Below are 72,089 nucleotides of genomic sequence, written 5' to 3'. Positions count from 1 at the left end.
AAGCATACCAGCACACTTGTTAAAACAAGCATCCTTTTTGAAACACCTCTTTCCATGGAATCATTCTTCTTAAACCCCTACATGAAAGAAAACAGGCACACTTTTGAAAACACTTTAAATGGGAACCATGCCGTCTTTAAACCACTAATGGAAACAGAAGGAGTACTGGTATTAGCAGACCATTCACATGAATGCCCACACTAAAATATCAGAAAGGAATCAGACACATCCACCACTTCCTATCCCAAGAAAAAGTACCTGTATTTAAGTGTTTCTATGCAGAGGGAGATAAATGGAGTGTAGTCGATTTCTGCCAGTCTTTGAGTTGCTTCCTTTTTCACACGCTGCTGAGACCAAGTCCCACAAGCAACCACTGGAAGCAGTCCTGCATCATTTGACGGACTTCATTGAATTCCGTCTTTTAAGTGTGTAAAAACGGGTAAGAATGTAGGAAAACTTCCATATGATTAGGTCCTCACCACTCTGAATAACTCTGCTTGATGGCATGTTGAGTATAAAATATTAGCAACAGAATATAAATCACTCTGCATTTAAAATATAATTCCCCAGTAAACAGGGCTTAAAGTGCTCTTCTCTGCCAGGATTTTTATCCACGCTGTTTAATTATGTTTAGAAGATTAGAATATGATATGCTAAATTTGTCCAATTCTAAGGCTTTTATGAGATTTACAAAATGGGGGAGGGAGGTAATGCTTATCTTAATCCAATTAATCATTTTGTCTAAAGCTTCCATGCACATTATTGATGCCTTCTGGATGAAGGTGGCAATTGTTGTTATAGTTGTTGTCTGTCTTCTATTTTTGTTTACAGATGACAACTCTATTGTAAGGTCTTCCTGGTAAGAATTGTTCAGAAAGGGATTTACCTTCGCATCTCTCTGTGGTGGAGAGAGTGTAAGTTGTCTAAGAGAACCCAGTGGGTTTCCATGGCCAAGTGGTGATTTGAACCCTAGTCTCCAGAGTCTTGACAGCCTAATCACACTAGAGCATGGATCCACTTTAAATCTGTTTTTTGCCTCCTGCAGAATTCTGGAGTTTGTAGTTTAGTGAGGCCCAGGACCTGTCTGGCTAAGCAGTTTAAAGTTCCCTCCCTAAACTATAAGTCCCAGAATTCTGTGGGAGGCAGAAACTGGATTTATAGTGGGTCCATGCTCTAGTGTGATGAGGTAGTTACTTTGACACTCAGAGCATTAAACCATGCTGGCTCTCACACCAACATGGCTCTTAGCAGACAATAGTAAAGGTAAAGGTTTCCCCTGATGTTAAGTCCAGTTGTGAATGACTCTGGGGGTTGGTGCTCATCTCCATTTCTAAGCCGAAGAGCCGGCATTGTCCGTAGACACCTCCAAAGTCATGTGGCCGGCATGACTGCGTGGAGTGCCGTTACCTTCCCACTGGAGCGGTACCTATTGATCTACTCACATTTGCATGTTTTTGAACTGCAAGGTTGGCAGAAGCTGGAGCTAACAGCGGGCGCTCAAGCCGCTCCCGGGATTTGAACCTGGGACCTTTCGGTCTGCAAGTTCAGCAGCTCAGCGCTTTAACACCCTTCGCCACGGTTATGTAGCAGACAATACATTTCCTTAAAGTTGTTTTTAGCTCCATGTTCTCTATGGGCCATTAATGATACAGAAATTAGCAAACAGATTTCTCAAAAACAGATTGCTATTCCAAAAAAAAGAAAATAAACCAGAAGGAAATAAAGAATTATTGTCTGGATAGCAAATATGGAAGGACAACCGTGTGGTATATCCATGCCTTATTTCCATGATAATTAGAAAGAGACTTAAAAGCTAATCAGCCTCACAATGCAAAAGCCTGCAGATTAGAAAGGCCTTTGCTTGAAACCCATGAATCAAAGTTCCTCAGTGGAGTTGCAATGAAAAACAATATTCTCAGATTGGTTTACAAGAGATTGTCTCAATATTTTTCTCTGCCCTAAGTGGATACTAAGTTTGCTCCAGCTGTTGTCCCACATTATTACTAGAAGGGTTGTAAGTCAAAAGAACTGTTGTATTTGCTCCTTATAGATTTCCCAGTTCAAATCTTATTTTATATAACATGCATAATTGAACACAGAATCCCTGTAAACAACTTTCTTAGGCCCCTTCCACACAGCTGAATAAAATCCCACATTTTCTGGTTTGAACTGGAATATATGGTTGTGTGGACTTAGATAATCCAGTTAAAGCAGATATTGTGGGATTACTGCCTTGATATTCTGGTTTATATGACTGTGTGGAAGGGCCTTTACATAGAAAAAGATGAACATAGAATGCAAAGCATAGTCCTCTAGGTACTGAGGATTGAAGTTTCCAGCATGCCTATGTTATAGAAGTTGGTGCACTGAACTTGAAAAAATACTTTTAGGAATTATAAGAAAGTTATAGTAGTCATGTTGGCTGGAAGATTCCAAGAGCTGTAGTCCAAAAAGTAACCTGCTAGTGAAGCAGAGGGCAAAGTGTTATTGAATTATGACATTTTTTTATAAAATCCTTCCTCCAAGAGCTCATAAGAAGCAAATATTTTACACTCAGATCCAATTTCATCTTAGTTAGATGCCTACCTTGATGCTAAAGCCACATTTGGTCTGCATTTAATCATTAAAATCCAAGCTTTCTGGTCACAATTGAAAACATGGCTTTTTATACAAGCCTTTGGGTCATGATTAGTACCTTAACCACAATTCTCGAGGACCTAACAACTGTTTTATGCTAGCACTTTATAGGCTGAGACAGCACACAACTTGTTTTTATCTGCAGCTTTGCTGCGTCTGTTGGATTTTAATTTGATACGGTTTATATTAGTATATTGTTTTATGTAAATGTATGTTGTTTTAATGTAAATGTACGTTGATGTATACTGTTTTATCGCAGCACTATGGCATGCTTTTTGTGAGCCGCCACGGGTCCCTTAGGGGAGATGATGGTGGGGTATAAATAGTTTATTTATTTACATATTCATTTATATTAGTTTAGGTTGAATATAGTAGACGATTGCTCCCTAATATGGTATAAATCAGGAAGGAAGCACCACTTTCCAATTCGGGAAGATTTATGGGGTGTGAGTGGGATACCATATAATTTTGCATATTTAGGCACCCTACAAGATCAGAACTCTGTTCACCCCATGAATTTCAGAAGTTGGATATAGCAATGTTTGGAAATAAGACCAGCATCTCTGTGTATTACTGTCTGTGTTGGTGTGCTGCTGCTCAGTCGTTTAGTCGTCTCTGACTCTTCGTGACATCATGGACCAGTCCACGCCAGAGCTCCCTGTTGGCCGTCATCGCCCCCAGTTCCTTCAAGGTCAAGCCAGTCACTTCAAGGATACCATCCATCCATCTTGCTCTTGGTCGGCCTCTCTTCCTCTTTCCTTCCATTTTCCCCAGCATCGCGATCCCTTCCAAGCTTTCCTGTCTCCTCATGATGTGGCCAAAATACTTCAGCTTTGCCGCTAATATCCTTCCCTCCAGTGAGCAGCCCGGCATTATTTCCTGGAGGATGGACTGGTTGGATCTTCTTGCGGTCCAAGGCACTCTCAGGATTTTCCTCCAGCACCAGAGTTCAAAAGCGTCTATCTTCCTTTACTCAGCCTTCCTTATGGTCCAGCTCTCGCATCCATAGGTTACTATGGGGAATACCATTGCTTTGACTATGCGGACCTTCGTTGCCAGTGTGATGTCTCTGCTTTTGACTATTTTGTCAAGGTTGGCCATTGCTCTCTTCCCAAGAAGTAAATGTCTTCTGATTTCCTGGCTGCAATCTGCATCTGCAGTGATCTTCGTGCCTAGAAATATAAAGTCTGTCACTGCCTCCACATTTCTCCCTCTATTTGCCAGTTATCAATAAGTGTTGGTGTACAAGGTGTAAAAGATCAAAAATGTTCATAAAGTTTAAATGAAAATATCTTCTCTTAGTTTTTTAAAATTTAATCATGATGAGTAGATCTATAGAGATATAGGACCAAAATATGGTAAAGGCAACAGATCTCATCTTATTTTGGAACCTAAGCAGTGTTGCAACTTCATCACACTGGGTATTTTTGTCCTTTTCCAGCACTTTAGGTTCAGGGCCTGCTAAGCGCCATCAAGTGATGCTTGGCAGGCCTTGCCCCACTGACCCTCCAAGTTCCTTGGTCACTATGGAGAGGTAAGTGGATGTTGGGTAGCTCCAAATTGGAGCTACCTGCATCTTTAGGGATTTTCACCCATGCAAAGCAGGGGGAGAGGGTGTGAAGAGGTCCCTAATCTTAGTTAGAACTTGAGTGGGAGACCACCAATGAACCATACCAGATGCTATAGGCTATATTTCAGAAGATGGAACTAGCAAATTCAGAGGCCCCTTCTACACTGCCATATAATCCAGTTTATAAAAGCAGATTTTCCACATTATCTGCTTTTAACTTGATTATAGGAGTCTGCACTGCTATATAATCCAGTTCAAAGCAGATCAGCTGGATTTTCTATGGCAGTGTAGCAGGTGCCAGAATATTCATTGTCGTAGGCTTCATCTACACTTCCATATAAAACCCAGATTATCTGCTTTGAACAGGATTATATGACAGTGTTGTTCTATTGAATTCATTGATATTTGTCATTAGAATATATCAAATCAGAGGAGATACTTCTTTCATTATCAAAAATATGTAAAAATTGTGTGTCCTTAACCCTCCCCCGTCAGCTCTTTTCATGGATTAAATATTAACATTGCAATTACATTCACTTTTTGTGTAATCAGATTGCAAATTTCAAATTTGATACATGGTGAGATTTTTGCACAGTTTCTGAGAGAGTATTTGGCTGCTTTTGGGCACTGGCTTTTTGGTTAAGTTCATATTATGTGTCGCACATATGCAGCAAAAAGTCTCAAAGGAAATTTCCAGTATATTATTAGAGAACTTCTCATGATAGGAAAGTAATTTAAAAAGTAAAAAAATAAAGCATGCAAATGGTATTCATTATTTGGGCAAAATTAAGATTGGCAGGGAGTAAATGTATTATTCACCAATATGTAATTTAAAAGTAATCCACGTACAATTTTCTTCATTATTCTTTGAAGAAAAACTGTAATAGGAATGTAATTAGTGATCTTAATGTGCTAATTCCCCATCCCCAAACCAAATGCATATTGTATCTGTGCAAAAACATATTAAAATATTTTCTGCAGGGCGTATCGCATTTAAACAATGCAGCTTGTCAGGATTCCATGCAAATAAGCAATCATTATTTAGAAACAACTTTTGTAGGTGGTGTAGTCCTTTTCATCACTGAAAACTCTAATGATAGTGAAGCACAAATTACATTCTGAACATTTACTGTATTCAAATTACAACTTCTGTGTCATTTCAGAGGAGGCATTATCTCCTATTCATGCTTTTCTCACTTATCTTATGTTACTTGTCATCTTGGAAAGACCTTGTTTTTGGTTTCTTTAGTGTCATGACTATACAGTGTACATTTGCTATCAACTAGTGCTTAGTTCCAGCATTGGTGGGTCCTCAAGTCTCATTATATGTAGTGGCATAGTAAAATGGTGTCCCTTATAAAAAATGATAAAATCAGGCTTTACTTCTTTTTTTTTTACTATTTTCAAATTGTGGATTGTGGGATCCATGGATAAAGAATCTGTATTACATATGCAATTTACTATCTACCTCATCAGACGGGCTCCTTTCCCATCATACAGTTCTTGCTCTTCCCTTTTGTGATGGAACCCATTACACGATGCATGTGTATGTCTGGCTGGGCTCCATCAGGAAAGGGGAGAGCAAGTGGAATGTGTCATTGTGGCAACATGGGAGTCTTCCCATGTGGTCTTCATGGGAATGAAGGCGGGGAGTGTTATATTCCAGACTGCATCTGAGCTGTCAGATGAGCCTGGGGTTGGGCCTAGGATTTCCATGCAGTCAGAGGTAAAATATTCTGTACAACCAGAGTTAGATGAGGCTGCTGTTCCTGAGGATTCTGAGAGCAGGCATGCAATAGTTTCAAGCAGGCAGCTTGAACTGCATTCCTTGGGAGAGTCGAGATTGAGTTATTCTTTGGCAGGTGGGCATTCCAGTCTTCATAAATGAGGTTGACAGAAAGAAAGCAATATGTCAACAGAGACAAGAAAGGATGGTTTTGAGAAGGAGCTAATAGTTACTAATGAGAAAGGGTTTTGAGGAAATTTCCCATGGAAAGGGGCCTTGATTTTAGCTTTAAGAGGAACCGCATCTGAGAGTGAGCTCAGATATGGCAACTTTGCTCACCGAGAGGTTTGATCCTGCTTCATGGACTCTTGTTTCATGTTTCCTTTGGACTTCCATGCCAAGTTCCTGTAAGCTTCATATCTTGAGTCTTCTTCCAGGTCTTGTTCCAGTTCTAGTTCCTTTTCCTAGGTATTTTGGATTATCAAGCCGTGTTCCTGAAAACCTTACATTTTTAATCTCCTGTTCCAGTTCATGATCCTGTTTTTTGTTCCAATTCATGACCCTGTTCCTTGGACTAATTTTGACTACCTTGATTGAAGTTTATTCTTGTGGTTGGATTTCTATGGACCCTTGCTTCAAGATTTCTAAGTGCCTCATACCTTGTGGACTATAACCTTGTTTTAGTGACTTTGAACTCTGATTTGCTAATGCTTACATATTATCTTCAATAAACAGCTTGCATTGCTTATAGCCTGGGGCTCCAGTGTGGTTTATGATGTCTCTGCAGTCTAGGGGTGCAACGGGGGGGGGGGGGGGGAGCCATGCAGTGATGCTTCCCTCCATGTGGTGGGATTCCAGATAAGACACACAATGCAGGATGTGGAGCAACAGGTACCTATGGTCCTTTGTGATGAAGTCCTATGTATCAAGATCAGCTACTTAGACTACAGAAGTCTGGACACTGGACTATGACACTGAAGCAGTTACCAAAACCATTTTATGAATAAAGTGTATGGATATCTTGGGGGATCTATAACATACCCAGATTCAACTCTGTCTAGTTATCTTTGACATAGACAGGAAAATATATAAGTAGGTCAGGGATGTGGGAGATGCTTCTAGTGAATTCTCTGAAGCCCTTAAGCTCCACATTTGTGATCCTTGAAATCCTGTGAAAGTTCTTTGTGCCCTTGAAAAATTGAAAGATAATCACAATTTTTACCCAGAAAGCATAGGATATTGCTTCCCCCTCCGAACTGTACAAATCCACCACAAACATTTTTTATATCTAATTAATCCAGAAATGGCAGACAAAAATGATGTACCAACACTGGTTGACCCCCATTAGAGGGGCCACAGTGCAGTAAAATTTTCCCCATTCCTTGTGCAGTTACCCACTCTGGTGCAGTTAATCTCCATGCAAGTTTAAGATACAAAGAACTGTTTTGGTACAAGGATAGTTAATTCACTTATAAGGGATATGTGGAGAATTACACTTCAGAGATTCAGCTGTCTTGTCTCCTTCTGAATTTTATGGATTTTAATGAATTTTTTCCCCATAAGGAGAGGGAAAAATTGAACTTCAGAACCCTTACATTGGTGGTTAGCTGCCAGTCTAACTATCCATGCATACATTTGACAAGAGTGCATAGAAATATGTCCACATTTCAAATATGTCAAAAACACTGTTTTAACATGCTGTTGTCTATAGAGGAGCTATGTTCTCACTATGTATGGGCATTACTGGAAAATGGAAAATCGAAGAAAATAATGGACCTCATTCCATTTAAAGAAAATGAAAGAATACAATACCTGAACATAGGAGACTTTAAGGTGAGAAAGGCTGAATGCCTATAGATATGGACTATTATTAAAATATTAGAAGGGTTTAACAGAGAGAGAAAAATCTATTGTAGTCTAAGAATAATTCAAAATGCAATATACATGAGTCTTTGTCTAATACTTGGAAGCCTCTGAATTTTAGTTGGTGTATATCAGGTAATCCAGGTGCAAAATGCCAGTATCTTCTGCCTCAATAAGCTGTGGCAGCTGTCAGACCATGTTTTCTCTTAGAACATGAAACTCAGCAAACAGTGTGTCCATCATTAGTGTGCATTCAGGAAGTCTAGACATGTAGCAAGGAGTGGTCAGAAAGCAGTGCCCATTGTCAAGTCAATTTGGCTTTAAAAACTAAACAATCTCTTTGTCCTTTAGAACACATTTAACTCTATTGTTGAATGTCTAGCCAGTTTCTTGCTTCTGACATACTTAATCTCTGGGCAAGATTTCCATCTATTGAAGAATGTCTTCTTGTTTCAAACATTCTCAATGTCTTTCTTCATAAATTCCACTGGTATCCTGTAGGATTTGATGCTATATTTATATGGTACAGTAGCCTCCTTTTTTCTTTATCTATGGGAATATGTTCCAAGACACTCCCTCCCACCTACCCACCCCATCACACACATGCGCGCACGCTCCATAGATCCCTGACACCAGTCAGTAACAAATCCTACTCCAATGATGTTTCCAGATTATGATAACTAAAATCATGGAAAAAATTCTCAGAAAAGCAGAGGACTATGTAATATTTTCAGATTACAGTTGATATGGGTAACTGTAACTACAGAGCACAAACCCCCAAATGAGAGGAGGCTATGGATTCTAGATGCACTTCTATTATATTGGTTTCATCTAATTTATTTCACACATGCATTGAAACACCCCAATTGTTCCTATCACTACACCTGGGAGGTGTAGAAATATAGAGAAGACTACCAGTGGATGTTTTCAGTGGATTTTAACTCTCAGTATCTTGTTGTATGTCTTTCAATAACGTTTTATGTATACGACCTTGAGCCGCAGGTGGAGGCAGGTAATAAAATGGTGGTTGTTATTGTTGTTGTTGTTGTTGTTGTTGTTGTTGTTGTTGTTATCTTATAAGTCCTTGGTTTAAATTTCCTACACATCTATATATTTTGATCTTTGAGTGATGTGAGAGTATCTTTTCTTATACTGTTTCTACCAAAATACCTTGGGGCCTTTGAATCCTTCAGACTAACTTTGTGGTTCTCAACCTGTGGGTCCCCAGATGTTCTGGTGTTCAACTCCTAGAAATCCTAACAGCTGGTAAATTGGCTGGGATTTCTGGGAGTTGTAGGCCAAAACACCTGAGGACCCACAGGTTGAGAATCACTGGTCTAACTAGACATGTAACTTTGTGGCTCGAACCTATTATTCTACAGAAATCCCACTATAATTGATAGCAGATGCATATCCAGTTGAAAAACTTCAATATTGCACATCCCTTTGTTCATACAATTGTGCTGATTTGGCAATCATATTTTAGCATAAACTCATAACCTCACTTTCCTACACTTTTTTGCATTTCCAAATTTGTCATATATATATATTTATTTTAAAGCAATTTCAGCTTTGAATTTTTAAAAAAAGACCAATAAAACTGTAAATTATAAATTAAACAGAAAAAACATATATATCTACAGCTTGGGAATAGTGATGGGGAGAAAGACAGGGGAAAGGAAGAGAATCCTACATCCTGATGTCACTTTGCTGGCACAGAAGCAGAATGGATCCATCACACCAAGGTAGATGTCATGAATGCTGTAGATTTGCAAGCTATTTATGAGTTTTCCTGGGAGAATCATGAGGAGGAGGGATCCTGGCAGTGGGATGAGCACAACATTATGTAAACCAGATTCAATACCGGTTTGCCTGCATCATGCAAAAAAGTACAAAGTGAGATCCATATAATCTATCTGCCTATATTCCTGTCTGTCTGTCTGTCTAACTATCTATCATCTATCATGCTATCTTTATATAAAGCAGAGAAATAATCATATAGTCCACATTTACCATGATCTCACATTTCTGTAGTAATATATAATCACTTTTCCCACTACCAGGACTCTTCTGTCACCATCATCCAAACATGCCCTGCATGCCGAGGATAAAAGTATACCAGTTTATCCTTTTCTCAGTCTTGATCTCCTTCACAAAAATTCCAGGGTTTTTGTTTTGTTTTGTTTTTTTTGCAACAAAGGATACTTTCCCTAGAGCAAACTGCTGGTACCTTATCCCCAGAGATGTCATATCCCTTTGTCTCCTTCAGATTCTCCAGCCAGACTGAGGAAATGGGAGGGGAGGGGTGGATTGTTCCCTTTTAAAACTAATGTTGAAGATATATACCATATAATAATGTATGGTATATGTTGCAAGCAAGACATGGTAACAGCTTCTATAGAATGACGATTGGAATCTCTGATGCCCAAGGGTCGGTGTTAAGCAGCACTGGAATATTTTCCCCATCTTATTTTAGAAACAGCACTGAGTTCTAAACCTATTTTTTTCCTTTTGCCGATTTCCGCCTTCTACTCACAAAAACATTTTCTGGAAATTCCACATACTGTTCCTGACTTCTAAATCATCATTCATTCTACTTAGCTTCCTCACATTTCCCAATTGTCTTTGCTCATTGCCTAACAAATCTTGCTAATAAATGCAATAAAGAGCCATATCTTTTCTATAACTACTGGCACTGTCCTAGATTGGGGTATAATATTCCCTTTATTTCCCTGTTATTTCCTTTCCATGAGACTCCTGATTAAACTGCATTACTATTGCTGCCCTCTGACCACATACTTTGGAGTTTGCTAAATTGTTTCTCCTCATACAAGAAACACAAGAGTTCAGACAAAGTAAGTCTTCTGCAAAGCAGGAGTGGCTCGTATTTCAACCCATTTTCTTTCACTTGCTTGTGACCTTCTATATTAGATTTCCCACATGAAAGCATTTGTTGTTGTTTTTTTTCCTCATGAGTTCTCCTTCATGGTTTTTGAACTTTCAGTGTGCCTGTTATTGCTTCTCTCTTCATGTTTCCTTTGAACTGTTGCTCCTGCACACTGGGAGAAGCAACATTGACCCTCCAAAGGTTTTGGCCTATACATATAACCTCTATATCTGTAGGACTAGTATTTATGGTTTAATTTATCCACATCCAACAAAATATGTCTTCTTTGGGCATTTTTTAGGTTCTCCAGAGCAGCACTATGGTATTCTTGGGAAAGAAGTTCTTCATGTTGGTAGAGTTCAGTAGTTCAAGAATGTATCCCACACAAATAGGGAGTTTCACTGTAGTTTCCATTAATTTCGGCTGACATAGTCAGTGATGAGAGATCAGATGAGCTACAATCCAAAACCCCTACATGGGCCATCACTACTGATTTGTTAAAGAAATAGAACAAGTTGGTCAACATTTTGACTAAGCTGCATTCCATTATCTCCAAGTCTCTTTGTTTGTGAGTTCATGCCAGTTCATCAGTTTATATATAGAATTGCTGTTGATGTTTTTGTTCTAATAGGCATTGCTGCACAATTGCTTTCACTGAATCTCACTTGCCAGTTGAATGACCATTCTTCCATTTTGGTAAGAATGGTAACTAACTTTTTTGTTTTACCAATCTAAATAGTTTCAGGACATCAGTAAACTTGGCCATCACAATATTCACCTCTAATTCTAGGTCATTTAATATACTGAGTTTTGACTCGTGTTTGGGCGCTGCGTTTGGTGGTCCCTATGTAGACTTGGCCACAGCTGCATGGTATACGGTAGACTCCTGCAGAGGTGAGAGGATCCCTCTTGTCCTTCACTGACCATAGCATTTGTTGGATTTTCTTTGTGGGTCTGTAGATAGTTTGTCAAAGAACATGAAAGGCACTGCAGATTAACTCAATCAGAGAAATCAGCCATAGCAGAACACCTGATGAACCAACCTGGACACAGTATATTATTTGAGAACACAGAAATGCTTGACCACTCCAACAACTATCATGTCAGACTACACAGAGAAGCCATTGAAATTCACAAGCATGTGAACAACTTCAACAGAAAGGAGGAAACCATGAAAATGAACAAAATCTGGCTACCAGTATTAAAAACCTCAAAAATCAGAACAGTAAATAGGAAGCAACACTCTGAGACATGGGAACTAGAGGCAGCTAACAAAGGATGCCCCCAGGCAGAAAAGAGCCAGTAGATGAAGCCATTCAATGCAAATTAGAGTGATTCAGCACACTTTTTATTTTATTTTTATTTACTTTGTTTTAAACCCTGCCCTCTCTCCCTCATTGAGGGACTCAGAGCGGCTAACAATAGGCAACAATTTGATGCTGTTCAAACATGATCTCTCCGTTCATCGGGGAGGCACTCCTCTCGCTCCCACCTCCATCACAAGCGTGGTTGGTGGGGACGAGAGAGAAGGCCTTCTCCATGGTGGCCCCCAGCTCTGGAACTTGCTCCCCAGGGAGATTAGGCGAACTTCCACCCTGGTAGCATTTAGGAAGAACTTGAAAACCTAGCTCTTCACACAGGCCTTTGGATAAGGATCGCCCATCTCCATGATAAATTCTGTATCTGTGACCATTTCCTCATTGGTTGTACTTTTGCTTTGTTAACCTTGAGATAGCCACAGGGTCCACCCCATTTCAAGGTTCTCTCTCACGAACTTGCAGCACTTTATCAACTACCTCATGTTTACAAAATTCACTTAACGCACTTTGCTCAGTTCGTTTTTATGACTTTTATTTTCGTGTTTAAATCATGTTTTATTAATGCTCACCATTTTATTCTTATATGCTAATGTTTAAAATTTTATATTTTTGCGTGGTCTTGTTATTTGATGTGTTTTATGTTGTTATTGTTTTTATCTGGGCTTGACCCCATGTAAGCCGTCCCAAGTCCCCTCAGGGAGATGGAGGCGGGTATAAAAATAAAGTAATAATAATAATAATAATAATAATAATAATAATAAATTATTAACATAAGACAATATCAATAAACTCGAAACACATAAGGATCACATATACAAAAATTGAAACAACAATACATAGTAAAACAATATTAAAACTGACAATATTAAAAACCAGATCCATCTCATTGCCATAATCGAAGTCTATTGCCATTTAACCCAATTACTCATTGTGTTACTCAAAGGCTTCCTTCCAAAGGAAAAAAAGATATTATTTGCTTTCTGAAGGACAACAGGGAAGAATAACACTTCTGCCCCAGTTGGGCAATGCTTCCCCCATGTGGTGGCAGAAGCATCACTGCCCCTGCTGTTTAGCCATGCTTGCTGGCAAAATGGAACCGGTGGGGCGTTGGGGGGGGGGGGTTATAAGGTCCTTCTTTTTCAGTAATTAGTGTGAATAATTCGTATATTGTCTTTAATATGAGCAATAATATACAACAACCATCATAATAGACTTATCTTTATCCTAAATAAGTGCATTTAATTTAAAATTAAAGCTTTCTGAGCTGGTGGCCATAACCACATCTTGTGGTAGTAGCTATATGAAGAGGTGATAACATTTCTGTTCTGAATCTCTCATATATTTTTTTCTCAGAAATCAGTTTCAAGCTAAGGATATATATCTGTAAATATTGGTTTTGCGATCAATAACAAATAATTTTACCAGTTTCCCCTTGCCAACATCCCCCAACATTCCCAAAACACAGTTTATTGAAGACTGTTTGTAGTTTGGGATTTATTCTCTGGAAAAAAAAATCACAAGTGAGTATTTTAAAAAAATAATACAGAAAGCAGTATTTCCTTTGTAAAAATATAGTTTTCTACGCATAAAATGTGCATTTTTGTGCAGACAATGCCATTTCACTTCTAAAACTGAGGTCTGCTTACTCCTAACCAGGGATTCTTAAACTTTTTCTACTCATGATCCCTTTCTGCCCAGTAAATTTTTACATGGCACCGGATATATCTCTATCTATCTATCTATCTATCTATCTATCTATCTATCTATCTATTTATCTATATAAATGTAATGTGCGTTTTCCCTATGGAGTAAACAACAAAACCACCGAACCAAATGACACCAAATTTGGCCACAAAAGACATCCAATCTATGTCTTTCAATAAAAAAACCCTAGAAAAATAAAGACCAAATTACAGAGCTCTACCTCTTGGCTACCAGTTAGAAGAGTAGGCCCCACCCCTATTAGCCCTTGCTCACTTCATGTCCTAGCAACTGCCTCAGTCACAATGGCTGAGGGTTCACTTAGGCCTCTTCCACACTGTCTATGAAATACAGATTATCTAATTTGAACTCGATTATATGGCAGTGTAGATTCAAGACCCTTCCACACAGTTATATAACCCAGAATGCCAAGGCAGATAATCCACAGTATCTGCTTTGAACTGGATTATCTTGAGTCCGCACTGCCATATAATCCAGTTCAATTTGGATTTTTTTACAGTTGTGTAGAAGGGGGCTCATATAATCCAGTTCAAAGCAAATAATATAAGATTATAAATATAATATATAAAAATTACTGTGCTATAATAAAACAAAACAGTATAATATCTAAAATCAGAGCAGTAAATAAAGAACAACACTCTGAAAACAGGGGAATTCCAGACATGAAAGAATCAGGGCCAGCTAACGCCTCCCAACAAAAGATTCCCCCAGGGAGGAAGCAGCCAGGCTTTGAAGCTGAAATGCCATTACATTTTAATAATTCTGGCTAATTGCAGCATTCATACTTGCCTCCAACACACAAAAAAGGAACAACCAGAAATATTGTATATTCACAAGCTCTAGGAAATAACGTTTACTAACTACCACCAATTCCTCAATACTTTATTTCCCATACCACCATACTTTGCCACAGCAACATGTGGCTGGGCACAGCTAGTAAGTATATAAAATAGGTATAAAATGAAATGTTTGCTGATCATAATTCAGGAGATGGAAGCCTTGCTAAACAAGCTGATTTTCCTTTTTGTGAAGTACAGCTGAAGCATTTTCTGCAGAGTCAAATGTAAATACTGCATGTTGTTGCTAGCAGATTTGTGTAAATGGATGGTGTTCAGAAACAGTTTACAGCTGCTAGATTTTTCATGACCACAACATTGAGTTGAAGGGACCCCATTCGGAGATAGGACCCTCAGTGTAAGAAGCAGTGCTCCTAGCTAGATTAGATCTATTGAACCAATGGGATCTTGAGAAATCAATAGTTATCAAAGTTCAGTTGATTCAGTGGATCTGTTCTAGATGGGATGAAATATAGTTTAAAGGGGCTATTAAAATACTTCCTGTATAATGCCAACTAGAATTTCACACACACACTCATTTTTGCCTTTCAGTTAAGATCATTATTGATTTCATTTTAAATTAATTGCAATGATGAGTTGATTGTTTTGTTTAACCTTTATTGGATAACTGTTAAGTGCTCTTAAATGCTAATGACAAAAAAGAAGTGTGGAAATAACAATAATAAACTCCTTGAACATATTAGAAGAAATATGGAAGCCATGAAGCCCTCTAGATGTTGCTAAATCCAAACTCCCAGAAGGTCTATTGACTATACTTAGTGGCAAAGAATGCTAGAAGCTGCAGCCCAATAAAAGCTAAATTTCACAGAGACATTATTTCAGAAGAATAAGGAAAATTTGGCTTCCTTATGTGAGTTCAGTCTAATAACTGATTTTAATGGAATCTGCATTCATGTAATTATTCCAAAGGGATTTGACTCAATTCAAGCATGGGTTAATCAATCTATTTTTGGTCCATGCTACTTTTTCATAAGTCTATTATATGCTATTTCAGCATCAATTTGCATTTCTTTAAGACAGCATAAAAACACATATTTAATTTTTTATTTCGAAATGTACTTTATCTTATCATACACATTGTAGATGTTTTTTGGAAAAGTTTTAGGGACAAAAAGTGCATCACAAGCTTTAGGAAGTTCCAATCCAGTGGTTCAGATTAATTCATAACAGAACTTCCAAGGACTTTATTGGTGAAGCATTTAAAATATCAAATATTCCCACTGATTAAAAAAACAACAAAAAATCCAATATTCCTACCTGAAACCCATAGTTTTCTTCCTGTTTCTAAGTCCGTGAGTTGATGTATACCTGCTTAACAGTATATTTTGCACAAGTCAAAATTACTTATTTCCACAATATATTCAGACTTGAGATCTGAGAAAAAAAGGCCCTTAGTGCAGAACCACTCGAAGAGAACAGAGAAATGGGAAGAATTAAGAAGAAATCAGTATGGCCATATAAAAATGTTTTTCATTAGCAGAAAATTGAAAACATTTTCCCAAAAGGAGAATCTGTATTACTGAAGATGAGCAGAAAAAAAGGAGTGAATAATATAACATTCAAAAGACAAAAAAAAAAAAAGAAGCAGAAATGAGTAGTAATTATTAGTACAAAGAAAGAAAGGGTGGTCATCTCAGGTAAGGTTTTAGAAGCCTCTGTACAGCTAGTGGGGGAGGAAGGAAAATGTAAGATGGTGCCAACAAATCATGACAAAAAAGAGGCTTCCACCAGAAGTTCTGTAAATGCAAACACGGAGAGCAGCATGCCTGTACAGGGAAGATATAAATTAACAAATGTATTCCGTTAATGTAGATGTATGCATATCAGAAGAGCCTAAATTAAATTCACCCTGGAGTATGAGAGGAAAGAATTAGCCACAGTAATCATGGAGTCGTTGGCAATTATGTTCTCCAACTCCTGGAAGACAGAAACATCCCAAAGGACCAAAGGCAAATAAACATAACCCTTGGAATTCTTGATAGGAGAGCCTGATAAGTGGTAAGTGATTACTATTTGGTAAATTAGTAGAGGAAATGGTAAGAACTAGCAACCACAGAGATTTAAAAAGCAACAGAGAAAAATGACAATTCACTCCGATTTCATCAGGAGAACATCATTATAAAAGTATTCTTTTATTCTCCATTGTGCTAGATGTTTAGTACTTAATGCTTTAACCTGATATATTGGCTTTCTGAAATGTTGCCAGGCAACATTCACATAGACATGGAACTTGCATGAACAAATTGGGAAATCTCTTTTTACACCAGTGGTTCCCAACCTTTATTTTTACCAGGGACCACTTGACCAGGGACCACTTTGACCAGGGACCACTTGATGAGGGACTTTGACCAGGGATTGGGGGCATTTAAAAATTCTCAGGAAAGTCTGAGTTCAGCCAAAATATGTGCTATAGCAGATGCCAGTGTATACCAGATACAGGGTGAAATCGGCTCCACAAAATGCAGAGTATTGTAGACAATCACCTCTACTGAAACACATTAAAGAATCCAGAACATGAGGCTGCTGAAAAATGTCTCAAGGGCATGATTGGGCAGCCACGGGCTACCCCTATGGGAGGGATAACTGATTGACTCTGATGTTGTCACTTTCTCCGTGTTTTTTTTTCTTCACCCATATACTGCATATAAAGTGGTTTGGGGCCAGGTTCCTTGGTATATGTAATCATCTTCTTGGCCTCAAATTGGTTCCAGGCACTGCAGTCTGATTGCCCTCACAGTGAAACCAATTCCTCCTGATGGGTCATACCATGTTTTCCCGAAAATAAGACAGTGTCTCATATTAATTTTTGCTCCCAAAGATGCACTAGGTCTTATTTTCAAAGGATGTCTTATTTTTTCCATGAAGAAGAATTCACATTTATTGTTGAACAAAAAATGAACATTTATTATATATTGTACAGTAGTGGTCATCACAAACCAGCATAACCAGACAAACTGTGAACCCTATCAAAAATTTCTTGTTACTACCTTTATTTCCATGAACAACAATCTATAGTATATACATTTACCAATCCTGCATGCTCTGGTGTTCTGTTTGGCGGGCATGCTTCCAAACTCAAACTTTGCTAAGGCTTACTTTCAGGGGAGGCCTTATATTTAGCAAACCAGCAAAACCTCTACTATGTCTTATTTTTAGGGGATGTCTTAGGGGAAACAGGGTAGTGTCAGTGTAGAAGCAACCTTAGTTTCATTTTCTCAAACATATTGTCCAGTTCCTACATTCTTGCCAGCCCCAAATATGTGGAGTTCACCACGGGGATTCCTATTTGACCATGATGGAAGAAACACATCATTGAATGAAGCATTTAAATAAATAGCTTACAAAAACAAAATTAAAGCAAAATGTCTTCTGTTTGCACTGGTCAAATCCACAAGCTACATGTACCAGCTGGCCTTGTGAAATTAATATGAGGACCCTTTCAGAAAATGGAAGTGACAATGCCAGTTCAGGACTAGTGTAATTCGATTTATAAGAAATAAAGCTCAGCCTTTGAATAGTCTGATTCACAAAACACCTATATGGAGAAAACTGTCAGTTTGAGTTTTTCCTGGATTTTTTTTTAAAAAATCTTACTAACCATCAAAATACTTTTACTGTGTGTGTATGTGTGTGTGTAAAAATAATACTATGTGTTTGTTATTCTTTAAAAATGTATAACACTAAAAACTATTATCTGCTGAAAATATGAAATAAATTGTGAAATTCTTCTAAAGGGGAACTGATATGAAAAAAATACCCATTGTATGCCTCTTCAATAGAAGAGCAAAAGATTTGATCATTAGTAGGAGATTCATGTGACTTTGCCTGAAGATTTCACTTATGATTTCAATGGAAGAAAGTTCACATAGTAGAATCTCATTTACAATTCTTAAAAAATAACATGCAAATAGACCAAACACAAAGTAAAAATGTGCCATTAGTTTTGAACTTGCACAAAAATAATTGGGATCTCAGCCAAAGTCTAAATACCAAGCTGGGTCAACATCAATTCATACTCCAAAGTATAGTTCAGGATTAAATACAAAACCTTGCTGTGGTCTTTCTTTTGATCCTATTATATAAGTTTGGTAATTTTGCGACTGAGCATGTGCATTTATATGGGAGACAAACAATTTCAATTATAGAGAAAATGGCTTTGTAAGTACAGTAGAGTCTCATTTATCCAACATTCTGGATTATCCAACGCATTTTTGTAGTCAATGTTTTCAATATATCGTGATATTTTGGTGCTAAATTCGTAAATACAGTAATTACTACGTAGCATTACAGCATATTGAACAACTTTTTATGTCAAATTTGTTGCATAACATGATGTTTTGGTACTTAATTTGTAAAATCATAACCTAATATGATGTTTAATAGGCTTCTCCTTAATCTCTCCTTATTATCCAACATATTTGCTTATCCAACATTCTGACGGCCCGTTTATGTTGGATAATTGAGACTCTACTGTATATCCATCCCAGCACGTCACAGCATGCTAGTTCTTAAAAATCTGAATAAAAGTTATAGAACAACAAACCTTGAGAAACTGAATATTTGCTAAATAAAGAAAAGAAGATGGCATTAAAGGGATTGGAAATGTAAACTAATTTCTACAGATCCAGGACAGAAAAGGCATGGACATGATCAGCCCATGCTATGACAGGCACAAGACTTTAGCTGCTTCCAGTGGGACCCCAGGATGTGGTTGGTGGCAGTGGGAAAAGGGCCAGAAGTCAGTAACTGGCCTATTAACTTCTACTATAACTAATTTTGTGAGTTGTAACCAGTAAATGGGGTGACCATTTACAGCACACTCCTAACCACATGTAGCCACGGTCCCCCCTCCTTCCCATTCACAATCTCTTGCTCATATAAACTGTGCCATCATAATAAACATTTTGCTAATAGGAAAAACACCCATTAATATGCATGGTCCAATTTCACTCAATTTCATACTCAAAATTGAACATGTTCTATTATACAGTAAAGTTGTTACAGGGACTGTCCTGTAACATTTTTCTCCCTAAGGTAGAATCCAAGATGTGGCCCCTTCCATGTTGGAAAAGCTGGCCAGACTAGTAGTTGGCGGGACTGGCAACAAGACATCCTCTTCCTCTTCATCTGAGCTTGTGAGACTGGCATTGGTAGTACAAGGCAGTCCATGACACATTGTACTCCACCCTCGTCACCTCAATACTGCTTAATAGCCATGAAAACCTGCTTCTTGAAGTGGTCCTCTCATTTTGCCGAATGAAAAGGCTGGTCCATATTGCACCAAAATGCCCAAATGCCAGACAAATCTGCTCTGACAAGACAGTTGAGGGAAACATTTTCAGTTAGAGAAATGTCTCAAGTGGTTCCATGCATACCTATTCATTACTAAATTATCATTACTAAACATCTGCTACTTGCAATGGATGCTGACATTACAATACAATGAGGCAATGTCAACGAGCAGTTCTATTCCTCCTCCTGGCAAATAAATGGAAATTACTTTATGGGATCATAAACAAATGATACACAAGAAGTTACTACAGCAGAATGGAGTGTTTCAGTGTTAATTTTCTGCCTGTGGAGAGAAGGAAATGAGCATGATCATTTTTGACAAAACACCTTTACTAGCTCATAGGAGAATGTGAGTATGTGTTTGCATTACATGCTGAATATTTTAACAAGTCATTATGAAAAACAAACACTCCTTTGCTTTAATATTAAAGGGTGATTTAGGTGCAGGAAGATAATGACAAAGGAGGCTTTTTTCTTTAGTAACTAAGATTGCTCCTCTATTATCTAGACTCAACACATATATTAGACTTAAACACATACACACAAGTCAGTAGTTAAGATTAAATTGAAACAGCTGGTAAATTGCTAACTGGTCCTACTGGATATGCTGAGCTATCCATTTTAACCCTCTCAGGGCAGGATGAAAATTCTTAGAGATGGAAGACATTTGCTTAGCAAAGAGGGATTTATTGAACAAACTCCCAGATATCTTGGGATGACATGAAAGGGACAAAAAAAAAGAATAAAATCATGCCAAGAAATAAATATAACAAAATGGTTATAAACAATATTTACATGTGCTTTCTCTTGTATTATCCCTTAGGTCATTTGGTCCCAAGTGTTTGGCCTACAACTTCCAGAAATCCCAGCCAGTTTACCAGCTGTTAGGATTTCTAGGAGTTGAAGGCCAAAACATCTGGGGACCCACAAGTTGAGAACCACTGCCTTAGGTGAAGATCCTCTGTCGAAATCAGATGCAGAAAGTGTTCCAGAAAAGAATAAGGTTCTGAAAGGAAGGCTAGTGATAGGAAAAATCTGAGCCAGACCACAATTTAGCTTCCAAATAAAACAATAGAAAATAATGAACAAAAACACCACAACCCGGGCTGTGGTGCAGGCTGGTGAGCAGCCTGCTGCAATAAATCACTCTGACCATGAGGTCATGAGTTCGAGGCCAACCCGTGACAGAATGAGCACCTGTCAATTAAAAATTAAAAATAGCCCCTGCTCGTTGCTGACCTAGCAACCCGAAAGATAGTTGCATCTATCAAGTAGGAAATAAGGTACCATTTATAAAAGTGGGGAGGCAAGTTTAACTAATTTACGACTTGGAATGAGGAAGTGCCGTCAGAGTGGATGATGAAGCAGCTGCTCCCCCTGTCACCAGAATTGAACATCCCCTCAGGAGAAGGTTAAATTGCCTCTGCCTCTGTCTGTCTCTGTCTCGGTTCGATGTTTTTATGGGCATTGAAGGTTTGCCCTATATGTATATAATATGATCCGCCCTGAGTCCCCTTCGGGGTGAGAAGGGCGGGATATAAATACTGTAAATAAATATAAATACTGTAAATAAATAAATCCCTCAAATTTATATGGCACCTAGCAGCCTCAGACCAAAAGCTATAGGCTCCAGAATAGTTTTGGTGGCTAGTCTCATCTATGCTAAAGACATTTTTTCACGTGAATTAAACATTGTTTTTTTCAACTGATGTTGACTGATGAAATGTTGCTTCTTGATTGGAGTCCTGATATACATGTTAGAGGTACAAATCTCCTCAAATGGAGAGACTCTCAATGCGTACAGTTTTTTGGCGTTATCCAGATCTACACTGACATCACACAGGCTTTTATACCCATCCAGCACACTTCAAGGACAGAGCCAGAGGATCCCATCAAGTGATGTACAGCTACTTCTGGCAGGGCTCCATCCCCAAACTGTGCTGAATGCATCCTAGGCAGCAAGAATACGGGAGGCTTCCTGTATTCTCATTGCCAGTAATGGAGCAGGGGGAAGCTGGGCAGCTATGCTTTCACCTGTGTAACTTTATGGCAGGCTGAAAGCATGAATTTGTCTATGGCCTATTTCCCTATATGTGCAAAGAAGTGTGGCTAGCTTGCACATCCCTCTTGAGTCCCGTATATACTCGAGTATAAGCCGACCCGAATATAAGCCGAGGCACCTAATTTTACCACAAAAAAACTGGAAAAACATTGACTCCAGTATAAGCCGAGAGTGGTAAATTTCAGAAATAAAAATAGATACCAATAAAATTACATTAATTGAGGCATCAGTAGGTTAAATGTTTTTGAATATTTACATAAAACTCAAATTTAAGATAAGACTGTCCAACTCTGATCCGATCATGATTCTCATCTTCTTCAATGTAAATGTGCTTATGTATCCTTTTAATAATAATAGAGTAAAATAATACATGTAATAATAATAATAAATACAGGAAAATAATACAATAATAAATAGAGTAAAATAATAATAGAGTAAAATAATACATGTAATAATAATAATAATAATAATAATAATAATAATAATAATAATAATAATACAGGAAAATAATACAAGTAATAATGAATAGAGTCAAAATGCAATAATAATAATACGATCAGAGTGAAATAATAAATGTATTATTAATAATAATAAAAATAGAGTAAAATAAATGTAATAGTAGCAACAATAATAGAGAAGAATAATAAATGTAATAATACCAATAATAATAGAGAAAAATAATACATGTACCATATATTCTCGAGTATAAGCTGACTCAAATATAAGCCAACCAGGACCCTCACCCGAGTATAAGCCAAGGAGGGCTTTTTCAGTCTTTAAAAAAAGGGCTGAAAAACTAGGCTTATACTTGAGTATATACAGTACTTTATTGCAACAAGCCATACCATTAGAAACAGAGCAATACTTTGCTATGTGATAGTACAGATTGCAGAGAAAAACTTCACAAGAACACAGAGATTAGAAAGGATTTTTATTACATCTCACAGAATCTCTCAGGAATAATGTAAAGCAAATAGATTATATCTCATCTACAGGGGCCAGATAACCTCTCACACACTAGATTGGATTTGGACTGAGTCCTGCTTAGTGTAGAACCATTGAAATTATTAATCTATGATAATCATGTCTAATTTATTCTAGCAATTATAATGAATCTGTTCCACGCATGTCTGGATCCAGTCCAGTATATAATTCCAGTGGTCACGTAAGTGGAGTGCAAATTATAAGAGGCAGTTTACGTGACTTAACATGTGCCAGCAGTGTTTTTCATTTAATGGCCATTTTTTAAATTTTGTTCTGAAATAGCTCTGAACAAAACACATATATATTCTATGGGAAAAGAAACCCAAAGACTCCATGCACAAGCAGAAAAGGTAATCTGTGCAGGGAATATTTCCAATGTGCCATATAACATCACCCCCTCCCCCTTTTAAGAAACCTTTAATATAAATTCTACTAAATAGCCAGTGTGCCTTGTCTCACTCCCACTAATTTCTTCTTTCTGGCCCCAAGTCATGGAGCACACTTCCATTAAATGCTCAGGTGCTATGATCTTATGATGCTTAAAATTCTCCAAGCTGAAATTACTGGTTGCCAAGCAACACCACCTCCCACCTTCCCCCTACTCAGCCTTTTACTTATAAATATAATAAACATAAAAAATCATTTCAAAGTTCTTAAAGATTCATATATCACACATTTGTCTTTTAAAACACAGATGGGACTAGTGGGAAAGGTTACACTTGTTATTTCATGTGTGATCAAGGGGATGGTTGTGCATTTCCTGTCATGACCCTTTGGACTGGAATTGCCCAAACCACCTCTGAGTATTCATCGGGACTTTTTTTTCTGATAGAATTACAAGCTGGGTAGATGCAGGGAACGCTGTGGATGTAGCATATCTACATTTCAGTAAGACCTTCGACAAGGTCCCCCATGACTGTGCAAGGAAACCAACAAAACTATTGATCATATCCTCAGCTGCTGTAAGAAAATTGCACAGATAGACTACAAACAGAGGCACAACTATGTGGCTCAAATGATCCATTGGAACTTATGCCTCAAGTACCATCTCCCAGCAGTAAAGAACTGGTGGGATCACAAACCTGCAAAAGTATTGGAGAATGAGCACGCAAAGATACTGTGAGACTTCCGAATCAAGACTGACAAAGTTCTAGAACACAAAACACCAGACATCACAGTTGAGGGGGGGAAAAAGGTTTGGATCATTGATGTCGCCATCACAGGTGACAGTCGCATTGACGAAAAACAACAGGAAAAACTCAGCCGCTATCAGAACCTCAAGATTGAACTTCAAAGACTCTGGCAGAAACCAGTGCAGGTGGTCCTGGTGGTGATTGGCACATTGGGTGCCGTGTCAAAAGATCTCAGCCGGCATTTGGAAACAATAGGTAAAGGTAAAGGTTTCCCCTGATGTTAAGTCCAGTCATGTCTGACTCTGGGGATTGGTGCTCATCTCCATTTCTAAGCCGAAGAGCTGGTGTTGTCCGTAGATACCTCCAAGGTCATGTGGCTGGCATGACTGCATGGAGTGCCATTACCTTCCCGCCGGAGTGGTACCTATTGATCTACTCACATTGGCATGTTTTCGAACTGCTAGGTTGGCAGGAGCTGGAGCTAACAGTGGCCGCTCCCGCCGCTCCCGGGGCTTGAACCTGGGACCTTTCGGTCTGCAGCTCAGTGCGTTAACACACTTTGCCACCGGGGCTCCTAGGTTGGAATGTTGGAAACAATAGACATTGACAAAATTACGATCTGCCAACTGCAAAAGGCCACCCTACTGGGATCTGCGCGCATCATCCGAAAATACATCACACAGTCCTAAACACTTGGGAAGTGTTGATTTTGTGATACGAAATCCAGCATATCTATCTTGTGTGCTGTGTCATACAATAATAATAACTTCATTTTTATATCCCGCCCCATCTCTCTGAAGGGCAGCTCACATGGGGACCAACCCCAGCAATACACAATAAAATACAATCACATAAATATATTTAAAACATATAAACATAAAATCATAAAACATATAATACATTAAAACATATATTTGGGTGTCATCGGCATACTGATAGCACCCCGCCCTATGCCTCTGGATGATCTTTCCCCACAGTTTCATATTAACGTTAAAAAGCATTGGGGATAGAATGGTCTCTTGCCACATAACAGTTCCTTTTTGGTGGAGCAACTATTCCCAAGCACCAAAATTTGTAACCTGTCTGAGAGGTATAGCACAATGCCTCTGGTCCTCCCCCCCCCCTTTCCTGGTCAGATGTTCAAGAAGTATACTATGCTTGATGCTATCAAAAGCTCCTGAGAGATCCAGAAGCACCAACAGGTACACACACACCTGAGATCATCCAGAGATGAGCTTTTAACATCACTCCAAAGTTTGAAAGAGGGATATAAAGTGGAACGAGATTTCAAATCTTTCCTACCACAAAGATCTGGCATTTGCCTTGGTAAAATCAAATGGCTTCTTTCCAAACCGACATGCAGAAGGTTAAAATTATTAGCAGATTTTCTTAGAAATTCCCCAGAAAGATACTTTTAAGATGTTTTACACAGAATTATGGAAGAAAGAAGAATTCATAAGAGTCTGAAAATAAAGTACCTGAAACGAGGATGCTGAGAAACAAATCTTTCCTCAACACATATAATATATCCTTACTTCTAAATAAGGATGCATAAGAACCAAAACTGAAGTAGTTCTGTGAACTGAGAGTTGTATGCCAGAAAAAGATGTATGTTGCCCCCTTCCATTCTTATTTTCATACATCTTAAAATGTTCAGTATGACAGCATTAGTAAGTATTGATGCAGAGTTAACTGCCTTGCTTTCAACTCAAGGCAGTTCTTAAAAGAGCAAAATAAATGTGTGTTAGCATTTCACATAAACATGTCCCAAAAAACCTACCACTTTTATGAGCTCAATGTATATTTCATTAGTTCTTGATGTCATTTACATAGAGAAGAGACACTTACCCATTATAGATAGTTGTTGAACCACTGAGTTCTCTTTATGGTATCTCTTTTTCAAGAATCCAAATGAACACACTTAGTAAAACTGCCACTAGTGTGCACTAAATATATGTCTATTCAAAAGTAAGCCCCCTGGAAATCTGTCTTATTTACATAGGAAACAGGAGAAAACAATACATCTCTAAAAATCAAAAGGCACATAATAAATTGTGGGACATAGAAGGAGAACCCCAAAACCAATAATAAAATTTGAATACTTTGGCATCAGTAAGAAAACTCTGGAACATCAAATGCCAACGTCTCTAACACAATGCAAAAATTACCTTGGAATGGGACAGTGTGCTGGTACGGCTGTATCAGAAGCTCCAACTTTATTTTCTTTCTGCTAATGTTTGCAGTCATAGGGCAGGCCACCTGTCCATCATCATTAAGTTTGGTTCCGCCCCTTGTTCAGGGCTCTGGAAGGAAAGGAGCCATTTTTAAGTCAGTCTCTCTTAAGTAAGCTAAGCTATAGGACGTAGACCAGCTCGTCCTGTGGAAAAGCTTCATATCTCAAGAACATCCGGGATATAGTACATCCGAGAAAACAGAAACAGAAATTCCAGGGGAAAAGTCTCAAAGCTCTGGCTGAGAGCTCGCAGCCTCTCAGCCTCACAGCTCCTGCGGGAAACAGCCCTAAAGTTTCCAAAGAAACCTCGGAGAGGGAACAGCATTACCGATCCACGGAACCCCAGCTGAAACATCTGCAAGCCTTGGTTGGTAGGTCTACTCGATGCCCAGACACATTTGGAATCGGTAGTCCAATCTAGGCCCATATGATAGACAGCCTGGGAGAGGTTATAAGGGGATTTTCTTCTTACAGAGAAAGTACAGTTACCAAAAGCCGATTGCCTGTCCCTTGGGGACAAGATTGAAAAGCCAACAGTTTCTTAAGGAAACCTTGAAGTGTTATTCGACTCCTTGAGGATTTATTATTTGTTCAACAATAAAGACTTTATTTCATTAAAGACTCAAATGACCATCCCTTTCAGGAAAATCCTCAAGAACCTCTCTTTGAGGTACCCTGGCTTCCCGCTGGGCATAAAGTATACGTCCTATACAAAAAACAATAGTTACAGGTCCACCGCGTGACAGAATAGACAGTATTTGCAATAATGTTGAGGCACAATCATGAAGCTCATCTGCGCATCTAAGGGTTAGTTGTAGTGAATTGCTGTCACATCAACTTCAAGCTATGGTGACCCTATGAACGCAACATTCCCAACTTACTTTTTATCAACATTCCTGTTATAGTTTTACACATTCTGTCTGTGGCTTCCTTGATTAAGAACCTCGTCACATTAACTATGGGATTCGCTGTTCATCATGGCAAATTTGTTGTGGCTCAGCAGGTGGCATACAGAACCCACTGCCTCATGCTCCACATTGCCCAACTTACCCTTTCCTTCATCCCATGGGGGGGGAGCATCCACCACCTAGCCCCCCCCCCATTGTTGCCAATGCAACACGGGAAGCCTTCAATGTTGCTGCAGCAGTGGTGTACAATGCTCCCTCTTTCCTTTTGTGAGGAAGCCCTGCCAGAAGTAGTTTGATGTTGTGGGATGGGATACAGTGGTCTCTTTGGCACAAGTGAAGTAGGACTATCATACACTGCCGAATTTAGTCCATCTGATGAGATCGTAACAGTTTTCTTGTGTAATGCACTCTCATTATTATTGACGTCTATCCTACCAAGAATTAGGATCTAAACGTACTCATAACTGAAATCCTTGCAAATAAGTATCGTGTATTGTCAAAGGCTTTCATGGCCAGAATCACTGGGTTGTTGTGAGTTTTACGGGCTTTATGGCCATGTTCCAGCAGCATTCTCTCCTAACATTTCACCTTCATCGGCGTAGTGGACTAAAGCCTTGTGACTTGAAGGTCGGGTTGCTGACCTGAAAGCTGCCAGGTTCGAATCCCACCCGGGGAGTGCGGATGAGCTCCCTCTATCAGCTCCAGCTCCATGCGGGGACATGAGAGAAGCCTCCCACAAGGATGGTAAAAACATCAAAACATCCAGGCGTCCCCTGGGCAACGTCTTTACAGATGGCCAATTCTCTCACTCCAGAAGCAACTCCAGTTGCTCCTGACATGAAAAAAAAAAACCTTCATCTATTGCTGAAATCTTCAGAAGTTCTCTTGGCATTGAGGGAAGTGGAGTGTATGTATTCCTGTGGAATGTCCAGGGTGGGAGAAATTACCCTTTCCTGTTTGAAGAAATGTGAATGCTAGGAGAGAATGCTGCTGGAACATGGCCATAAAGCCCAAAAAACTCACAGCAGTCCAATAAGGATCTTAGCTGTTCTAGTGATTTTTTTTGCCTTGGTTGATACTTTCCCTATAGTATAATAAGCCTAATGGCCACCATACAATCAAGAGTCAAGTACTATGATGCTATGGGTGGTGAGGTGGTGACGTAAAGAGGGAATAAGGGCAAGTGAAGTCAAATTATAATTAATAAGTTAAAAATTAATAAAGCCTGAAACAAAGGTAGGGTGTATTGATTTTTCTCACTAGCAAAAATGTTCACAAAATCAATCTGTAAGGAGTTTGGGCTCAGTTCTACAAAATACTTCAGTACTACCTCCTTTTATAAGTCAAGGACAAACCAAGATGGGGTCACTATGCACTAAAAATACATATACCAAAAAACTGATCAACCTAGCAAGGATAAATACATAAAAGCTGTCACCATTTCTCTTCCAACTATGATCTATGGTGTCCTACATATACATTTCTTCAGCAGTACTAAGTGGGTATGGAGAAGACTGAACAGTGGGGTAATCACATTGAGAATTCCTGGTTTGAATGTTATGTTACTATAAAAGGAAACATTACTGAAGAAACACACTGGTTTACTCTCGGGATCATCTGAACAGGAATTTCTTTGATGATTTTCTCACACTTGTGAGTCAGAGCTTCCCAGTATTTGTCTAACACTCTTAGCTATTGATGATCAACAATAGAATAATGAGAGAAAGACAAAGAGAATTGGGTTAAACAATGGCCACTTTATTTGAACAAAAACGTATTTAAGCTGAGAGGGGAGAAATGTCCTATCTGGCCCTGAAGTGACCCACAATGCACACACTCTATTGAAGGCAGTAGGGTGGGAGAGAAAAAAATACAGAGGCTGCAACAGGAGTCAGTAAATCTTTAAAAGACTCTGTCCTTGCACCTTAATACACTGCATCATGTCACTTTGTATTTGATGCAATTACATCCTGGCCTCTAAGCCATGGAAGCCACCAAAGATGGCCACTTTCCCACAGTACCATTCATCACACAGGTCTGAAAACTGAATTCTGACACAAGCCATCAATTTAAAATCTTATTCTCAAACCACTATGCTAAATCCTATATTACATGGATTGTAACAGGCAAAAGAAGTGGGGAGACTCAGGGGACATTTACACAGAAACTTATTTTAGAGCCAATCCAGAAGAATATACACCAGATTGGTCTCCAAAAGTGTCCCCACAAGGACTTTTCCAGCTGCCACAGAGGTGTGAGGAAGTCCCTACAACCCAGTGGTGCCAAGTATAGCTTGGAATTATTAAGCAGCTACCTTGCCCCCTCACTCCCATGTCACAGTGGTCTCAAGATGCAACCTGGGACTTAATGTTCCTCATTGTTTGTCATGATGTCAGGCAGAGACTGCCAGAAAATGCTGGATGGCAGAGGGGACAGTTGCAGCCGTTTCTGTTTGGAAACCAGCCCAACTGTCTCCAATAAGGCAGAATTCAGAATTTCCCTCCACTTTTGGGGGGCAAGGCTACATTAAGGTTGCCTGCCTTGCATTACCACAGATCTGCCCCATAAAGTGGTTGGCTGCTATAGGGCTGATCCTTATTTACATTGACCTAAGTGGTCAAAGACTCTATTCCAGTTCAGTTATGAAACTCACTCTGGGTGACTTAATATCAGGTGTAAGGATGTGACTACCAGTGTAATTTTTGTTTCATTTTCACACTTTTGTTAACATTCATTTCTGACCCACGTTCTGCATGTGGTTGTGAGACCACTTCCCCTATCCTGTAAAAAAAATTGTTTTTGTTTTAATTGAGTACTCTTCTTAATGTATTTTGTAATACATTTTTCCTCCTGGATTTATTTTGGTGCATTTTCCATGAACTAAAATTTATGTACATTTTTAAAGAGATGCGCACTTTAATTAAACACATTATTTGCATCTAATTTATGCAAATTTGGCGTAAATTTGGGCCCTTGGTGGCACAGTGTGTTAAAGCGCTGAGCTGCTGAACTCGTGGACCAAAAGGTCCCAGGTGCAAATCCCAGGAGCGGAATGAGCACCTGCTGTTAGCCCCAGCTCCTGCCAACCTAGCAGCTCGAAAACATGCAAATGTGAGTAGATCAATAGGTACCGCTCTGGCGGGAAGGTAATGGCGCTCCATGCAGTCATGCCGGCCACATGACCTTGGAGGTATCTATGGACAACGCCGGCTCTTCGGCTTAGAAATGGAGATGAGCACCAACCCCCAGAGTCGGTCACAACTGGACTTAATGTCAAGGGAAACCTTTCCCTTTACCTTTAGGAGCCCCCGTGGCCTAGTGGATTAAAGCCTCGTGACTTGAAGGTTGGGTTGCTGACCTGAAGGCTGCCAGGTTCGAATCCCACCCAGGGAGAGTGTGGATGAGCTCCCTCTATCAGGTCTAGCTCCATGTGGGGACATGAGAGAAGCCTCCCACAAGGATGATAAAACATCAAAACATCCAGGCGTCCCCTGGGCAACGTCCTTGCAGACGGCCAATTCTCTCACACCAGAAGCAACTCAGGTTGCTCCTGACACGAAAACAAAAAAAACCTTTACCTTTAATTTACGCAATGGAAGGAAAGGTGAAGTACATGATAGAAGACTTACTGCCTCATCACAACACAGCATGGATCCACTTTAAATCCAGTTTCTGCCTCCTGCAGAATTCTAGGGTTTGTAGTTTGGTGAGGCCCAGGACCTGTCTGGCTGAGCTGCTTAAAGGCCCCTCCCTAAAGTGGATTTAAAGTAGATTTAAAGTGGATCCATACTCTTGTGTGATGGGGTCTCAAGTGATATCTTCATGCTTTCATTAGTAACATTGTAACCCACAAATTCATTTCTTTCAAATCTTGGTTAGTGAGAATTTCTTTTACTTACCATCCCTAGCCAAGCACATCCATAGTCTAGTCTTACTCATTGGGCTGTTGTGAGGATTAAAGGGAATAGAAACCAAGATTTTGACTTGAGCACCTTGATATAAATACAATAAACAGAGTAATTATTTGCTTGATGCTGCCATTTCTCATTAGTGAAGGACTATATCATTTTATCATTATTTTATTGAATATATATCAGGAGTATCACAACTGCTTTGTTTCATGTGGTTGCAAATGGCTACAAGACTCATTGACCATGACTACAACATGGGTCATGGCAATTTGGAAATATTACTTTTTGACTACATTTTCTAGAATATGACTACCAGGGGATGTAAACTTTATTTTTTTGAAAAATCTATTTAGCTCTGTACATACCAAGAAAGTGAGCTTTTTATTTTCCTCAACAAAGATTGTGTCGCTAATCAGAGAAACTATTTTGAAACAGAGTTATGCAAAATACATTTTTCTAATGGATGCATTTTCTGATAAATCACTAGCAAATAATCTTTTTCATAAAACACATATTTTCTGCTTACACATCATTGCACCTATGATTCGAGCGGTCTAAATCAAGGGGAATTATGAAGATACAATGCAAGGATTTATTAGAATCTGTGCAGTGTTTTCTCTTGATCTGAACAGATTACCAATAAAGTTTTGGTGGCAAAAAACCCTATTTTTCTTCAACAAAGGAATGGAAATACCAAAAAAAAAAAAGTTGTGAAAACATTTCAGTCACACCAGGCATTCCATTGCTGGTATCCTTGATTTAAAAAAATTACAAAGAAGGATTAGAAAGAGAAAAAACTGAACATGAACATATCGACAAATCTCAGTCCATTGACAGTGGGTTTATCAGAAACTATAGATTCCTTACACACTGCCCATATTATAACATTAGTTAATGCCCCAGCCTCATACTGGGGCTTCTTAGCCAGTTTATCATAATTCCTTTCTTGTTCCTTTAGGCTACATCCTTCCTCTCATCTTTGTCTTTCACCATTACAACTGAACTTGTCAAGTGATAACCATACCAATAATAATAATAATAATCAACAACAACAATCTTACAAAAAACAAATCTCAGCTATCAAACATCTAAGAAATCTCACAAAATTTTGCATTTGATATACATGGATGACCTGAAGCTGTATGGGAAAGCGGAAACTGAAATCCAGTCTCTGACTAACATTGTCCAAATTTATAGCACTGATATCAGCATGAAGTTTGGTTTGGACAAATGTCCAACAGTGGCATTGAAGAAGGGAAAAATCATTGAAAGTGAGGGCATAAATATGCCTAATGGCCAAACGATAAAGTGTCACCAGCCAGAGGCCTATAAATATCTGGGCATATTACAGCTGGACAACATCAAGCATGAACGTGTGAAAACCGTGATCAGCAAAGAATACACACAAAGGGTCAGAAAAATTCTCAAAAGCAAGCTCAATGGAGGCAACACCATCAAGGCCATAAACACCTGGGGCATACCTGTCATAAGATATACTGCTGGCATTATAAACTGGACACAGGCGGAACTGGACAATTTGGACAGAAAAACAAGAAAACTCATGACCATTCATCATTCACTGCACCCTCGCAGTGATGTTGACCGGCTATATCTGCCTAGAAAATCGGGGGGCAGAGGACTCTTACAAGTAAAACAAGCAGTCAAAGAAGAAGAACATGCCCTGGCAGAATAAGTAAAGCAAAGTGAAGAACCTGCTTTGATTGAAGTCAAAAATCAGAAACTCCTCAAAGCACAGCAGACAAAGAACTAGTACAAGAAAACCACACTACAAACTAGAGCTGACAGCTGGCACAACAAAACATTGCACGGAAAGTTCCTTGACAAAATTGAAGGAAAAGCTGATAAGGAGAAGACCTGGCTATGGCTCATGAATGGGACCCTGAAGAAGGAGACAGAAGGCCTGATCCTTGCAGCCCAGAAGCAAGCCATCAGAAAAAATGCAATTTTGTTCTCAGCCGCTATCATGACCTCAAGATTGAACTTCAAAGACTCTGGCAGAAACCAGTGCAGGTGGTCCCGGTGGTAATTGGCTCATTGGGTGCTGTACAAAAAGATCTCAGCCAGCATTTGGAAACAATAGGCATTGACAAAATTACGATCTGCCAACTGCAACAGGCCACCCTACTGGGATCTGCGCGCATCATCCGAAAATACATCACACAGTCCTAGACACTTGGAAAGTGTTCGACTTGTGATTTTGTGATACGAAATCCAGCATATCTATCTTGTTTGCTGTGTCATACAATAAAATAATAATAATAATTCATGGAGTCCCAAGGGCTTCACAGAGCACACTTTGGGAAGCCCTGGTCCAGTTTGTCTGGGACCACATCTGATCTGCTGGGGAAGCCCATATTTCACATACCCATATTTCAATACCACTGTTGCTCCTAGCCATCCATGGAACTCTTTCCAAGCTCTTGGTTGTTGCAGCCATCTCTGATGATGTGCAAAAAAGGGGCACCATGTGACTAGAAAGAGGGATGGGGATCACACAGACACCACATTTTGACTTCAGCAGAGATACCCCTGGCAGGAGCTTGAATGGAGCCCCATGGCTAGCTGGGGTTGGCAGCAGCAGTTACACGGGCATGATCTATCCCTGATAGGTGCAGGTAAGGGTGCCAGTGTCCAGTCTGGAAAACAGATTGGGCTGAATTGGACCTGATCTTTCTGTTTAGACTGCCTTAACGCTGTGGGATACTTCAGAGTTTCCAGGAAAGTACAACGTATTACCCAACTTTGTCCAAAGAAGGGGGAAAAATACAGTAGAGTCTCACTTATCCAAGACTCGCTTATCCAAGGTTCTGGATTATCCAATGCATTTTTGTAGTCAATGTTTTCAATATATCGTGATATTTTGGTGCTAAATTTGTAAATACAGTAATTACAACATAACATTACTGCGTATTGAACTACTTTTTCTGTCAAATTTGTTGTATAACATGATGTTTTGGTGTTTAATTTGTAAAATCATAACCTAATTTGATGTTTAATAAGCTTTTCCTTAATCCCTCCTTATTATCCAAGATATTCATTTATCCAAGGCTCTGCTGGCTCATTTAGCTTGGATAAGTGAAACTCCACTGTACCACAGTACTCTTCAAAAGCTTTTGTGCATTAGCGTGATGGTCGGAGGCTCAATTTGGGTGAGTACAAGGTATTTTGTCAGTGTAAACAAGCTCTTAGTCTATCAAAATGTATGCTACAGTTTTGTTCTGTTAATTAGTTCCTAACGTGATACAAGAACCTTTTGCATACTTTCTTCACCAATGTTTCTTACATTGTCAAGAAGCCTCAACTCAATTGAGGAAAAAATTGAATACTTACTACATTTCTTATGGCTGAGGAATTCTGGAAGTTATATTTTTTTCCCTGTCCTCTGGAGACTGCAGACTTCTATGAAAATGTAAAGAAATTCCAAACTGTGAAGTCACCTCCAAAAAAGTGTGAGACATATGACATACCAACACTGGACTTTGTTGTCTTGCTTCTCAGCCAGCCCAGTTATTGTCCTCCAATCCCAAAATATCATCATAAGTGGCAAACACCAGTAACCATGACTACTGGGGAACTGGGCACTGACAGCTGAATCAAAAGGTTTGACACCTGTTGTTGTTCAGGAAGCAGTAAATTTTCAAAAAGTGCAGCTTAAGGTACAGCACAAAATTAGCCATGTCATTCTTATTGTCAAGGGCCCAGTTATAATTGCCTGTGCAGCATTTTATGTAATTTTCTTGTCACTTCTGAAGGATGACATTGATGTAAGAAGCCTTTTAACCATTTTTAAAAGAATGATAACAAAAGCAAGACAGACAATAAATGTAAAAGTATATGAAAGAGCTAGGAACACCAACATGAAGATGTTGTCATTGTTTTAGGGATATTAATATCAGAAATGTATAAGAAATGTCTCTTGGGTATATAGGGGCTTCTAATTAAAGAGAAAAGAATGGATATGCCGTCAATTTTAAATCACAATGAACATTGGAGTTACAATAGGTTTTTTAAAATCCAAAATTAGGAATGGGAAAAATCTACTAAACTCAGTAAAACCATCTATCTATAAAGGGTATAGACAGTATAAACATATTTGCACAAATCCAGTGCACTGTATTGATTTGAGTGTTGGGATCCTCATTTAGCCATGTAACTCATTGGATGATCTTGAGTAACTCTCAAGGTGCATCTACACAGTGGAACTAATGCAATTTGACAGTACTGTAATTACTATGGCTCAATGCTATGGAATCATGGGAGCTATAGTTTTACAAGGTTTTTAGCCTTCTTTGTCAAAAAATGCAGATGCCTCAACAAACTATAAATTTCAGGTTTACATAACATGAGCAATAACACTTAAAGTAGTGACAAATTGCAGTAATTTTACAGTACAGATGTGTCTTCATTCTATCAGCCTAAGGGGAAGGTCATGCCAAACTCCTTTGAATAAATCTCGTCAAGTAAAATTTGAACAGGGTTGCCATTACTTAGAGCCCATTGAAGACACATAATATCATAGATGTACTGGGGATCAAGCTTTCCATGAAAATAACAAGTGGGCCATTCAGATATTTTAGAAATGGGAAGGGACATCATTTAGTTGTGATATACATTGCTTTCATTTTCATTAATTTTTTTTAAAAAAATTTGCATGTCATTAGTTACATATAACCTTCATTCCTCCAAGAAGCTCAAAGTATCATAAATGGTTCTTCACTTTATTTATTTATTTATTTATTTATTTATTTATTTATTTATTTATTTATACCCTGTCCTTCTCACTCCCGAAGAGGATCTCAGGTCAGCTTGCAAACTATGAAAATAATTCAGTGCCAGATTCAGACAACAATATCAGTAAAACACAATATTATAAAAATGTAAAAACGAATACATATCAATTAAAATAGTCTTTCAAACAATTAAAACATATCAAAGTATCAAAAGTCAGCAAAAGAGCTTTGTAAACATTGAAACAATTGCTTTGATGTTCTTCCGTCATACTTACGGGTCATATTAATCCCCAAAGGCTTGCTTACTGTAAATAGCAATGTCTCAACATTCTTCCTGAAACTTAAGAGCGAGGGGGCTGTTCTGATGTCACTGGGAAGGGAGTTCCACAGCTGCAGGGCCACCACCAAGAAGGCCCTGACTCTTGCCCCCACCAACCGCACCTGCGATGGGTGTGGGACCGAGAGCAGGGCCTCCCCAGAAGATCGTAGCAATTGCTCCAGATCATAAAGGGATATGCATTTAGACAAGTAAGCTAGACCAGAACTGTTTAGGGATTTATGGGCTAAATCCAGCACTTTGAATTGTGCTTGAAAGCAAATTAGCAGCCAGTGGAGCTGACGTAACAGAGCTGTACACTGCTCTGGTTAACAATCTGGCTGCTGCCACTTGGACTACTTGAAGCTTCCAAACAGTCTTCAGAGGCAACCCCACGTAGCATGCATTGCAGTAGATTATGCGAGATGTAACTAGAGCATGGACCACCGTGGCTAAGTCTGACTTTCCAAGGTATGGGCACAACTGGCACACAAGTTTTAATTGTGCAAACGCTCCCCTGGCCACTGCTGAAACCTGGGATTCCAGGCTCAGAAATGAGTCCAGGAGAACTCCCAAGCTTCTAACCTGTGCCTTCAGGAGGAGTGTAACTCCTTCCAGCACAGGCTGTAACCCTATACTCTGTTCGGCCTTGTGACTGTCCAGAAGTACCTCTGTCTTGTCTGGATTCAATTTCAATTTGTTTACCATCATCCAGACCATCACAGCAGCCGGGTACCAGTTCAGGACCTGAACAGCCTCCTTAGAAGCAGGTCGAAAGGAGTGATAGAATTGGATGTCATCAGCATACAGGTGGCATCGAACCCCATAACTCCAGATGATCTCTCCCAATGGCTTCATGTAAATGTTAAACAACATGGGGGACAGTACTGATCCCTGTGGGACCCCACAGGACAATGGATTTATCTCCACTATAATAATAATAATAATAATAATAATAATAATAATAATAATAATAATAATAATACCAGTACAAGAAAACCGCACTACAAACTAGAGCTGACAGCTGGCACAACAAAACACTGCATGGAAAGTTCCTTGACAAAATTGAAGGAAAAGCTGATAAAGAGAAGACCTGGCTCTGGCTCACGAATGGGACCCTGAAGAAGGAGACAGAAGGCCTGATCCTTGCAGCCCAGGAGCAAGCCATCAGAACAAATGCAATTAAGGCCAAGATTGAAAAATCAGCTGATGACCCAAAATGCAGACTGTGCAAGGAAACCGACGAAACCATTGATCATATCCTCAGCTGCTGTAAGAAAATCGCACAGACAGACTACAAACAGAGGCACAACTATGTGGCCCAAATGATTCATTGGAACTTATGCCTCAAGTACCACCTCCCAGCAGCAAAGAACTGGTGGGATCACAAACCTGCAAAAGTATTGGAAAATGAGCACGCAAAGATACTGTGGGACTTCCGAATCCAGACTGACAAAGTTCTGGAACACAACACACCAGACATCACAGTTGTGGAAAAGAACAAGGTTTGGATCATTGATGTTGCCATCCCAGGTGACAGTCGCATAGATGAAAAACAACAGGAAAAACTCAGCCGCTATCAGGACCTCAAGATTGAACTTCAAAGACTCTGGCAGAAACCAGTACAGGTGGTCCCGGTGGTGATGGGCACACTGGGTGCTGTGCCAAAAGATCTCAGCCGGCATTTGGAAACAATAGACATTGACAAAATCACCATCTGCCAACTGCAAAAGGCCACCCTACTGGGATCTGCACACATCATCAGAAAATACATCACACAGTCCTAGACACTTGGGAAGTGTTCGACTTGTGGTTTTGCGAAACGAAATCCAGCATATCTATCTTGTTTGCTGTGCCATACAACGTCGTTGTGTTGATAATAATAATAATAATAATAATAACTTCAGAATCGAGACTGACAAAGTTCTGGAACACAACACACCAGACATCACAGTTTTGGAGAAGAAAAAGGTTTGGATCATTGATGTTGCCATCCCAGGGGACAGTCGCATTGACAAAAACAACAGGAAAAACTCAGCCACTATCAGGACCTCAAGATTGAACTTCAAAGACTCTGGCAGAAACCAGTGCAGGTGATCGGCACACTGGGTGCCGTGCCAAAAGATCTCAGCTGGCATTTGGAAACAATAGACATTGACAAAATTACGATCTGCCAACTGCAAAAGGCCACCCTACTGGGATCTGCACGCATCATCCGAAAATACATCACACAGTCTTAGACACTTGGGAAGTGTTTGACTTGTGATTTTGTGATACGAAATCCAGCATATCTATCTTGTTTGCTGTGTCATACAATAAAATAATAATAATAATAATAATAATAATAATAATAATAATAATAATAATAATAATTTTATTCTTGTATCCTGCCCCATTAACCCAAGGGGACATGGGGCAGCTCAAATGGGGACCAGGCCCAGCAATGTACAACAAAATACAACATAAAGTTTCATCCGATCACAAGTTAATACATAATTATAAAACACAACATCACATAATAAAAACGTGGCTGGAGGCCAAGGGTAATGTAATGGAATCTTCAGTCTTGAGGAGAGGGATAAAATTATAATTGTGCAATATCTTAGGAGTACTAATAACATGTGGCAGAGATAAAGTGCAGAAAGCTAGGATATACGTAGCTAGGATACCACTATATCCTAATAAGTCTACCAAAACTCATGCTCTAATAAAATTGTTGTTCCTGCTTTCACATATCACTGGACTGTGTCTTACCTTATGCTGAGTTGAGGCCAAACTCCAAAAATGTGTGGTTTTGTTGGAATTTTATGGCTGATTGATCTGAACCTATTTCAGAGATACTTAAATTTGCACACAATTTAAATTGATCCAGTACAGGCCTCAAGGGGTCCCATGCAGCAGCTTCCCAAAGTTATATAGGCACACAACATATACCTTGACATTGAAAATTGATAGGCATATATGGAGGAATCTACTGTACAGTTGTGTTTCTTTGTTTGTTTTGATTCCCGCACTACCGACAGCTGGACATAATTTGTACTCCTAAAGTACAATTTGTGCACTTGACTTTATTTATTTATTTATTTATTTATTTATTTACAGTATTTATATTCCGCCCTTCTCACCCCGAAGGGGACTCAGGGCAGATTACAATGAACACATATATGGCAAACATTCAATGCCAACAGACAAACAACATATATAGACAGACACAGAGGCATTTAACATTTTTTTTCCAGCTTCACGATTCCGGCCACAGGGAGAGCTGTTGCTTCACTGTCCACTAGTGGCTGTACTTCCTCATTCCTTTCCTCGTGTTTTGCTGGCAGTTTTATGATGTTGTAAATTAGTTAAATTAGCCTCCCGCATAAAGCGTACCTAAATTTCCCTAATTGACAGATGCAACTGTCTTTCGGGGCTGCATAGGTCAACAGCAAGCCGGGTTATTTAATGGTCGGGGGCTTAACCCGACCCGGGCTTCGAACTCATGACCTCTCGGTCAGTAGTGATTTACTGCAGCTGGTTACTAGCCAGCTGCGCCACAGCCCGACTTTAAATGCATCCCATAAGAATGTCACAGTTTTTTTTTCTTTGCAAAAGTGATAACAGAGTGTATATGCATCCTACAGTGGATTGTGTGTTGCAGAAATGGTTCTTGGGCACATGAAAGTTGCCCGCTACATTCAAAAGCTTTAACTTTGGATATCTGAAGCTGGGTGTTCATGATCACAAGGGTGAATAGAGAGATCTAAGCGTACAAGAGTGAATACTTGTTAAAAACATCTGCATAAAAACAACACAGTGGTAAACCAGGTCAAGGCAATGTGCATGCTAATAAGTATCCCATAGTGCTAATCATGGCTTTAGAGGAAGAATAACATGCATTTAATGTTCTCTTTCTTCTGTGTCTCAGCATGCAGTTCTTAGAGCTAAGCCTTCCTTGTTAGGCTGTATCCAATAGGATTAAAAAGAATGCAGAATTGTTATTTTAGTTAATTGTTCATGAGATCTCATTAATTTTTCTTCTCATACCAAGATTTCATCTGTTTAATCACTCATTGTTTGTTCCGCAACAGATAAATCTGTTTCATTATTACGTTGTGCCATTGTTGTTTAAAATATTGTTGAATAAAAAAAGAATCTTTAAATTAAAGCAATTAGAGATGTTAATTTTTTATTTAAAATGCTGGGTGTTGTGGAGCGTTTTTTAAAAAACCTAATTAAAATTTTAAAACCAGCCCCTCATTATCAAAGTACCATCTGATCTCTGCTTTGTATATTTATTGTGAGTTCACAGAAGAAAGGGAAAGACTTCAGGAAGTTGTTTAAGTTATTAATTATTTCTCTTGTCTCTTCGTTTTGTAGAGAGATTGATTCTGTGAAAGCCAGGAGAATAAATGGGCCAGCTCTTTAAATCAATGTGCTTCACTGGAAGGAAAGGAAGATTTGCCTTTGAAGATCATTTTGGAACAGCAGTTTTAGGGCAAAAGTCTGCTGCCAATCTCTTGATACACTGAGTCTGGAAGAAGATGAGATGTCAGAAATCTCTGAAAAAAGTCAAAGCTGTGATGAAAAAGCCATCATCTTTGATGCAGTGAACACTCATACTATTGTTGTCTCTAGTTAATCAAGTCTTGTAGGGTTCATATGATTCTTCATATCAAAACGTGTTGAACAAAACGATAGCAAGAGGGCGGGAAAGACCACATCATCAATGACTCTGTCCCTGATTTGCACTTTTAAAAGCATCGCACTGTCTTTTGAAAGTGTTCACTGTCTCTTAAATAAACTGTGGCTAACCCTGACCCTAGCCATTGTAAGAAACATCAGGTCAGCTTGGAAAGCACAGCTCCATATCTGATTTCTCTACCTTCATTCTTAGCAATGGCCAGGGTACAACATGGAATGCATTTACTAGAATTGAGCAAATTTTTCGTTAGTTCATTAAATTCGTTAAAAATTCATTTCGAAAGTACTTTTGAATTGATATTTGAACCATCTGCTCACTGCCTTACAAATATTACGAATTTGAATTAAAAAGTACCTTTTTTCGTTTGTTTCTGATGTCTTCGGATGTAGCTGTAGCCCCTCTGAGAGGAGAAGCCATGTTGGCATGCCTCTCAGCCAATCAGAGCGGAAGAGAGAGGGAGGGAGAGGCATGGCCATCGATCTGCTAGCATTTTTAAAAAATGTTGCTTCAAAAATCCCCAAAAATCAGTGGATGGGTCAAACATTATGAAACTTGATAGGCAAAGAGTACTTAATTTTTGCTTCCATTCTGGCAAATTTCATCATAATAGCTTTCAAAATGCAGGAGAACGAAGCCTCTGAATTTTGACCATTCTTTTAAGTGGAAATGAAGCAAGTCGCCATTACGAGAAAAAAACTCCATTTCCCAGAAGCCTTAGCAAGCCAATCAAAGTGGAAGGAAGAAGGACAGGGAGGCGTGGCTATCGATCTGCTAACATTTTAAAAAAATGTTGCTTCAGAAATCCCCAAAAATCAGTGGATGGGTCAAACATTATGAAACTTGATAGGCAAAGAGTACTTAATTTTTGCTTCCATTCTGGCAAATTTCATCATAATAGCTTTCAAAATGCAGGAGAACGAAGCCTCTGAATTTTGACCATTTATAAAAGCATTGGGCTGAAGCAAACATTTCTCCAATAGTACTATGCCCACTTTAAAACTACAATTCCCAGGTGTTCCAGGCCCTCTCTCCTCTTAACATTCCCCACCCCCTTTTGTCCTCACTTAGAATCATAGAGTCATTGAACAGTAGAGTTGGAAGAGACCTCGTGGGCCATCCAGCCCAACCCCTTCTGCCAGGCAGGAAGACACTATCCAATCCCTCCCAACAGATGGCCATCCAGCCTCTGCTTAAAAGCCTCCAAAGAAGGAGCCTCCACCACAGCCCGGGGAGAGAGTTCCACAGCTGAACAGCTCACAGTGAGGAAGTTCTTCCTAATGTTCAGGTGAAATCTCCTTTCCTGTAGTTTGAAGCCATTGTTCCGCATCCTAGTCTGCAGGGCAGCAGAAAACAAGCTTGCTCCCTCCTCTCTATGACTTCCCCTCACATATTTATACATCATGTCTCCTCTCAGCCTTCTTTTCTGCAGGCTAAACATGCCCAGTTCTTCAAGCCGCTCCTCATAGGGCTTGTTCTCCAGACCCTCTATCATTTTAGTTGCCCTCCTCTGACCATCTTGACCAAACTTTCATACAGTATGTGAATTCTTGGAAGGTGTGAGAAGTTTAGAGAGAAGGAGGGAGAGAGAGGTTTGAATTTTGGACTCCAATTGTGGCTTGATTCCCCACTCAGCCACCCACTTGGGCAAGTCACACACTCTCAGCCCAGAAAAGCCAATGAAACAGGAAATAGCACTTTCAAACCAGGAACTAATTTCCTTATTCAGAGGCTGATGGCCATCTGTCAGGAATGATTTGATGGTGTACTATGATTTCTGTTCCTGGGTGATAGATGTCATTTCCTAATTGGTTCTGTCATAGAAACATGGCAAAATCTATGACACTGCCTGAACTTTGTGCAAGCGACATGGATGGAACATATTATAGTTTGGTCCACCAATTTAACAAAGTTTCAGCCACAAAAACAAAGTTTCTGAAGTAGAACAATGACTTTCACAGTAAAGACAACCCAATGAAACAGGAAATAAGACTTTCAAACCAGGAACAGATTTCTGCAATTATTAAAAAATGGTTTATTATAAAATCTATGAAAATTCGCCAAAAATCAGAGGATAAGGGAAACATTCCAAATTTTGGTGAGCTATCAGTGTTAAATGTGTTCTACCACTGTACCAAGTTTGAAGAAGATCACTCAAAAAATGAGGGCGGGAGAGTCCTGTAAAATCTCCCCTCGTGCTGTTTTTTTGCTACTGCGCATGCGCGTCCGCCATAAACGAATTACTTTTGAAACTAACGAATTTTCGTTAAATTTCGAAAAATTTTGAGGGAAAAATTCGGAAATGACATCAGAAACGAAACGCTGGCGCCCCCTACTTTTGAAACGAGTTTAGAATCAATTTTTTCATGGATCGCTCAAGCCTAATAAATATTAACATAGTGTCTCTACTTCACGGATTTTCACTTATTGTGGGTGGTCCTGGAACCTAACCCCAGAGATAAGTGATGGAACACTGTACTTCCTAAACTTGATGCATGTGTAGATGTTTGAGAGAAAAGAAGGGAGAGGACATATATTATCCAACATATTCGCTTATCCAACATTCTGCCGGCCCGTTTATGTTGGATAAGTGAGACTCTACTGTATATATATTCTTTTTCAATTAACGTCTAAAATTTTGTGCATGAGGTCATTCACAAAGAGTTTATTTATTTAAACATTCATATCCCAGTTTTCAGCTACACACAAATGAACAGAGCTTGGAACATACAGTAGAGTCTCACTTATCCAACATAAATGGGCCGGCAGAATGTTGGATAAGCGAATATGTTGGATAATAAGGAGAAATTAAGAAAAAGCCTATTAAACATCAAAATAGGTTATGATTTTACTAATTAAGCACCAAAACATCATGTTATACAACAAATTTGACAGAAAAAGTAGTTCATTACACATTAATACTATGTAGTAATTACTGTATTTACGAATTTAGCACCAAAATATCATGATGTATTGAAAACATTGACTACAAAAATGCGTTGGATAATCCAGAACGTTGGATAAGTGAGACTCTACTGTACTATTATTTATGTCGCCTTCATCTTCCAGAATCTAGCAACCAAAATGGCTACATATTTCACAAGGTTGATTTTCTCCGTTCAGTATTATCATCATGACCTCAATCCCCAATCAAGTTTCTATTTGCACTGAGAAAAGGGTTTCCATTGAGTCAATCAGAGGCAGCTTTGGAAAGACTACCCGTTTGCACTTTAACCCCCAGGAACCCTGGCTGAAGGGTCTTCTCCATGTTTTTAAAGCTTTAGTCAGTGGGATCATTTTTTCTCAGAGTCAGGCAAAGAAAGAAAGAGTTTATCCTCCCTTATACAAATACAGAACGTTCTATGTAGTTTCAGTGCTTATCTTGTTGCCACGTGGCTCTTCCTTGCATTAGAAAGAGTGTGTATGTAATGTGAATTCACACAACTAATGTCCAATCTAATTTGGCTCTAAGAATTCAGATCCAAAAGAAGGTACTGAACAGAAAGTCTCCTTCTTCACTGGCACATTAACACCACTGGGAGTCTCAGCTGTCTTATTTTTTTACTACAAGTATTGCAAATTTGATTAACTGTGCAGTGCTCCCATAAGCGAATGCACACTTTAATTAATTCCAAAATTAACCTACAAACCTGGCTGAACACAACAGGAAAATCCTAAAATCAGCATTTCTTAACCAAAGTATTTTGACACCTCTCATTTTTCAAATTCTCACATTAAGAAGTTTGGCCACTGTCACATTTTCCATCAATCCTCCTGTGGACTTTAGATTACAGAGAATCTGTTACAGCTCCAAATAGACTTCATCCTTTTTAATAACTAGAACTACCAAGTGTGTGGACCATTTATGCTTCAGTATTATTTATGTGGGACATCTAGTGCCTTATATTATTCTAACTTAGAGGACTAAACTGCTGATTGACCCTCTGAGTGCTATAAACAACACTCTTACAGCAATTCCTCATTAAGGTAAAAGGCTCTTTGCAATATACAAACATACAACCATTCACCCAAAGAGCCACTCTGCATAGTCGTCACATCAGCCAAAGCAGAATGTCTTTAGTCAGTTCTTTGAATGATTAAGCTTAGCATCTGGCTTTGAAAAGTTGGCATCATGTTTGCACAGACAAACTATAAGTGATAAAAGTCAACTTCAAACATAAAGAGAAGACTATTTTTGAAAGTTCAAAGTTCATAGTAGTTAGACTTCTAAGGTTCTTTGAAAGACTGCTCATATTAAAAAATTCCATCCAGGACCATAGCCAGAAAAAAAATTCAGGGGGAGGGGAGGGGTTGATTTTTTTTTAGCGAATCATGAAGAGTATTTGCATAATACAAAATAATTTAAAAATCAGGCTCAATTGATAAACTTCAGTGGACACTCAAAGCAGATAAACGTCAGTGGATACTCATGGGAATTTGGTTAATCAGTTAAAATTCATGAGTAAACCAGGGGTTTTTTTTTAAACCTGAAAAATTTCAAGGGAGGTGTTGAACCCCTATTCCCCCCCCCCCTTGGCTACAGCCATGATTCCATCTCATCTTTCGGTTTTGACCAAAAGTCTTTACAGAGAACTAGGATAGGTAGTCTCATCTTCAATTTACTTGGTTATCTAGAGCCATCTTGTCAAGTCATACGGAAGATGTTATCATACATCAGGCTCAGAGCCAATTCAACAATGAGGCGAATTAAGCGGTCGCTTGGGACACAAAACATACGGGGTCGCAGTCGAGACTGCTTTTTCTGTTGAATTGTTGTAAAACATGATGTTTTGATGCTTAATTTGTAAAATCTTAATGTAATTTGATGTTTAATAGGCTTTTCCTTAATCCCTCATTATCCAACATTTTCACTTATCCAACGCTTTTATTTTTCAGTGATTGGTTTGGGGGGGGGGGGGCAAAACTCTGTTCGCCTACACTTGAAAAATACCTAGGGCCAGCTCTGATCAGACTTAGATTGCCTGCTAGAGCCCAGCAGAAACTTGTCTATATTGTTCATACAGACAGCAAGTTGCTTACCTACAAAGAAGATATTAGTGCATTAGAACTCTTCCATTTACATTCCCAAGCAAGTTGCAGCTAGCCTTGAGGGCCATGCTCCTTTTGAGAGAGAGAAAGAGAGGCAGAGATGGAGACAGAAGGTGTTCAAAATTATCCTTCCCTATAGACTCATATAAGCCATAGATTGTATCTGGTTTGTATTACACATATTAAAGGATTCTTCTATATGTATTTCTATATAGAAATAGCTGCATTTCCGGCATATCTCTATTATGAATTTTTCTGAAAAATTAACAAAGCAGGGAGTTGATCTCGCATTCAGCTTAGGACAACCCTTCTTCTGTCCAGTCCTGGACTTGTAAGACTTCACAGATATCCCGACAGACCTCTCATGCTTATAGCACTCCCCTCATTAGATATCAATTCAGGGAATCTTCCAACTATTGGTCTATGTCACAGTGATTGGTCTTCTCTCTTGCCTGGGCAATTCCGATCTTACTGCAAGGTGATAGTATTATGATTTTATGATTATGATAGCACTTATTGACCTATTTTATACTGAGGATGTCTCAATAATAACCTTCTCCCAAGACCCCATATCCACATTGAAACTTGCCCTGTCACTTTATAGTTTGATTTTCGTTCAGATTTATCTTCCCTGCTTGTTGTCTCTGTTTGATGTATGTTCTATTCTGTAATAGACACTCCCTTCATCAGTTTGACTGTCACCCAGATTGTTGTCCTATATTGGACCTTTTAACGCCTTGGATGATTGTTTAATATTTTAATTATGTCTATTTTAAATCATGACTTGCTAATTGTTTTTAAATGCATTCTGTGATGTCTTAACTATTGATTTTATGATATTATATGATTGTATGATATGTGAGCCACTCCGAGTCCCTGTTGGGGAGATGGAGGTGGCATACAATAATAATAATAATAATAATAATAATAATAATAATAATTATTATTATTATTATTATTATTATTATTATTATTATTATTATTATTATAGCAAACAGTGGTATACTTTAAAGCCAATATGGATACATAGCGTAGCATTAGCCACTAGACACAAGTATCTGGACCAAGAACTAATCCAGCAAGTCTAAGCATGAAGAGAGACTGTGACTGGTCAGAATAGGTTTTGCCAATGTGAATTGTAATGGTTCTCCATTCACTTATTACTCATAAACTGAGAGGCAATGGCCTAGGAAATCAGAGAGATCCCAATATTACACCTAGTGTCAAAAATGATATGGAGAGACTACTTAAGCTTATTTGCTGGGTTTTTGGATTTTATAGGTAAAGGTTTTCCCCTGACGTTAAGTCCAGTCATGTCTGACTCTGGGGGTTGGTGCTCATCTCCATTTCTAAGCCGAAGAGCTTATAGACACCTCCAAGGTCATGTGGCCGGCATGACAACATGGATTTTATAGTCCAATATTATTTAGTGAATGGTCTGGTAGGGAGCACTAAATCCCAGAGATGGTTTCATGTCCACTTTCAGGAAAATTAACAAAGCTATAGACCCCATTCACTGCTAGACTGGGAGAATGGTAAGTATCATACAATTCATCTCATAGATAGGGGCAATACAAAACTGCCAAATTGATTCAGCTTTTGGGGCAGCCATCTCTCAGATGTGGGCCAAGAGGTGTGATTACAGGACTTCAAGATCAGGTTGCCAAATTGATTGTGGTTTTACTAGGATTCATGGTAGGTTCAGAAAGGGGAACCTATCTGCCTCCTGTGGTGCTACAGAGAATGGATCAGATCAATTTTTGCCAAAGCCCATGTAATCAGAATGGTCTATATTATGAATTCTCATCTAATGGGTCCTCCCATTCTCACTTGGATCATAGCACATCTTGTTACATCCCAAATAGACTACACACTCTACATGGGGTTGCCTTTGAAGTGGTCCAACAGGTGACAGCCAGATTCCTCACTGGAGCACCGTACAGGGAGCGTACAATCCCCCTGTTACGTTAGCTCCACTTACTGCCAGTCTGCTACCAAGCACAATTTAGGGCTGACTTTAGCCCTAAATAGTTTTGGCCCAGCTTACCTGTCTGAACGTATCTCCCCCTATGAACCATCTCGTAGGTTAAGGTCTTCTGGGGAGGCCCTGCTCTCAGTCCCACCTCCTTCACAGGTGCGGTTGGTGGGGACAAGAGACAGGGCTTTCTTAGAAGTGGCCCCACGGCTGTGAAACTCCCTCCCCAGTGAAATCAAATCAGCTCCCTCCCTCCTGACATATAGAAAGAAATTAAAAATGTGGCTGTGGGACCAAGTCTTTGAACAATAATTCATGCAATAAGCGGTTACAGAATAAGTGCAATTATGACTGGAATGGCTCCTGGACTATGATTTTGGATTGTGTGGTTTTAATTATTGGTTTTAATTGTTTAGATGTTTTTAATTTTTTAATGTATGTGCTTTTATTTGTATGTCTGTTTATGCGGCATTGAATTGTTACCTACTTGTAAGCCGTTCTGAGTCCCCTTTGGCGTTAGAAGGGTGGGGAATTAATATAGTAAATAAATAAATAAATAAATAAATAAATAGCACGTAAGTTGGAATAGAATCACACAGCACTCAGGCTGCCTAATTTACACCAAAGATGGCAAGTGAAAATACAAACTGTAGCCATACCTGACTATACTTCCCCTCTTATTTCTCTGTTCCAAATAAACCCTTCTTGTAAGAGAATAAGAAACTTAACTACATGTGGATTACATTTCTCTAAGAAAGGAAGCCTGCTGTGCTTTAATAATTGCCAACTATGTTCATTTTGGTAAGAAACAATTAGTCATTATCTACAAACTCAGACATTAAATGGTCATAGTAACTGGTAATTAAATCCAAATGCAATAGGCAAATAGTTCAAAATGTAATAGCAAATTGTATTCGGAAGACTAGGGATTTTTAAAAGAACAATGCCAACTGGATATTGATACAATTTTGAACTATCATCAGGGCTAGGAACAGAACCTTAGGAGATACCATGGGGGGAGTGGGGGGAGTCTAATATATTACCTAGTTCAGAGGTTCTCAACCAGTGTGTCCCCAGATGTTTTGGCCTTCAACTCCCAGAAATCCTAACAGCTGGTAAACTTGCTAGGATTTCTGGGAGTTGTGGGCCAAAACACCTGGGGACCCATAGGTTGGGAACTACTGATCTAGTTTGACCCTATGACTGAGAAGACCATAGTTCAACTCTTCCCTTAGATCTTTGAGCCAGTCACTTCATCTCAGCATAACATATTTCACATATTTGTGATGAGAACAAAAATAGTGAGAAAGACCACTTCTTATTCCATTACTGTTCGGTCTTTAGAGGAAACTTGCAATAAAAGGAAGGAAGGAAAGAAAGAAAATCATTCTAGCTCTTTAATCACCCTACATTTGTGTCTTTCATTTTCCCTTGTTCTTTATTTATCTAATGCTTGCCAAAACTTGTAGACTTGTATGCCAGATTGTATATAAGCCGCCATGAGTCCCCTCGGGTGAGAAAGGCGGGGTAAAAATGTTGTAAATAAATAAATAAGTATACATGTTTGTTTAAGAGGTAAGCTGCGCTGAATTCATCTGGATTTGTTTTCATATAAATGTGCACAAGATTGCAACCCTGAAGCAATCTTTTTAGATGCAACTTCTACTGCAGTCAGCAGGATTTTTATGTGTATATGAATGAAACCTTACAGGGAGCAAGAAAACTTAACAAATGAACTTTTATTAATCACAAAAGCAAAAGGGCTTCATGCTAGGTAAGATGCTTGTTTTCTGGGAGCCTTGTTATTATCTAAGATTCATACATCATTTCATTGTTTATGTAGCAGTGTCTTCCAAGTAAGCTAAACCCCAATTTAAACTCTAAAATTAGATGCAAAGTTGGCTGGGGCAGGCAATTAAGAGAGACTGTAGTTCCCATTTCCAAAGTACAGATTTTGGTAATACCTTTGTTAGGGTCAACCTAAAGAGAAACAATCCATCACACTTTTAAATGTTCAACAGTGATGTGTATTTCTGTGCTCTTTGGAATTTTTTGTTTGAAAAATTGTAAGCATACAGACTCTCCCAATATTTTGCACAAAAACCAAAAAACAGTTTTGTAGGCAAAATATTTCTTTTTGTAGAGAACTCAGAAATGAAGCTTGCAGAATTGTTTTTTGGGGGGAGGAGGAGTTTCAAAATGTTAAAAATAATTGAAATGAGTAGACAAAAAATATAAAATGGGAATAGCAGAAACCTTTGACCCAGCAGGAGAAAACTTTTGGAATTATTCTTGGGGGGAAAAAAACTAAGGCTGGTTCTCTACTGTAGAATTAATCAATTTTGACATCACTTTAACTGTCATGGTTTAATGCTTTGGAATCCTGGGATTTGTACTTTACAGAGGCACTTAAACCCTTTGGAAGAAAACCCTTTGTAAAATTACATCTCCCATAAGTCCAAAGCATTTAACCATGGCATTTAAAGAGATGTCCAATTGAACTAACTCTACAGTGTAGATGCACTTTTAGAAATACCTACATCTCCTTGTGATGGGAGTAGTGATCCTGCCAGTTGTGTAAGCCGCCCTGAGTCCCCTCGGGGAGAAGGGCGGGGTAGAAATATCGGAAATAAATAAATAAATAAATAAATGGTACCTTCACTTCATGTGAAGGCAGTACACCAATATAAGAGATGATAGAACAGTCTACTCTGCCACATTGTATTGTTCCTTATACCAGAATCTGACACTGTATAGAATTCATTCTTCATAATAGAATTCAAAGACAGAACCATGTTAGTCTGGAATATCAGTGTGCAAAGGATCTTGTAGCAACTTAGAAACTAACATCATCTGAAAAAATAAACTATTAAGTTGACGAAAGCTTATGCAGTCAATTCCATGATCCCAGTTAATTTCCAATGTGTTACAAGATCCCTTCACACATTCATCTTAATAGCTGCAGTTATACCACAAAAGGACTGATGCTATCCTTTAAGTAGCAATCATACTGCAATGGGCTTGTTCCTTATTTATTGGTGAAAGATATTAATTAGAACTAATGAATTACTTCCAGAAACTGCCTCAGTATTTAACAAGGGAAATGTTAAATAACAAATATGTAAAAAGGGCACAGCTTGATGATGATGATCATGATGTAGTGTATTTATATCTCAGAATTGAGAACTCATTATCAGTACTCCGTTTTTGTAAGCAGTTTTTCCAAGTTAGTCATGATGAGATGCTTCCAAGCTTTGATCTAGAGTTTTATGATGAAAGAATTTGTATATGGGTATAGAAGGCTTTCATGGCTGGGATCACAGGGTTGTTGTATGTTTTCTGGGCTGTATGGCCATGTTCCAGAAGTATTCTATCCTGACTTTTCACCCACATCTATGGCAGCCATCCTCACAACCTCTGAGGATAACTGCCATAGATGTGGGCAAAACGTCAGGAGAGAATATTTATTTATTTATTTCCAATATTTCTATCCCACCCTTCTCACCCAAAGGGACTCAGGGCGGCGTACAATTGGCAACAATTCGATGCCGACACATCATTAAAACAACAACATATAAAAATGTATTACAACCAGTTAAATACTGTATAAAATATAAAACATATGCTTAAAATCCGTTTGTCCAATATCCTCCTGGAACATGGCCATACAGCCTGGAAAACATATAACAATCCTCCACTAGCATTGTTTTAAGAAGAGATGAAGAGGAGGAAAAGAAGACTGGTTTCCAAGCTATATATTTCCCAAATTCTTAGCATCAAGGGGCATTTGTATTCAAGGTACTATAGAAGAGGTACCAACATTACTTGTGTTGCACCACAGGTTATTTTCCAAATCATTCCTTTCATAGGATTGGACTCTGTATCTCCAGTTATTCAAAAATAAGTTTTAGATCTAGTCTTTGCAGGGAGTCATGGAGTTCCCTCTTCTTCCTGGTTCTGCTACTGCCATTTTTCCACTTGCTCAAGAAGGTCTTAAATATTTCCCAGCATGAGCATGGAGATTGTCAAATTATAGGTCCTAAGGTTTGTCATGCAAGATGTTATCACTACAGGATAATATGCAAAGGAAATTGGATACACTTGCAATCTCATCATAAAGGACAGCTTTGCCTGTAATCCACTTCTCCTGGTATCTGGGAAAAAAGAGAGAGCAGCAGGGCAAATCTGTCTCCCTGTTTGGAGCTCCCTGACCGTGATGCTTTCCCCATCGCCTCCTGTGTTTGGCATTTGGCAATGATTTCACTCCATTTGACGGGGCCTCCACCAGAACTCGCACAATGTCACAATGTGAAGGGAAGTCATAGGGAGGAGGGAGCAAGCTTGTTTTCTGCTGCCCTGCAGACTAGGATGAGGAACAATGGCTTCAAACTACAGGAAAGGAGATTCCACCTGAACATCAGGAAGAACTTCCTAACTGTGAGAGCTGTTCAACAGTGCAACTCTTTCCCCTGGGCCGTGGTGGAGGCTCCTTCTTTGGAGGCTTTTAAGCAGAGGCTGGATGGCCATCTGTCGGGTGTGCTTTGAATGCGATTTCCTGCTTCTTAGCAGGGGGTTGGACTGGATGGCCCATGAGGTCTCTTCCAACTCTACTATTCTATGATTCTATGATTCTATGATTCTATGTATGATGTGTGAGATTTCGTCAGACAGATGGGGTGAAAGTGTCCTAGGATGCTGAATTCCATCCGATGAGGTCATTACTGTCATCTTTCTTCTATAGATTTTATTAGCTTCTCCCTAGTTTCTCTTTCCTTTGGGTTTCTGCAATAGTTCAGCAATAGTTTGAGACTTGGAGAACAAAGCATGAAAAATTTATTTTTGGGGTAATAATGCTTTTCTCTGGATTACACATTGAAGGGAATGCTAGGATTTATGGTCATGTAAGTGTGATTTATTGTTATAATTGTATTATTTTACTTTATTTAATAATGTGTATTATGTTGTTATGTAATGTTTGTGTTGCTTTTATGACTGTAAACCGCCTTGAGTCCCATCCGGGAGATAGGGCGGTATATAAATAAAGTATTATTATTATTATTATTATTATTATTATTATTATTATTATCTGTCTGGTTGAGGGAATCTGTGAGTTACAGTCAAAAAAATAACTTTTCTAAGATTTAACCAGAAGAGCACAGAAAGACTTTTGTTCCATACTCATATTTTAACACAGGAACAGACCAAAAAGAGAATGGAGCTATTTCTCTATTTAAATGTGTTTGGAGAGACAGATATTTCTATCAAGGACATTGAAATACTTAAAATTTATAAAATGTTACTGACAATAAAGATGAAAAAGTAGACTAAAATTGTATGGTAAAATGGTCACAAAATACTGGCACGGAGCTGCACTTAGAATAGTCAAAAGGAATTTGGACAATACGTTTAACATTTACTTTGAGTTATGACTTGAGAGGAAAATTCTACAAGATGATGTATAGATGGCATTTGACACCAGAAAGGCTTTTTAAGATGTATGAGAATACTACAAATAAATGCTGGAAATGTGATTGGAAAATTATGACTTTTTATCATCTGTGATGGTCATGTGATAGAAATATTGGACTCAAATATTCAACTTGAATGCATAAGATCATGGGAAATATGACAAAAGACCCGACCATTCCATTTGTTAGGAATTATGGAAAACCAATTGGAGAGGCAAAATGGAAGTTTGCTACAATATATGATTACAGTGGCTTGTTTCTTGTTTGTACAAAGATGAAAAGATTTGATAGTGAAAATTGGCTAATGAAGATGTATGCACTTGCTGAAATGAACAAATTGACAAGGCTGATTAAAGAAAATATTTGATCAATGCTTTAAAAGGATAATGCTTTTGGTACTGTTCCATTATTTAGCTGGAGGCCACAAGGGGGCACTAGAGAGAAAAAGATAGTCAATTTTATGTGGGGAGGGTGGCCTGAAGGAGGAAAACCATTTCCCCCTGTTTTCGTTATTCCACTCACCCATGTCCCCGTCATGGAAACAACTCTAGTTTCTGGCATGGGAAGTGAGGAGGGGGAATAACCAGCGAAAATGGGGAAAATTGTTTTCTTCTTTCAACCCCCCCTCCCAATAAATAGACTATCTTTCTCTCTCTAGCACCCCCTTGTGACCTCCTCCTGGACAATGGAACAGTAGCATATTTTTATCTCTTTTGTTAGTTCATAATGTGGGTATATTGAAACTTTAGGTTTTGATAAATAACAGTATCATGTAATCAGCAAAAGTACAATCGAAGTAACAGTTAACTGAAGTTTATCTCTTTTATGTATCAATTATAGCCTCTGGCAGGGAGACACACAGTCCTTCCAACCTTATAGATAGATAGTGCTTAGTAGACTTAATCAAATTTGTATGTGTCTTCCTTATGTTCTGCTCTTCTTATTTATGTAAGGTGACTATTTTTAATTTCCTTCTTTTTTGTACATGTTACAAAAGTATGACAGTATAAAAGCATTCTGTGGCATTAAAAAGAGCCCCAAAGGTCAAAGGAGGCACAGAAATGTTTGACCCTAAAGACCCTTTTTAATGCCACAGATTACTTGTATATTGCCTTTTTTCACTTTAATTTCTTTGAGTCTGTTTCACTGTAATTTAGAACTCTTCTTTAAACCATATCTGAAATCCTATTGAAGGGCAGGATTGAAATTTAGTTAAAAAAAGAAAGAAATGATAAATATGCTGTAATGATCTCTCTATTTATCAATGCCACTGTGTGATGTAGAAACTGACATTAACTAATGAAGAAGATGCACCCTGTTGATGCTAGGTGGATTGTTTTAAATGTCAAAGCTTTAGACAAGGGTGGAGAATCTTTTGCCCTTCAGAGATTTGGAGCTATGGCCAATTCAAGTCCTCAACTTTCAGTATGCTGTCTGGGGTTTCTGGGAGTTGAAGTCCACAATGTTTGAAGGTCCAGCCTTGTTTTCAGAGAGCTCTGATTTGGCAGCCTACCCATGAATGGAAAACAGAATGGATAACGTGTTGTCGAAGGCTTTCATGGCTGGGATCACAGGGTTGTTGTATGTCTTTTGGGCTGTGTGGCCATGTTCCAGAAGTATTCTCTCCTGACGTTTCACCCACATCTATGGCAGGCATCCTCAGAGGCTGTGAGGCATGGATAAACTAGGCAAGGATCTGTGGAGAGTCCAGGGTGTGACAAGAGTCCTTTGTCAGTTGGAAGCCAGCGCTGAAACATTATCCATGCCTCACAGCCTCTGAGGATGCCTGCCATAGATGTGGGTCAGGAGAGAATACTTCTGGAACATGGCCACACAGCCTGAAAGACATAGAATGGATAGCATTAATATATTTTTATATTGCCATGAACTTTTCAAATTTGTTGCTGGAAAACAAAATATACAATCTATTATTATATGGTAGTATTTTTAGTAATGGCCATATTCCAAGTGTGTTATGGTTGCAATTTGAGGGATGGCAGTTTGGAGCCATCATCATGGATTAAGATAGACTGGTGAATGGAAAAGTTAGACAGTTAAAATGAGAAGGGACAGGCAAAGCCAGGAGGTCAATGCATCAAAAATCTTGCCTTCACTATAAAAAATAATTTCATATTTGAGACTGAAGAGTTAAACTATGGTCAAAAGCTATAAAGGCAAACCCTCATTATTCTGTATCACCTGATAACTACTGAAGGAGAAGCTCCAATATTTCCTTCATCCCACTACATTACCCAAGCACAGAGAACAGAACATGTCCCTCCACATACATGACTGCGGAGGGACATGTGTGAGGAATATGCCATGATGAATTGTGTTATTGTGGTCTAATGTTTGAGTGTTGGATTTGGAGCTCAAAAATTAGGGTTCAAATTCCCTTTTGGCCATGGAAACCTGCTGGGTAACCTTGAGCAAGTCACACTTTCTCAACCTTAGAGGAAAATAATAGCAACTCCACCTCAAGCAAATTTTGTCAAAAAATGTGCTAGGATCATCCCAAGTCAGAAATGACATGAAGGCACACAGCAACTATGATGAGTTGCTAGAAAGAGTTCAGCACCTTTCCTAAAAAGAAACCATTGAAGAAACATGATTCTTGCCAGGTGATGAACTGAGTGCTTGCTGTAGCATCCAAGCACACCTTAAAACTGGTTAGACAGCATGTTATTATCTTCTGTACTTAAGGTGTGAATACAAAGATCCTTGCATTGATAGAAATGCAAGGCAACACTTTCCATTCCTCATACCATCGAAATTATAATTTCCCCATCCCAGTTCCAGAATGGATACTGGGGATATGAAGAAGCTGTTTGGGAAAAATGGAGTTTGCCTTCCTGAAGATTGGCCATGGACTTCTTCCATCAGCCCAAAGACACAACTCTGATTTAATTGAAGGTCCACAAAATAATGGAAGATTAGTGATATTTTATGTTAAACAACATGTGAATATGGTTTTGAAAATAGTAACAAATTAACAGCAGCATTTCTCTACCCTGACAAACTGCACTGGAAACTGGGACACTTTCTCACTCATTAGAGGTATGATTTTTTTCCCATTTGGCTAATAGCTTCCCTGTGGTTTGAGCAACAATCACTGAGAAGCAAAGCAACTGTAAGAAAACCTTTGGTTAAGGCCCAATTGAAGTGGGATATTTTCTACTGTCTCGCCAGTTTGAAAAATGTCATTATTCTTTACTCTGAACTCTCCAACATCTTTTCCTTCCACTTCTCTATATATAACAACTTCAAGCAGAACAGCAACATCTTCTGCTTCAAGTATAGGAAGCAAAATGCTTAAGTGGTCGGCAAATCTAAAGCAAGCCCTGGGGTCCTACAAAATCTCTTCGAAAAATAGCTTTATATCGTTTTGGGAAATCAGCTACTGGTTTGAAGCAAACCAGTGATAAGATAGCAAGTTGAGACATCGGTGAAAAATATATCCATCCAGTTGGCAGGGTATAGTAGTCTATGTTCAGAGGTAGGACTAGATTTGGAACTTACTTTCCAAATTGGAATAGGCAGTTTGCTGCACTAGCTAGTGACTGCAGGCAGTGTGTACACTCCCAGTAATTTCTAGATTATTGAAAATACAGTAGAGTCTCACTTATCCAAGACTCGCTTATCCAAGGTTCTGGATTATCCAATGCATTTTTGTAGTCAATGTTTTAATATAGCATGATATTTTGGTGCTAAATTCGTAAATACAGTAATTAGAACATAACATTACTGCGTATTGAACTACTGTTTCTGTCAAATTTGTTGCATAACATGATGTTTAGGTGCTTAATTTGTAAAATCATAACCTAACTTGGTGTTTAATAGGCTTTTCCTTAATCCCTCCTTATTATCCAAGATATTTGCTTATCCAAGGTTCTGCCGGCCTGTTTAGCTTGGATAAGTGAGACTCTACTGTAGCAAGATCTCTATGTTGGCATGTACTGCACCCACTTCGATTAATAACTGGCAGAGAACAATACTGGACATCAGCTATAAGGAGAGATGTCACCTGTGGAGATTATGGCACTTTAGCTAGCCCCTCTTAGTGCTATTCTGAAGAATGTAAAATCAAGTATCCCTCAGCCAGCAGGGTCAATGTAATTTTGGGGTTTGTAATCCAAATACATGCTTTCCTCCTAAGTATTAGACTTTTCAAGTCTTAAGATAAATTCAGTGGAGCTCTCTCTCATTCTTAGGGCCTCATCACAAAGGCCAGGTGAAGTGTCCTGCTTCGCCTAGGTTTGATGAGAAAAGAGAGGGGCAGCAGGGTGAATCTGTCACCCCGTATTCAGCTCCCTCTCGGCAATGCTTTTCCCATTACACGGGGTTAGGCTGTGGCACAACTGGCTAGTAATCAGCTGCAATAAATCTCTACTGACTGAGAGGTCATGAGTTCGAAGCCTGGGTTGGATTAAGCCCTTGACCATTAAATAGCCCAGCTTGCTGTTTACCTAAGCAGCCCGAAAGACAGTTGCATCTGTCAAGTAGGAAATTTAGGTATGCTTTATGCAGAAGGCTAATTTTACTAATTTACAACACCATAAAACTGTCAACAACACATGGAAAAGAATGAGGAAGTACAGCACTCAGTGTCACTCAAGGATGATGAAGCAACAGCTCCCCCTGTGGCCGGAATCAAGCAGACCCTCATGAAGCCGGAAAATGTTAAAATTGCCTCTGTGTGTGTCTATACTGTATGTTGTTTGTCTGATGGCATTGAATGTTTGCCATATTGTAATCCACCCTGAGTCCCCTTCGGGGTGAGAAGGGCGGAATAGAAATACTGTAAATAAATAAATAAATAAATAAATAAATGTTGCCCTTCCACAGAGGAGCCATGCTGGCTTCATTGGAGCTAGCACAACACTGAAAGCCTCACATGTCATGGGGAAAGTTTTCTATGATGCCTCCACCGGAAGTGACACAACATCGTATGATGGCTAGCATGGGGCTCCGTCCAGAAGAAAGGGTGGAAGCATTCTTGGACACTGATTTAAATAAGTGTGATGAGGTCATTAGTCTCCCCTACTTATTTTCAATGAGATCTAATATCCTAAGGCACCAAATCTCATCTGATATTAGAAGATAAGCACGTTAACACTACATTTCAGAGGATGGGACTGGCAAAATTATCTCAGAGTAATCCTTGCTGAAGAAAACCCCATGGAAATCATGGGGTCATCATAAGTCAATAGGTGACATCAAGGCTCACATATTCACAGAGACTTATGTTCAGTGAGTCTGGTAAAGATGTATCCCCAAACACGAATTTCAGAGTTGTAAAAGGAATTTTTAGTTCCTTATTATAGATGGAACATGACTTGTAATTTGCCTCTCAGTTGCAGAAGACATACTCTATGTAATCAGTCACTTGCACAGTTGCTGGCATCACAGTTTAGAAAGAAATCAGGCTTCAAGGCTAGAAAAGCAATGTGTCCAAACTCTGCATTCTTACCATACTCTCTGCTATTTTTATGTTATATCATAACGTTGGTGATTATCCTAATTTGTCCTCTATTCTAGCATAGTTCAAATTAAAGCAAAATGAGAAAGTATTTTTGTGGTCACCAACCACCTCATCACATTGAGAGGGGAAAGCATGGGTGACTGCTCCTTTAAAGGAGAAAATCATCTTTTTAAGAGAGAGAATCACCCTGTTTGGAGTTCTGCCTCCCCATCAGACTCACACGGAAACTTAAGAGCTGGCAATACATAAATCTTACATCAGTTTTACTTTTTAAAAAACAGAGAAACAGCAGTATCCAAAAATCAAGAGATTCCTTGCCCTGCCCAAAGCCCCTTACAGTGAAGGAAACTGACACCAGTTTAAAACCAGTTCTTTTTCTGGGATCTTATGGTTCTGCCCCAAACCTCATAAGATACAAGATGCAATGATCCATTTTAAAACCATGGCTTTCCATGAGATCCTATTGTTTTGTATCAAACCTCATAGAATATGAGAGACAGTGCTCCAGGTTAAAACCATTTATGGGATAATATGGTTTTACATCAAAGCTGTGACCAAAATATGCATATATGATATGTGGTATGAATGGAAGAGTGAAAGAGAGCTAGAAATTTGAAGACACCAGTCTGTTAACTACCTGCTCAGGAATTGTAATTAAAACCTGCTAACGAGACCTGAAACAGTTGACCTGCCTAGCAAACTGTGATAAGAACTGCGACTGATAAGAGAAATGTTTACATCTGTTAACATCTGTCAACATTTGCTGACTTGATGAACTTTTGGGGCAGAGCTGCTTGTGTTTGCTAACACCAATAAAGAGGAATCAACATCTGGTCCAGGAAACTGAGGATATTCCATGATAGAAGACGTATGATTCATTTACAACTTTGGGACAACATCATCAGCAAAATATTGCTATATAAGTGACCTTATGACAATCCAGAAGGTGTGACAGACAGCGACGCTGTTCACCCGCCATGCTCAGTGGAGATGGTGTACTTGGGAGTGGCAGATCTGCTATGGGAATGCAGGATTCTGTTCACTGTTTGGGGCCTCCTTTTCTCGGGGAAAGAGGAAGGAGTGCATTTTGAAGTCATGGTCTTTTTGAAGTTTTGGTGTTTTGGAACTATGTCTTGGCAAGCAGCAGTGGAAGCTGGGTCTGGCTTAAGCAGGTACTTCTCCAAGGAGGGAGAAAGAATATGGTAATATTTGTGTGCATTAAGATGGATGCATGTTGTGTGTGAATGAAGAATGAAAATGTAACCCCCCTTTTGTTTGTTTCTTATCCAATGTAACTGTAGGTTGTTTGTGAATCCAATGTAGTTGCATAGAATCTGTATGTTTGTATGTCTAAATGTTGTTCTTTGTTCTGCTATACCTCTCAGACTGAAACTGCAATAAAAAGAACCTATGCTTTAAAGTTATTGAAAAGTTATTCATAACATTTTTGGTGTCAGAAGTGGGATATTCTGTTCAGTCTGAGCAGGATGTTTTAACTTTTGTTGTAAAAGTCTTCATGACAAAGCCCATAGAGAATACAAGAGACTACTGATGGCTGGGCAATGAAACAGGATGGGGAACTTTTGATGGTTCCCATCCCACCTGTTTTTCAGTTGTAAAGACGTGAGTAAAGTGATAAGAGGTCAGAGATCTAAGCACAATTGCTGGGCCATGTTCAGAGTTCACTCCTTTCAGGACATTTCTGCCTCTTTTCAACCCTGAAATATGTGATGAGCTCTTTGTCTCTCCATGATTGAAAAGAGGCTGAAGTGTCCCATGAGTAGGAAATTTCTCAATGTGATGAGGTTGATTGCTGGAGTTCCCTCCTTTCAGGACACTTCTGCCTCTTTTCAATCACGGAAGGCTATGCATGACTGCCAGAATTAGTTTAACTCATGTGATGAGCTCAGTGCCTCTCCATGGTTGAAAAGAGGCTGAAGTGTCCTACAACTTGGAAATTTCTCAATATGACAAGGTAACATATGAAGTCAATTTTGAACAAAAGAGTTAAAATTATCACAACAGTTCAGAACTTTCAAATGTACAAAACATGAGAGTGCAAGTTTGCCAGGTGAAACCAAAACCCTTTGCTGACTAAAATGGACCAAAATTGTGACATCTCTTTTTGAGACTAGACTGTGTGAAAATTACTTTTTTATTGCTATTTCCAGAAACCTCTACTCAGTATGATTAGTGACTAGGTAGGCTGTGGGATTTCGGGAGTTATGTAATTTTTCCAAGCTCTGTTTTTCACCACTCTTCCTGTACCATTTAGATCAGGAATATGAATTTCATGTCAGGAAGGTCATATACAGTCTCTTACTGAAATTATAAAAGCACTCTGGGACCACCAATATGTTATTTTGTTGATTCCCCATCCCAAAACAACAGAAATAACCCAGCAAACTCAAAAAAGCCCTCCGGAACTCTGGAGGAAGTGAAAATAGTGTGATCTTCAAGGCTCTAAAGTTTGTCCCTCTCAATATAGATTCTAATTTCAGTTTCTCTCCTCCTTTTTAATGGTGCTGCCTGAAGCACACAGCTATATTATGGTACATGGCAGGGTGGCTCCTGAATGCTTTTTGATTTAACTTGACAGATAATCAAATTAATCCAATCTAAAGCAAATGTTTAGGAGCCCCGGTGGCGAAGTGCGTTAAAGCACTGAGCTGGAGACCGAAAGGTCCCAGGTTCAAACCCCGGGAGCTGCAGGAGCGGCCGCTGTTAGCTCCAGCTCCTGCCAACCTAGCAGTTCGAAAACATGCCAATGTGAGTAGATCAATAGGTACCGCTCCGGCGGGAAGGTAACGGCACTCCATGCAGTCATGCCGGCCACATGACCTTGGAGGTGTCTATGGACAACGCCGGCTCTTTAGCCTAGAAATGGAGATGAGCACCAACCCTCAGAGTCGATCACGACTGACTTAACATTGGAGGAAACCTTTACCTTTACCTTAACCCTAAAGCAAATGTTTAGCAATAGTTTCAAAATATAGCAAAATTTCTGCATGACAAGCAGAACTTTTCAACCAGCATTTGGCTGAAATTCTAATGTGAGCACATATGCCTTTCTACATTTTAAAGATAATTCTATTCCAATAGCAACCATTCTTTTGAAGACAAATGCGAGACTCCCCCTTGGCTTCTGCTGGAGGAAAGTGTACTCCTCCAGCTGCATTTTTCATAGCAAATAGTGCACAAAAGCACCTCTTAATGAGTACTGTATTTTTACTCTGTAGGTGTAGAATTCATGTTCACCCACAACTGCAAAGCACAACTCAATGTTCCTTGTTTATTATATTATATTCACCACCCTCCCCAGCGGTTAAGTATCACAGTTCAAACTCATTCACACATTATTATATGATTATGCTATTTCTTTGCATTTTCATTGCAGTTCTCTATCATAAAGGGGGAGGATAATGTCTTAAAGTTAGAAAACGAGTGTAATTTTTTTCAGAGTACTGCCATCAACTGCATTCATTTTTTTAAAAAGAGACAAAAATTGAATTGTGTCACCCCAGAAAGGCATTTTGCATTTGGCGAAGGTCGCCATATTCTCTACAGCATCCTTGAATTTTGTCTCTTTTAAAAAAAATGAATGCAGTTGATGGCAGTACTCTGAAAAAAATTACACTCGTTTTCTAACTTTAAGGTAGTGCAAATGAATTGTGTTCAATTGACTTTTTTGAGAATAACTTTTCCAAAATTTGTACATTGCTTTGTAACTTAACTTGAAAGAACACAGGATTTAAACATACATCGAGTGAGAAAATAAAACTGAAATATATGTCTAGCATGACCCCATTCACAGATGAAAAACAGAAGTTTTATGCCAGGCAAAATTATAGTGTGGTCAAGATGGCAAAAGTTATTAATGCAGAAGAACACACAAGCTGGATGAAGCTATAGACTTTATTGCATGAGGGAGACAAACTGGCATTGAAGCAAGATTATCATAGCTGATAATGATCCCAATCATGTTATCTGTGAACACTCCCCTGCTGATTTCACTGCAATTAACTTATCTTCCATTACTGATAGGCAAAACTTGTCAACAGCTGCCAATCCCACAATGTTCGTGTCACCTACTTGGTCCAATTGATACATTCTGCTTCTATGATGTCAGGAAAAGGATTCTTCTCATCTCCCACTCTCCCCAAGAGAGTAATTTTAAAAAAAATCAGTACTTTTTGGAATTTTTAAAATCACCATATGTGGAATTGTGAAGTTGTGTTTCAAATGATCTTTAAAAGTTACAGAGCAGCAGAAGTGTGGGATAGCGGGATGGCAATGTTATGTGGAAATATGAGTGCAGAACTATAGATTGATGAATTGGTACAGTTCCACAAATTGAGATACTTGAGATAGTGGGAATGCTAATTTGGGTATGTAGTCATTATCAGTGTTCATGCAACTTCTATGTAATTGTGGCTTTATGCAATAAAGTCATACAGAAGTTTCCTTTTACTAGAGTCTATAGTGAAGGGCCACATTCTCTGCCTCCTATTGTCTTTGTTGTGGACTGCTATTCTGATGCTGAGGGAGAAGGATAGGTGGATGAAGAAGCAGCACTTGGGGATTTGGGGTTAAGTGGCGAGGAAGACGAAAAAGGAGAAGAGGTGGCAGATATATCACAGATCCCTACATTTCTGGAACATTGAAGGGAGAAAGAAGTCAGAAGGAGATCAGCTAGGCTAGCAGAGAAAATGCTGAGCAATCAGACTGCACCCTAGAAACAGCTCAGGACTATAATTTAGCAGCGAAGTAAAGGGTCCAGTGCTGGCTGCAACTGACCTACTTCGGGGGAGTTCCTGTTCCTAGCACCGTATCTTCATTCCAGCGTCGGATCTTGCTGAAGGCTCTTGTCATTTGCATCTTGTAAGCCTGTTTATCAAAGACTTTAATTTCTGTCTGATGTGAAGACTTCTGTTTTACATTTGCTTGAAGACCATGCATTATCATTGAGATTGTACTTTCTGTTTCACTTATTGCATTATCTTTATTTTGGCTGAAGTAAAGCCTTTTTTATTTACTTTCACTTGTGTCTATGGCTGTTTCTGGCATAAAACTGGACAGTTGTTTTCCTGATGAGTGCAATTGATTGCAAACTATTTTTTGTACTTTGAACTCTGTTTTTAGCAATTGAAGTAAGCATAGAACAAAGGGGAAAGTTGGAGAAAAGAGAAAGTATGACATTTTTAAAGCAGTTGAAAAGGTGGAATAAGAGACAATTCTAGACAAATCAGTACAATTAGAAGATGTGATCTATTCATGCAGCCTCCAAACCCTTGTTTTTTTTTTAAACTCTGGATTTGATTTCATATATATTCTCCATGCTCATAACTGGTGCCAAATCAGGGCTACCATGCCCCCTTTGAGTCAGGCTTTTTTCTGTGGGATGTGCTCACCAAAAAAAGCTCACTTGCAGAAGCCCTCTTTTTATACTAGGTAGTTAAGTGTACTTTAAAAATGCTTTTAGTCTTCTAGTTTGCTGCTGGTTTTAATTTTTGTTTCAATCAAGGAATTGTTTTTACACTATCTATTAGTCTTAGACATTTTTTGGATGTTCTGTAAGTCTTATTTCAAAATGTTAAATCTGTACTTCCAAAGTGATATCCGTAATGTGGGTGTGGCCTGCGCCTAACACTTAAGAATCAAAACTTACCCAATATTTTTTGTTTTAATTTTATAATGCTCAGAAGCCTCCCAAAGTCAGTTTCATTTTGATGGCAAGCAGCCAAAAAAGGCTGCCTTTCCTCTTTAAATTAACGTCTCTCGACATTAGGAAAAGGAAAGCAAGGAGCAGAATTCACTGGGGAAACGACTGAGAAAGCACAGAACTCTTGGAAATGTCATTTGGGAAGGTGAGGAGCACTATGCCAGAGAATTCAAAAGGCTCTGACATAAACTACATTTCCCAGAATTCTGCTCGCATCAGAAACACCCAATCAGGATAGAGGAGAGATATAGCAGCAGCCAGCCAGAGTTCCAATAAATTGTTGAATCTGTAAAGAGGAGGACTGTCTGATATTTCTAGTAAGTAAATCTCCGAGCTGAACTGGCAAGAAATCCCTAAATGGAGGACTCTTTGGGGTCCCTTCCAACTCAATTGAGGAAGCACATGAATTAGTTTAGAGGCTGGAGGGCCATCTGTTAGGAGAATTTTAATGGTGTCCTTCTACTTGGAAGAAGGGAGTTGGACTAAATGTCATTTAATGGTCCCTTCCAACTCTAAGATTCTATGAAAATGTTAAGTTGGTTAATACTGTTTTTATTGATTAATATGAGAGGCATTCAATGATAAATCTGTTGTGGCATTTATAAAAAACCCTTTTGTCAGAACTTTTAAAAAATCCCTAAAATCAGTAGATGTTTGAATATTTCTGAAAGTTGGGAAAATGATCCCCTGTTATCTTGTGTCATTGTATGGATAATTCAAGAAGATAGCTCTTGTAGTTTTGTTTTTTAAAAAAATGTTGCTTAAAAAAATTTGAAAACTCCCCAAAAATCTGTGGATAAGTGAAACGTTCTGAAATGTGGTGGGCTAACAGAGGTGAATGTGTTCTACTATTGTAACAAATTTCATGAGGGAGAAAGGAGCCCTTAAAGTTTCCCCTCTTGTGCAATTACTATAATGAAAAAGTAATGTAACTGTTAAAGTAACGAAATTTCCAATCATGATACTTTAGAAACTCTTTAGAAACCAAATGCCAGCATCCTCTAATTTTGTAATGACTTTTGAAATATTTTTATTGATTGCAGATACCTATTTTCTCCAGTTTCGACTCAATGCAACTTACAACAATTAAAACAAACATTGCCAAGAATTTAAATCAAATTAAACTCAAGCCAAAAAGAAATTAAATCAGCATAAAATTAAAATCAGCAACAAAAGCAACAATATAAACAGCAAAATAAAAGTCAAGAATGTTACACAAGGCCTCTTTCCTCTTTTTAAAAAAATCCAGTCTTGAAGATTTGCTGGAATAAAAAGGATTTTACTTGCTTGCACAATGATTGAAAGGAAGGTGTCAGTTTTGTCTTTCTGGAAAGGGAGATCAAGAGCTTGGGAGCAGCTACTGAGATGGCCATTTTCCATGTTCCCACTTCTGAAGATGGTGGAACAGAGATAAGGGCCTCTCCAGAATTCTCAAAACATGGCCAAGTTTGTATGAAACAATACAATGCTTCAATGAACCTGGATCTAAGTCCTATAGGACTTTCTAGGTCATCACAAGCACTTTGAATTGTACCCAGAAACAGGCAGGCAGCTAGTGGAGCTGCTACAACAAGAGAGTTATGAATTTCCTGTAGCCAGACCCAGATACCAATCTAGCTGAAACTTTTTGCACCCGCTGAAGTTTCTAAACACTCTACAAGTGCAAGGAACTAACAATCTCCTTCCCCTTTCAAGCAGGAAATAGATTGGCATCTGAAGCATAAGAAAAATAATCACATGCATATGGGCAGAGGCATTCCTTTTACAGTGAGGATTTTGTGGAAATATGACTCCATATAATCAGCTGTTATCTATAATGCCAGGTACTATATATTGCTCTCTTGTTTTTTATCAGGGCAGATTTGACAAAAGAAATGTCCCTGATAAAAGGCACGATCAAGTTTGCAGATGACACCAAACTGGGAGGGATAGCCAACACTCCAGAAGAAAGGAGCAGAATTCAAAACATTCTTAACAGACTAGAGAGATGGGCTGAAACTAACAAAATGAAGTTCAACAGGGACAAATGCAAGATACTTCACTTTGGCAGAAAAAAATGGAATGCAAAGATACAGAATGGGGGATGCCTGGCTAGACAGCAGTACATGTGAAAAAGATCTTGGAGTCCTTGTGGACAACAAGTTAAACATGAGCCAACAATGTGATGTGGCAGCTAAAAAAGCCAACGGGATTCTGGCCTGCATAAATAGGGGTATAGCGTCTAGATCGAGGGAAGTCATGCTACCCCTCTATTCTGCCTTGGTTAGACCACACTTGGAATACTGCGTCCAATTCTGGGCACCGCAGTTGAAGGGAGATGTTGACAAGCTGGAAAGCGTCCAGAGGAGGGCAACTAAAATGATCAAAGGTCTGGAGAACAAGCCCTATGAGGAGCGGCTTAAAGAACTGGGCATGTTTAGCCTACAGAAGAGAAGGCTGAGAGGAGACATGATAGTCATGTACAAATATGTGAGGGGAAGTCATAGGGAGGAGGGAGCAAGCTTGTTTTCTGCTGCCCTGCAGACTAGGACGCGGAACAATGGCTTCAAACTACAGGAAAGGAGATTCCACCTGAACATCAGGAAGAACTTCCTCACTGTGAGAGCTGTTCGGCAGTGGAACTCTCTCCCCCGGACTGTGGTGGAGGTTCCTTCTTTGGAGGCTATTAAACAGAGGCTGGATGGCCATCTGTCGGGGGTGCTTTGAATGTGATTTCCTGCTTCTTGGCAGAGGGTTGGACTGGATGGCCCATGAGGTCTCTTCCAACTCTACTATTCTGTGATTCTGGCTCTGATATCTACTTAGAATTAAAGACCAAAACATAAAAATATATCAGTGCAGAATTAGATTCCAAGACATAAAAATATACTAATTGGCTGGCTTACATGCCATCACTCAGGTCACAAATTCTATCCATGAATATATATATTTAGCATTATCAGCTGGGATACAATAGAGAAGATAGAGAGGACACATGATGCTATTTGATAGAGAAACAGTGCTTTATGACTCCAAACAAGAGTAAATCGCTTAGGCAATCAGCAATCTACTGGAGCATTTGTTCCTACCAGTATCCACTTTCCCTACAGACATTGATTCTTACAGCTCACACTTTTTTCCTTGGCATCCCTCCCAGTTTCTCATCCCCAGCCCTGTGGGTGCCATATGCCAGTAGTATCAGCAACTATGGTCTCAGCAGTTCTTCTTGATTTTTATTTAATGGCTCCCTGCATAGACCCATTGCAAGGCTGCCTAATAGTGGCTTTAGAGTCACATGCAATGGCTCCTCACAGGGTTTAAAGAAATAAATAGAATTAAGGTAAACATTCTCTTTCATGGGGAAGCACTAGAGTCAGAGACTATTTCTTCACCCTGAGTTTTTCCTTTTACTCCTATTACTTTTCCTATATATAAGGTCCAAAATAGACAATAATTAGATAGATCAGAATTCAGGAAGAGAAAATCATCTTCTTGTATTACCCACATATAAGGAAGTGAAGGAGAGGGACTAACTCATTCCTAATGTTGCAACTCCATCTTCCTATATCTGTGCATTGACCACAGTTGTTTACAAAGGAAATACAAACCATAATATTGGGTGCATCTACAGTGCAGAACAAATGCAGTTTAATGTCACTTTAACTGCCATAGCTCAATGCTATGGAATTTGGGGAGTTGTAGTTTTATGAGGTCTTTAGCTTTCTCTGCCAAAGAGTGCTGGTGCCTCACCAAACTATAACCCATAGGATTCCATAACATTGCAACATTGCAGTTAAAGTGGTGTCAAACTGCATTAATTATACCCTGGAGATGCATCTGCTTTTAGGGTGTAACACTAGTTTTAAAATAATTTTACAAATGATTCTGTTTTCTTTGAGGTAGCTTAACTGTGGTCTCCAGTGGAGCCAACCATTTCACACAGCCATATCTCCCATGTTTATCTTCCTGAGTGGATAGAGATGAAAAAACATTTGAAAAATGGTTGAAAACATGATTTATAGTTCACAGGTAAAACTTTGTTGGTCTGGAATACCAGTGTGTACAGGGACTTATACCACCATAGAAACTGGGAGAATGAAGTTGGTAGTATAAACTTTCATAGACTAAGTCTACTTCCTCAAATGCCAGATGGCACAGATGGCATCTGAGAAAGTAGACTTAGTCTATGAAAGTTTATGCTACTAACTTCATTCTCTCAGTTAGTCTCTAAAATGCTACAAGATATCTTTGTATAATGTTTTAGAGTGTTGAGAAATGCTGACAAGAAGAAACCTGAAATAGCAATAATCTTCTCAATTCAGGGTTTATTCTGTGCAAAATTCACACATTGTTATTTTGCATAATAGTTTTTGCATGGAAAATAGTATTTCAACACAGAAATACTAATTCCATTCTCTGCAGAAAATGTTGTAATGGAAGACTTATTCTGCATAAACATTGTTTATTGTTGGTTAGCATAGCAAACTGCACTTTCTGAATAGGCTAATATTTCTGCATTGAAATAATGTTTTCCACTTACAAAATAGTCCTGTTTCTGTACAAAATAACCATGTGTAAATTTTTCAGAATAAGCTCCAGATTGCAAATAGTCTCTCAAAATTGCATCATTTTGGAAAATCTTCTCACAGCATATAGTAAATTGCTGAATTTTCTTGAAGAAGAATCCTAATGGAAAAAGACTGAGGTTCCATCTACATTGCCATATAATGTAGTTTCAGGGTGCACTAAACTGCATTGAGCTGCAGTATATGGCAGTGCAGACTCATATAATTCAGTTCAATGTAGTTACTGCATTCTAAAACTGCATTATATGGCAGTGTAGATGGGACCTGAAAGACTATAAAAGGTGCATGCAAGCTAATGGTGTCCACTATAAAATCAGTTGTATAGCAGATGAGGTCCCACAGAACTATATTGCCAAATACCTATGGTATGTCAAGAGTGAAAAGAAATTGAAAGAACTACTTGAAGAAGTGAGCTGCTACGGAGACAGAGACAGAGCATCAGTTGCTAAATGAAGTAGACAGGTGAAGAATACAGGGGGATAATGTTATGTGAACCATCAAAAACTTCTTTATGGAAATAGTCAAGATAATAATTAAAATGAACACATCTTATAGGGATGGGTGGTGGCAGTGCACAGCTTGCTGAAAAAGAGCTTTATTTAGGGAAATTTCTTAAGGCAGAGTAACATACTCTCAGCGGATGCTGTATCTAAAAGAAGTGTTAGCTGACATAACATGAATGAGGGGAGAGCATTTGCAGAAGAGAATTGATGGGAAAATAACAGGGGCATAAATCTTTATAAAATCCATTGTTGCAGGCAAGCATAAATAATGTAACTTTTTTTCCCCCTGCAAGAAAGACCTTGATGACTTCAGTTTTCAAGGAGTATTTGTAGAATAAAATTTAATCTAGAAATAAAATCCACATTTGAGGTTTTTGTGTTGACAACAGCGTTTTGTATGAACACATGCTGATTTCTGAACAGAAAATTATGTTTTCTCCACAGGAAAATAGCTTTCTGCACAAAATGTTTTGCACAAAGTCTCCCCCTCAAAATTCTTTTTTATGCAAAACAAGTCCAGGGCATTAAAGAACCCCATCTGTGCAATATTTTGTTTGTTATTTGCATCTCAGATACAAATGTTCATTAATATCCTTTTCCCTTCCTGATCCAAAAGACCCTTCCTCAAGGTCACCCCCCCCACACACACACACACACACATACATATGTTATTTTATTAGTTTTACTATTGTGGTGAGAAAAAGGAAATAAGCAAAAAGGGTTGCAGAAAGAAAGTTCTGTTATAATAGTTTGCATGGTATAGTGCAGGGGTCCCCAAACTTTTTAAACAGGGGACCAGTTCACAATCCTTCGGACCGTTGGAGGGCCGGACTATAGTTGGCCACCGAGCAATAACAACAACAACAACAACAACAACAACAACAACAACAACAACAACAAAGAGAGTTGAAAGAGACCCTTTGGGCCATTGAGTCAATTCCCCCTCTGTCTTTGTGCACCGAAAGCACAAGCAAAGCACCCCTGACAGATGGCCACCCAGCCTCAATGTTAATAATAATAGTAATAATAATAATAATAATAATAATAATAATAATAATAATAATAATAATAAAGAGGGTTGGAAGAGATCCCTTGGGCCATTGAGTCCAACCCCCTTCTGCCTTTGTGCACAACAAGTACAAGCAAAGCACCCCTGACAGATGGCCACCCAGCCTCAATGTCAATAATCATAATCATAATCATAATCATAATAAAGAGGGTTGGAAGAGACCCCTTGGGCCAGTTAGTCCACCCCCTTCTGCCTTTGTGCACCAAAAGCACAAGCAAAGCACCCCTGACAGATGGCCACCCAGCCTCAATGTTAATAATAATAATACGGGTTGTAAGAGAAGAAGAGACCCCTTGGGTCATTTAGCCCAACCCCCTTCTGCCCTTGTGCCATGGGGGCCAGATAGATGGCTTTGATGGGCCGCATCCGGCCCCCGGGCCTTAGTTTGGGGACCCCTGGTTTAGTGATTTGAATGTTGGACGATGATTCTGGGGACTCAGGTGTGAATCTCTGCTTATCCATATAAATCAATTGGGTGATCATGGCCAAACTCTTAGCCTTAGAAGGAAGCAAAGACAAACTCCTCCTTGAATAACTCTTGCCAAAAAATGCCCCTTTTGATAGGTTCACCTCAGGGTCATCATATGATTTGAAACCACACAACAACTACACAACACAGGAAGCAAAGAAAAACCCATTTCTCCTCCCTTAAGATGTTATTGCTCTAGGTGAGTGATTCTCAATCTGTGGATCCCCAGGTGTTTTGGCCTACAATTCCAGTTGTTGGGATTTCTGGGAATTGAAGGCCAAAACATCTGGGGACCTACAGATTAAGAACCACTGCCCTAGGTGGATTCTGGATTGAGAAGTCAATTTTGTTTGCATACAATGGAAACATACTTGTAAACAAGATAAATAGTAAGTAAAGATGACAACACCACCAAAAACCCATTATTGGGAGTATTTTGACTCAACTAAGCAATGTCAAAGAGAAAATGAAGGGTCACAACCCATGTGTAGTGAACCTTACCTATTAGGCCTGGAATGAAACCTGGGTAACAGTGAGTGAGGCAAGCCTCTATTTTGTAGAGGGATGCCAGGCAGCTATCTTGAGTGTGGTTAGAAAGAGGGAGGAGCTTAGAGAGAGACTCCTAGGATTGGCCAACCAGAGTAGATGGGAGGAGCCAAGTCTTAGAGTGCAGAGAAAAAAAGAGCTCCAGGCAGTTCTGTTTTTGGGGTTTGAAGAGACCAGTTTGGTTTTGGAGTTGGGAGTGTGTGTGTGAGAGAGAACTGAAAGCTGTGAAAACTGACAGGCTAGGTCAGGCAGTTTGGATCTCTCGAGGGGAAGATAACTCAAGGGATTGACTCTCACTACCGGGCTGGTTAATAGAAGGACTCTAGGTTAGAGTTAATTAACAACCCAGGGGAACTCGTGACTATTCTCAACAAATAGAGTGA

This window comes from Anolis carolinensis, chromosome 4 (genome assembly GCF_035594765.1).
Source record: "Anolis carolinensis isolate JA03-04 chromosome 4, rAnoCar3.1.pri, whole genome shotgun sequence".
Taxonomy (NCBI): domain Eukaryota; kingdom Metazoa; phylum Chordata; class Lepidosauria; order Squamata; family Dactyloidae; genus Anolis; species Anolis carolinensis.
Note: the sequence above shows the minus strand (reverse complement) of the source record.